Source organism: Gossypium hirsutum, chromosome A13 (assembly GCF_007990345.1).
Source record: "Gossypium hirsutum isolate 1008001.06 chromosome A13, Gossypium_hirsutum_v2.1, whole genome shotgun sequence".
Taxonomy (NCBI): Eukaryota; Viridiplantae; Streptophyta; class Magnoliopsida; order Malvales; family Malvaceae; genus Gossypium; species Gossypium hirsutum.
This window is the reverse complement of record NC_053436.1, coordinates 9,298,137-9,370,225: the sequence shown is the minus strand read 5'-3', so window position 1 is coordinate 9,370,225 and position 72,089 is coordinate 9,298,137. Positions and strand designations below refer to the sequence as shown.

Sequence of the window (72,089 nt, the reverse complement as noted above, 5' to 3'; positions counted from 1 at the left end):
AGTTGTTGATGCAATAACTTGAAAACAATAAAATAAAATATGATAGTAATAAACTGGGATCCCCAACATGAATCTTCAGTAGAATACTAAGTGCTCACAAGGTATAAAGAGATAGGTGATTGTCGAAGCAATAAAGTTCAATGTATATCTTACCCAGTGTCACTCCTCTATTTAATCCGAGACTTAAACATGTATACTAACCTCACCTTTCGGTGATGACAATACGAAACTATTAAGAATAAGTGGACTAAATTCCTTTAATTCTCACTCAACTTCTGTTGTAATGCTTGTTGGCTCAAACTGTCACTACACTTTCCAATGTCAATGACTGCAATAACACTTCCGTGTTACAAAACATTCAAACCCCAAGATTAAACAATAAAAGCAAGATTGAATAAGATAACATTTAACCAATAATTCATGCGTATTTCCATAAAAATAGAAAAAAGAGAATAATCACCAGTAGTTAGAAGAAATAAGAAACAATTGAGTGGAGAATACTATCCCTAGACAACTCAACTGAATCTGTCTATTCCCTCTTGTCTCGCACTTAGGTCTCTTCATCAGGAGCTAGTCTGCATCTTGTTTTCACGTTGGCTCACCTATCAAAGGCTTAAACTGCCATGGCCGCAAGCTTCAAGGTAGGATGATGAAGATGATGATCTAAAAACAAGCCCCTATTTTTTCTTCTCACGTCCACCCTTTTATGTCCTCTTCCAACAGTACAATGTCCTTTGCCCAAAATGATTTCATCCTTGTATGTACAGGCTAGTTATACCAGACTGGAAAACTCATGCAGTGTTGGTTCTTATCCGAACAGTTGTCAAATGCAGCGACAATTCTGGATGCAATCTGGAATTCACTCATGTAGTGACATTACGGGCAGCTCTCAGGTCCAGTGACAATTCTGGACGTAATCTGGGATTAACTCATGTTGCGACATTAATGTAATAAGATAGCAAAATTCGAATAAAATAAGCTACGATTCACTGAGTTATAAAATGCAATTTACTAAACTGAAAATGATAAAATGTATGCTAAGGATAACTAAATGGGAACAATTTAACCAATAAGTAAGGGGGAAAACCTATGTTCTTTCTAGTGCTATCACTTTCTAAGCTATGTTATTGTATACTATCTTACAGAAGAAAAACATATGTGTTGGAACAAGAATCTACAAGAGCATGCTTCATAGTGCAAGAAAAACTAAGTTCGATGGACGCAGGAAGTACGACCAGTCTACAAAAACTATGCGAAGAAGACCGGTTTAAAGTTGCCACAGTTTCTAGTAGCTAAATATGAGGCAAAAGCAGAACCTAGCAAGAAAGAGGTTGAAGAGGACCCAGAGGAAGATTTAGAAGAAGATCTGGAAGAAGATGTTAAAGAAAATCCAAACTCAGAGGGCAACTAGGACGAAGCGGATTGAAAAGTCAAAGTCTGATTCTAACTAGTTTGAACATTTTTAAATTTGGACACTATTTTTTTAGGATGATTTTTATTTTTGCTTTAGTTTTTATTTGGTTAGGATTTTAGTTATTATATATATTTAATGTTTTTGGTTCCTCTTTCCAGGAGCCCCATAACTTTTTAATGCATTGCAATTTCGATAAAAAACTGTACTGAGGAGTAGTCCCACCAATTTTGTTACACGTATCACCATAATTGGGTAACCTCTTTCCTTTATCTATTGTTGTACATTAGGGGCAATGTGCTGAATAAACTGTAAGGTGACTTAGGAAAATTTTAAAATTCTTCTGCTATTTTTATTTTTTTATAATTTTTAAAATTTTTATTGTGTGTTTCCCATGTGCTTAATGATCTTCCACAATTCATTGCAGCTAATTAGGCCCAATTCTATACTTAACGAGCTAGTCTTCTAACAAATTAGTTTAGTTTTTATTAAGTTTCCCTTCTTAGAACCGAGTGAATAAAATGAACATTTTTATGTGTTCTATGACCTTCTAGGCCAATTTGGGTATAAAGGAATACTAACAAGTTGATTAAGTTTGCAAGACATCATTCAAGGGCAAAAAGACTGTGGACTGCTGCTAATGTTGCAACACGAAGCTGGGATGTCACAACATAACAAGCATAATATCCAAGAAGTAGCTTGCTGAGGATTTCACAACATAGGCAAGACAGTGTCACAACACAGCCCTAAAGACACCAAGAATAAAGTAACCTACCTTTGATGTCATGACACAGGGTAGAAGGTGTCGCAACACAACTGCGACGAGGCCAATTTAATAAGTAAGGGTGTTTTTGTTTACACAACCTAAATTAACATGCTTAACCATCCTTACGTTACCTAATTAGGTCATAATACATGTAATCTATTAATACTTTCTCAGGACAACACATCAGGGAAGGAGGATTCTTAGGTTTTTTATGCTCATTCTTAGTTTTTACCTAGTTTACGTTATGTTCTTGTAATCGAAAGATTCTATTTAGAAGTGAGACTTTCGCGAGCGAAGATTATTCTAAAGCCATGCTTTCATCTATAAATGTATTAACATCTCTTTCTTTTATTCTATTCTTTATATTTCTTTCTTTAACATTGTTAAATGGATGTTTGTGTAAAGATTAGAATCAATTTATACTGTATACATATTTCGCATGTTTCAATTTTACTAATCTAATTAATTGATTGATAGGTGGAGTTCAATTTGGATTGGTTAGATCTGGTTTAGTGCAATTAAACCATATGATTGACGACCATAGAAAGTCATTTAGGTAGGAATAAACCCGAAATTGATATTGCCTACCAAGAATCACTTAGCAAATTAGTGGTTGTGAAAGGAAGAACTTAGCAAACCTAGGCTTGACAACCTTAGGAAGTCATATCTGTATGGCCTATCTGAGAAAACCTTACCCTGTCCTAGTCTAAACTATGTCATTGATAGGTGAGTAGTTCTTGTCGACTAGTTAGGTTAGTTAAAGGGTAGGAATCCCTACTAGGTTAATTAGTAACCAACTATTTAGAACCCTAAATCAATAATTAATCAGGTAAAACAATTGGATCTAGGCTAAAGGAACTCGCATAGTCGAAATAAGGGATAGGAGAATTCAATACATGAACTTAGGATTAGATTTAGGTTTAGTTCAATTCATATAGTTTATCATTACTATTATTATCATCTTGCTTCAAGATATGTAACACCCCTAACACGTATCCGTCGTCGGAACAGGGTTTCAGAGCATTACCAAAACTTTTAGAAAATTTTAAAAATAATTTATGTAAATTACTATTCAATAACTGAGATCATTCAAAACATCCCCTAATTGGACCCTCGAGGTCCAATACGAGTATTAGAATTGAGTCGAGACTTAATCGAGGACACTAAGAATTTTTTGCGAGATTACAAAAATTTTCCATGGTGCAGGGCTCATACTCCCGCATGAACTTGGGACACGCTTGTGCGACCTTGGGACACACCCGTGCTAGAGGCCATGTTCAACCACATGTAACTCTCTGACTTATGCACACAGCCATGCCACACGCCTGTGTGCTAGGCTGTGTGGTTAATTAATTTAATTTGAAATTAGGTACAGGTTTCACACGGCCAAGACACACGCCCGTGTTTTAGGCAGTGTTACACACACGGCTGAGACACATGCCCCTGTCTCTGCCCGTATGCTCAATTTTGAGCATCCTGTTTCTCAAAATTAAGGTGCAAGGGACACAAGGCCTAACCACATGCCCATGTTACCAGGCTGTGTGTCACACATAGTCTAGACACACGTCCGTGTGTCTGCCCGTGTGGACAAAATGGAGCCATTTATATCTTCATTTCTCACCCAAAATTTCACCCAATACCTGCACTTGAAACACACATCCAATACCAACTATTTCAAGCTTTCAAATTAGGCAAATTCCATCATTCAACATGGCATACCATTACATGCTTATGTGATTATAAACTTACCTTGGATTAACTTAGGCATTAACACCATTTAATCTCATATACTTAACATAACACATATATATATCATGATAATCTACTTAGTAATACCAAAATGAACCATTACTAGGCATTCCAGTGGCTAAGTTACAAAACATCATTTTCAAGCCACTAATGGCCAACTTGTCCTATACATGTCATTATACCAAAATGATATTACTAAGTATACCCAAAATGACTAGTTGATAGTGTGACGATACTTTAATGCTCTCCAACCTTCTTGAGCTTCCGAGCATTATAAAACAAGAAAAAATAAACGGAGTAAGCATTATATGCTTAGTAAGTTCGTATAATGGAAACTAAACTTACCAATTTTGTTTATTAAATCTAAGCATACAATATCAAGTTTTCCATCCATTTGGATAAATTGCCTAAACACATGCATTCAATCAAACATGTAATTCTACAAAATCTTCATACAAATCAAGTAACATAGTTGACCTCATCATGCAATACTCTTTCAAGACATTATCATTTCATCTCAAAATTTTCATGCCATGTCTAGAGTTATATGTCTATTGAATCATTGAACTTCCGATGGATGCTCAAGTAGTACACTCGAGGTGTATGAATCCATAATCCATCAATTCTTATTCTTTTTTTTTTTGATAAAAATAACCCAAAAGTCAACTTCAATTTATTGCATCATTAATGACAATACTATGAATTTCCATGGGAAAATCCATATTGAAGTACGAATTACACTTTTCCTTAATCACTAACTTACAAAGAAAATCAGCAGCATTGTTATTACATCGGCCAATCCAATTAACTTGTACCGAAGTAAAATTCCTAAACTTCCTACAAGCTTTTTTAATACAGCAGCCCAAAATGGTAATATCTTGGTCCCTCTTTTTAACTTCATTGACAAGAAATGCACTGTCAGATTCCAAAATAAGCTTATCCACTTTCAATTTTAAAGCCAAATTTAAACCTTCCACGAACTTACCTTGACACTTGTTTGCGATAGAAATCTACTAATCCGAAACTTTTTCTTTTCCTCGATCTAATCTCGAATTAGTGTTTTCCTAATCTATATAAATTAATTTAATCATCAATTTCACACATTTCATATTTAAATGGACTCAAATTACGTCCTAGGAAAACTTACCTTTTTGCCCTTAACTTTTCCATAAATTTTGACTTTGTCCCTAGGATCGGAAAATGAAAATTATGCAATTTACTCCCTATTCCAAGCCTAACCAAAATCCCATTACATATTTTACAACACATGTATTCATAAAAATTCATAATTTTTCATCAAATTTTACAAGTTTACATTTTAGTCCCTAAATCATGTTTTCATCAAAAATCACTTTGTAAAAGTTGTTTATCTATCAACAACCTTTCATTTTCTACCATAAATTTCTAATTTTCAGCGTGTACATCCTTGACCCATTTTCCATACTTTGATAACTTTTCCAATTAATCACTCAAATAGAGAGATTAAGCTATCTCGGATTCAAAAATATCAAAATTACTAAAAATGGGACAAGAAAACTTACCCAATTAGGCCTTCAAAGTCTCTTCTCTCTCTCCTAGGGTTTCCATGTGTTTTTAGGTTGAAAATGATGAGAAAGTAAGATGATATTTTCTTTTCAACTTTTAATTAATTAATTAGTTTGCAATTTCCAATTTAGTCCTTGCCCTTTTCCTATATTTCGATAGATGAGTCACCAAGAATCTACATACTTTTCCTTAATGGTCTAATTATCATATAAGGACCTCTAAATTTGAATTCCATAGCTATTTAATCCTTATAGCTACTAGAATTTAACTTTCACATTTTATGCGATTTAGTCCTTCCGTAATTAAACACTTAATCGATAAAATTTTCGTATCAAAATTTTCACACAACATGTTAATAATAATACGAACCATATAATGAAATAAAAATAAACTTTATTTTCAGATCGGATTTGTGGTCCCGAAACCATTATTTCAATTTCACTAAAAAATGGGCTGTTACAACTCTCCCTCATTAAGGATTTTCGTCCTCGAAAATCTTACCAGTAAAAAGGTTCCGGTGTTGCTTCCTCATAGTATCCTCCTACTCCCGGGTAGCTTCCTCTTTGCCATGTCGTTGCCAAAGAACTTTTACTAATGTTACCTCCTCATTTCTTAACTCTTTTGTTTCCTGACCAAATCAGAGAACTTTCTTCCAATGCGACACTTTTAAGAATACTTTGTCACTAACTTGAAATTCTATTTATTTTTGTTTCAAATCAACGTAGGACTTTTGACGATCAGATGCTACTTTCAAACTTTCTTGAATTACTTTCACTTTTTCCTCAGTCTCTCGGACCAAATCAACTTCGTGTAACTTTTTCTCACTGAGTTCTATTCAGTACAATGGAGTTCTACAAGGCTTCATACAGTGTCATTTTAATACTAGACTGATAATTGTTATTATCAGCAAATTCAACCAAAGGCAAATACCTTTCCCAATTACCTTCAAACTCAAGTATACAACACTGAAACATACCTTCCAAGATCTATTTTACCCGTTCAGATTGACCATCTGTCTAGGGATGAAATGCAGTACCAAAGTGTAACTGAGTACCCAGAGCTTCTTGCAATTTCCTCTAAAATCGAGATGTAAACCGAGGATCTCTATTTCAAATAATGGAGACAGGCACTCGATGCAGTCTGACAATCTCAAAAACATATAATTCAACCAATCTATCCAAGGAATAAGCCATACATACTGGAATAAAGTGTGCAGACTTTGTCAATCGATCAACAAGTACCCAAATGGCATCTTTCTTCTTTGGAGACAGGGGTAACCCCGGTACAAAGTCCACAGTAATTCTATCTCGTTTCCATTTTGGTATTGTAACTGGCTGTAATAGTCTAGAAGGCAACTGATGTTCAGCTTTTACTTGCTAACTTATCATGCATTTAGATACAAACCCAGAAATATCCCGTTTCATTCCTAGCCACGAGTACATCTTTTTCAGATCATTATACATTTTATTGCTACCAGGATGAATAGAAATATTTCCATTATAAGCTCCCTTCAAAATCTTCTGTACTAGTTTTGAAACGCATACTCTGCCTTTGAATAACAAACAAACATCAGTCACGTCAAGAGTCGATTCACTTTGTACCCTTCTTGCTTGCAACTTACTATCATTTTTCTAAGCTTCAGAGATCTGTTGTAAAAACATTGGTCTAGCTTTTAACTCAGCTATGATTGAACCATCATCAGACAATGACAATTGAGTGTTCATTGCTCGCAAAGCATACAGGGATTTTCTGCTCAAAGCATCAGCCACTATATTGGCTTGTCCCGGATGGTAGTCAATAACAAGATCATAATCTTTCAATAACTCAAGCCATCTGAGCTATCTCAAATTCAAATCTTTCAGTGACATCAAAAGACTTTTATGATCAGTGAATATGTGACATTTTTCCCCAAATAAGTAATGCCGCCAAATTTTCAAAGCGAACACAATTGTTGCCAATTCAAGATCATGTGTTAGTAGTTCTTTTCATGTGGCTTTAGCTATCTTGAAGCATAGGGTACTCCTTTACCTTCTTGCATCAAGACACAACCTAAACCATTCAATGATGCATCACTATAAACTGTAAATTCCTTACCCGATTTTGGCTAGACTAACACAGGTGCTTCTGTCAATAAAGCCTTTAATTTGTTAAAACTCTGCTGCCATTTGTTAGTCCACTCAAACTTTACATCTTTTTGTAGCAGACGAGTCATCGGGGAAGCTATCATTGAAAAACTTTTTACAAATCTCTGATAGTAACCAGCTAGTCTTAGAAAACTTCGGACTTCATACATATTTTTCGGTGGCTTCCAATTAACAATGGCTGAAATTTTATTTGAGTCTACTCTAACACCTTCAGCAAATACTATATGCCCAAGAAAACTAACTTCCCATAGCCAAAATTCACATTTACTAAATTTGGCATACAATTGTTTCTCTCATAGAGTTTGCAACACTATTCTCAAATGCTCAGCATGCTCATTTTCATTCTGAGAATAAACCAAAATATCATCTATAAATGCCACCACAAACCTGTCTAAATACGCGCTAAAAATTCTGTCCATCAGATCCATAAACACTACAGGTGCATTTGTCAAGCCGAATGGCATCACAAGAAACTCATAGTGTTCATACCTAGTTCTCAAAGCTGTCATTGGTACCTACGATTCTTTTACCATAATTGATAGTAACCAGAACGGAGATCACTCTTTGAAAATACAGTGGCATATTTTAACTGGTCAAACAAGTCATCGATTCGAGGCAATGATGCTTGTTCTTTAGTGTAACTTTGTTGAGCTGTCTATAATCAATGCATAGCTTCAACGATCCATCTTTCTTCTTTATGAACAAAACCAGCGCACCCCAAGGTGAGGAACTAGGTCGAGCAAAACCTTTATTAATCAATTCTAACAACTGTACTTTCAGCTCTTTCAATTTAGTAGGAGCCATTCTATAAGGTGAAATAGATATAGGTGATGTACCCAAAACAAGATCTATAGAGAATTCCACTTCTCTTTCCAGTGGTAAACCAGGTAATTCTTCTGGGAATACATCAGAAAATTCACATACAACTAGTACTGACTGAATCTTTGACTCAGATACTTTAGTATCCAACACATATGCGAGATAAGCGTCATAACCCTTTCAAACATATTTCTATGCTGATATTGCAGAAATCACATTACGTAATCCATCTAGTTTATCATATTCAACATTAAGTAATTCACCACTCTCACATTTCAATACAATATATTTATGTTTACGTTTCACCACTGCATCATATTGGGTTAACCAATCCATTCCCAATGTCACATCAAATTCATCAAATGGCAGTAACATCAAGTTAGTTAGACAGCAATAACCTTTTACCATCAACGGACAATTCTTACAAACTTTATCCACCATAACACACTGTCCCAGGGGGTTTGAAACTTTAACAAAAAATTTATTGAATTCAACAGGTAAATTTCTAACAGACACTAGGTTCGTGCATATGTATGAATGTGTTGAACCAGGGTCAATCAAAGCAGTAATATCAGTATCAAGTAGAGAAAATGTACCAGTAATGATGTCTGGTGCAGAGGCATCTTCTCTAGCACGAATAGCATATGTTCTTGCAGGTGCTCGTGCCTCATATCTAACTGATGTATCCTTGGTAATACCTCGACTACCACCAACATTACCAAGATGGCAGAGTGCTCTGCCCCTCGAGACAGGATTACTCGACTTTGGAGCTGGTTCTATTTCCTTTTCAACTCTTTCTAGACAATCTCTAAGAAAATGCTCAAGTGAACCACATCCAAAACAAGCTCCACTTCTGGACCGACATTCCCTATGATGAAATTTGTTACAATGTTCACATTTTGGTTTGGGATTACCAACACTACCCACACTGGTCACAGATAGAGATGAAGTCCTCGGGTTAGAATGTTAAGAGCTTCACTCTCTTCTAGAATATCCTGTAGAGGTGGTAACACGATCATAATACTTTTTTTAATTTCTTAGAAGCAAATGATTGTGATTTACTTATAGTTCTTTTTTCAGAAACCTGAGCCTCTCTTTTGGCTTGTCTCTTTTCTTTGCTCAGCTTTGTGGGCTCAATCGACTAACACTGCAAATTCCTTTATCTCTAGAATTCCAATCAACAATTTGATGTCTTCATTTAAAATTTCTTCAAAACGTTTACATATTTCAGCCTCAGTTAGAACCCATTCCCTAGCATACTTGCTCAATCGAACAAAATTTTGTGCATATTCGGATACAGTCATGTTTCCTTGTTTGAGTTCCAAAAATTCTTTCTTTTTCTGGTCCATAAATCTCTGATTAACATATTTCTTCCTGAATTCAACCTGGAAGAATTCCGATGTAACATTCTCTCTCGGTACTACGGAAGTTATGGTATTCCACCAATGATAAGTGGTATCTTTCAGTAGAGATACCGCACATTTCTGACATTCAGCAGGTGTACAAGATAATTTGTCAAAAACCCGGATAGTATTTTCTAGGCAAAGCTCAGCCCTTTCTGGATCATCATCTGTAGTAGCTCTAAATTCTTCTGCCCCATGCTTACGAATTTTATCTATCGAAGGCTTACCAATTCTAACAGGCTCAGCACCCTGTAGTACCCTAGGAATCAGTTGGGGAGCAGGTGGGGGAGGTCGTGTACAGCAGGGTTTGTTCTCAAGTACTGTGTAAACCATTTATTTGATCATTTGAAAGAAGGCCTGTTTCACCTCCTCACTTCAGCCCTCAGACATGGGCCTTTCACTACCAAACGCAGACTCAACTCTTTGAACTAAAGCTAAAGCGTTGCTCTCAGCTTCCTCAGATTCAGCTCTAGCTCGGTTGAATGATATTACTATATGAAAAACACATTTAAAATGATCAGGATTCATCACACTATCACAATTTATATAATGACATGTATAGCTAAACTCGTGTTTGCTACATCAAATTCAAGAATCGGCTAAACCGTAGCTTTGATACCACTAAATGTAACACCCTTAGCCCGTATCCGTCGTCGAAATAGGGTTTCATAGCATTACCAAAACTTTCAAAATATTTTACAAATAATTTATGTAAATTACTATTCAATAATGGAGATCATTCAAAACGTCCCCTAATTAGACCTTCGAGGTTCAATACGAGCATTAGAATTGAGTCGGGACTTAATCGGGGACTCTAATTAGACCCTCAAGGTACAATACAATGCTCCAGTGATCTCCAACCTTTGTGAGCTTCCGAGCACTATAAAATAGGGAAAAATAATTAGAGTAAGTATTACGTGCTTAGTAAGTTCGTATAACGAAAACTAAACTTACTAATCCCGTTTATTAAATCTAAGCATCCAATATCAATTTTTCCATCCATTTTGATAATTGCCTAAACACATGGATTCAATCAAACATGTTAGTCACCAAAATCTTCATACAAATTAAGTAACATAGTTGAGCTCATCATGTAATACACTTTCAAGACATTATCATTTCATCTCAAAATTTTCATGCCATGTCTAGAGTTATATGTCTGTTGAATTATTGAAATTCTGATGGATGCTCAAGTAGTACACTCGAGGTATACAAATCCATAATCTGTCAATTCTTATTCAGTGGTACCCATTAGGGCACTTAATCAAGGAACACACTCTCGAGCAACATATCGTATATCAATATTACCAGTCTAGGTTAAATCCTTTATATAACGTATGCTCAAAGAATTTAATTAGGGTTACCAGTCCAGGCTAAACCCTAATCGTAACGTACACTCGAGAGGTATTATATCAGGATTACCTGTTCGAGCAAGTCCTTTCTATGACAAGGTCAATAGGATTACTCGTCCGAGCTAAATCTCATCCACAACAAATACAGGACCTTATTCATTTCGGGAAAGTGCATATATTCATCAGAATTTAATATTCAATCGAGACTTAACCCATTTTTCACCATATCAAGCATGTATTAATTCTTTCATTATAGTATTCAAGTAATGTACATCAATATAAGTCACATTTCATACAATACAACATTCAATTAAACATATTACATGTCCGATTAAGTTACACGAACTTACCTCGACACTTGTTCGCGTAAGAAATCTACTAATTCAAAACATTTTCTTTTCCTCGATCTAACCTCGAATTAGTGTTGTTCTGGTCTTTATAAATAAATTTAATCATCAATTTCACACACTTCATATTTAAATGGACTCAATTTACATCCTAGGCAATATTACCATTTTACCCCTAAATTTTCCATAAATTCTGATTTCATCCCTAGGCTCGAAAAATGAAACTTGTGCAATTTACTCCCTATTCCAAGCCTAACCAAAATCCCATTACAAATTTTATAGCACATGTATTCATAAAAATTTAGAATTTTTCATCAAATTTCACAAGTTTACATTTTAGTCCATAAATCATGTTTTCATCAAAAATCACTTTGTAAAAGTTGTTTATCTATCAACAACCTTTCATTTTCTACCATAAATTTCTAATTTTCAGCATATACATCCTTGACCCATTTTCCATACTTTTATAACTTTTCAAATTAATCCCTCAAATAGAGAGATTAAGTTATCTCGATTTCAAAAATATCAAAATTACTAAAAATGGGACAAGAAAACTTACCTAATTAGGCTTTCAAAGTCTCTTCTCTCCCTCCTAGGGTTTCCATGTGTTTTTAGGTTGAATATGATGAGAAAATAAGATGATATTTTCTATTCATCTTTTAATTTATTAAGTATTTTGTAATTTTCAATTTAGTCCTTGTCCTTTTCCTATATTTCGATGGATGAGTCACCAAGAATCTACATACTTTTCTTTATTGGTCTAGTTACCATATAAGACCTCTAGATTTGAATTGTAGCTATTTAATCCTTATAGCTACTAGAATTCAACTTTCGCATTTTATGCGATTTAGTCCTTCTTGTAATTAAACACTTAATTGATAAATTTTAATATCAAAATTTTCACACAACATCCCTATTATAATATGGACCATATAATGAAATAAAAATAAACTTTATTTTTAGATCAGATTTGTGGTCCCGAAACCACTGTTCTGATTTCACTGAAAAATGGGCTATTACATTAACGCTACTAATTTATGAATCAAGTAGACTAGAAGTTATTTTTGGTAATTGGCTTAATAATAGTTTTTCCCAAACTGCAATCCCTAATGTACAATCCTCTGAATACTCACCAAGTGTTTCATTGTAAACAAACTATATTTCAACCTGAATTATACATTTTTGGACTCTACCTTAATTCATATCTTTAGTTGTAGTATTCTCACTTCCAACATTGGTACATCGAGAGGTGGTCAAGTTGTTGACGCCATTGTCGAGGATTACTACGGTGATAATTGTTATTGAATAAATTACTTTATAGAATAATATTAGTCAAGAGACGACCGAGTTAGATAGTGTGATAATTTTATTATTTTTATTATTTCATTCTTTTCCTTATTGATTAAATAAATTTAATCATGAGTGCAATTAATGGTGATTATAGTTGGTATGGAGGCAAGACGTGGGATAATTTATATGATGACGTAGAATCAAGTAGGTTAGATAGAGACTCGATGGACAAATAGATTTTGAATAGTGAATATGGACAATAGGGGTATTCCTATGAACCTCTATATGAGTTAGATGATAAAACGGCTAATAGGCCTAATCCTATAACAGTTCGGTTTAGACCCCAGTCGGAATAGTGATTTTGAGACCACAAATCTGAGTCAAAAAATATTTCAATATTATTTTCTATGTTTATAATATGTGAATTAGCATGCGTGAAAGTTTCATATGAAAATTCGATCATTTGTGTGCTTAATTATGAATAGGACCTAATCGCATAAATTGTAAAAGTTGTTTGTTGTTTGTTAAAGTACTTAATTGATTTTTCTTCTTAAAAGAGAAGTCCTTATGATGCAATTAGACTATTAAAAGCATGAGTGGACAATTATGACCTTAATATATGTGATTTTATAATGTTTTATTATAAGGGTAAAATGGTAAAATGTTTATTAATGTTATATTAAATAAAAAAAGGTTAAAATTCATTTAGTACATCCATCTTCCACTGAAAATAGTAAAAAAGATAGGTTTTAAGTGTTTCAAGCGTTTGGCCATGGTCTAAGCTTGATTCAATGTTCGTTTTTGTTAGATTTTTTATAATTTCTATATTTTTGTGATCGTTGCTTTGTGTTTTACTAAGCCCATGTCTCAATTTTTGATTTTTTTGATGATTTTAAATTATTCCATTTATGAAACTATGAATTTATTGAAGTTTGGTGATAGTATATGGAAGCTTGAAGTTTGATGAATTTGAGTAATTTGGCCTAAACTGTAAAAATGAGATTTTGAGGAACTAAAATGTGAAATAAAAGAAATATGAGGACTTATATGAATACTATGAGAATTTGACCTAACATGGGTATATGCAAAATTTGTGTATTTTGTGATTTTTGTGATTGGGGACTAAATTGTCAAAAAGAGAAAATGTGAGGGCTAATTTGTAAAATTCCCTAAATATGTGTTTTTGGATTGATTTGAATGATTTGGTGAATAAAATGGTTAAATTTGAATTTATATAGATCAAGAATTAAAGAAAATAGAATTAGATCAGGGAAAGTTGAAAGTCGTCGAGTAGCCGGTTCCGTCTATTCGAATTCGTATGAGGTGAGTCTATATACAAATAAATGTATTTGAAATGGTTTATTTATGCTTATATGTTATTGAACAATGATGAATGGCTTTATGCCTTGAATATGAGATACCCGAGAAAGTATCTACAAAGTTTTGACGTCTGTAAAGCCCCATACGAACCTTAGGAATAGTTAAGATACAAATGTCATGACATAGGATCTGACATGTATTTTCATGTAAGACCACGTCTGGGACGTTGGCATCGACTTATGATTTATGTGTAAGACCACGTCTGGGACATTGGCATCATATTTTATTTCGTGTAAGACCCTGTCTAGGACAATGCCATCGATATTTGTTTACATATAAGACCACGTCTGGGACATTGGCATTGTATGAGCTTTTCGAGCTATCTGTGCATCCTTATGATTTCGAACGGTTCAATGGGCATTCCAGGAAAATAGATGACTATGTGAATTTGTATCCAACTCAGGTACATTTGAATTGTATACCATGTTTGAGATTGAAAGGTAAGTATATGTACCTTGATGAATATATGATATAAGTATGAGTTACTATGAGAATGAGTTATGATATGTATATGTGAAATATGTTCAAATGAAATATAAGAGATATATGGCTAAGTGAATGTACTTTGCCTTAACTTTTCTGAATAAAGTGATGTTATTTATTAATTTTATTTGTTAACTATGTGTGTTTGCATTATTTTATAGATATCATAGCTATCGGGAGCTCGGGGATCGTCTAGGATCATCACCACACTATCAAACTTCCTTTTGGTACCTTTTGAAAATGTGAATATTAAAGTATGGCATGTATAGGCTAGAAGTACTTTGGTTATGTTTTCTGATGTATATATATCTAGCCATGTAATTTAGCTTGATTATGGTTGTGTATATGAATGAGTTCTTGGTATGAAATATGTGATGCAATACGATTGATAAACCATAATTTATAAATATTTTTACCCCATGTCTAACGTATTTTATGGATGATTTCTCAATAGAATTGGTGAATTCGATGCTCCTAATGTTTTAATTTCATGTTTTGTACTTAAGAGAGCATAGGAGAGTGAAAGGAACGAGAAACAGGCCAAAAACAGAGAAAATGGGCCAAATTATGAAATCAACACGGCCTGGACCTCCTCACACGGGCAGACCACACGACCGTCTCAATTTAGCACGCTCGAGCACGGCCTGAAGTAATTGCACACGAGCGTGTCCCTGCCAAGCCCAAGTTGAGTCTAATTTGGAAAAGGCTAATTTTGAGTGCTCTTAGACATTCCAAAGCCTATAAATACACCCTAGAGGAGGAAGAAAAGGGAGACACAGAATAGGGAGTAAGGAATTACTCCAAGGAAGCCGATTGATCCATCTTAGAAGTCAGATTCATCATCAAACTGAAGATCTCTCCTCAATTTCCCCTTTAAGAGTTTTGGGTTTTCTTAATGTTTTGCATTCTTTCTTATTCTGAGATGTTTTCTTATTTAGTTATGAACTAAAACCCCTAAATACCTAATGGGAATGAAACCTAAGACGAATCATGTTATTATTTTCTGAATTGTATGATAAATATTTAACTTGTTCTTAATTATGTATTCTTAATTCTTGTTTTGATATCCCAGGATACTGATTCAAGATAAGCTCTTCTTTAGAGGAGGAATAGACCCTGTCTAAGAGTACATTTGTCATATGCGCGCCTAGACATAGGGTGACAAGATTTTGCTGGATTAGGGTGAAACCTAATAAGGGGATCCATAGATCGAGTTAATGCAACCCTAGGGTGTTAATTAGAGAAAGGTCTCATTTATTCAATCTAGGGATTAGACGTTATTAGTCTTGAATAGGGGTAATAACGTAACTTAGGTATCTTTACGGAACAAGTTAAATGAATAAATTATCCGATTCGGAGCCAAAATAACAAGTACAGTCTAGGTGGATTTTTCCTTAGGTATTGTCTTAATTCAATCAATTTTCCCAAAAGCAATTCCCCAATTCCATTCTCTGTGAATTCTTAGTTTAGATAATTAGTTAGTTAAACAAAACATCTTTATTCTTAGGCTAGATAATAAAAAGACAGTCATTACTAGTACTTTTAGTTCCTTTGGGTTCGACAATCCGGTCTTGCTAAAACTATACTACTGTTCGATAGGTATAATTGCCTACATCGTGATAATAGTTAGTTTCAAGAACAATTAATTATAAATATTTAAAACATATCACGAAATCACGCGATCAGTGATCAATATGATGTGTTTTGAATGCCTATAGAAATTGGTCATTTTGGTAAGTCTTAGTATATGTTTCGTTTAGAAAGTGGTAAGTTTTGGTCATGAGATTGAATGATGTAAATTTGAAGTATTGAAACATATGTTTAGATATGATTATGTCTTATGTTTTGGCATAATTTGGTATGACTATTGAGCATCAAATTGGTTGATAATGTTATGTCATGATTGGTGTAAGTCTTGGTATTGAAATTGGCTGAAATTATATTGCAAATGTGCTTGATTTGTTGCTTGTAGGTTTGACCTGAATTGGGTGGAAAATTGGCATTTCAAATGGCGTATTTTTGTCCACACGGGCAGAGACATGAGTGTGTGTCTCAACCGTGTGCGACGCACGGTCAAGTTGCACAGTAGTATGTCCCTTGGGGTACCTTACGATTTTAAGTCAGTCTTGACCACGGCCAAGGCACACAGGTGCGTGGCTAGCCGTGTGACCCAAGTCAGTCTCGACCACGGCCAAGGAACACGGGCATGTCTTGTTGTCATGTGATTAAGTCAGTATGTATGCCATGTTTTGACACGGCCTAGACATACAGGCATGTCTAATGCCGTGTGAGGCACACAACTTATTCACACGGGCGTGTGACCTATGTAACTTTGAAAAATTGTTTAAGCTTCGAAAAATTTTATATGAGCTCAGTTCAGTCTTGACCCCTTTCTAATGCATGTTTAAGGTCTCGATAGCCTATATAAGGGACTCTATTGTGATATATGACTATGATTATGGATGATCTTTATGAACTGTTTGTAAAATATTTTGATTCGTCCAGTAACACCTTTAACCCTAGTCTGGTGATGGATACGGGTTAGGGGTGTTACATTTGGTTGGTATCAGAGCTACGGTTTAGTCAATTCTAGGACTAACATAGCGTATGTGAGTCTAACTATACATGCCATATTTATGAAATGCGATAATGTAATGAATCCTGACAATGAAAATGTGTTTTTATATAGTAAATGGATCTCGAACGAGCCGTAGCTGACGATGTCTAGAGTAATGCACCTGCTCCCGCACAAGGGAAGGGCCATCCGACTCTAGACTGGCTACGAGTAGCCATGATGGAGAGGCTAGACAAGCCTTCTATCAAATGATGAATGATTTGTCCAGTCAGTACATTAGAACCAATCCGGCAGTTCAACAACCCCCAACCCCGGTCAATCCTCCACAAGTCCCTGTTATGCCACATCTTAATTCGAATCAATTAAGTAAGCCACTAGTCGATAAGATTAGAAAATATGGGGCTGAAGAATTCTGTGCTACTGCGAATGATGATGTTGAAAGAGCCGAGTTCTGGTTAGAGAACACGATACGAGTGTTCGATGAATTGTCTTTGAATCTAGATGAATGCATAAAATGTGCCGTTTTACTTCTGAGAGATAGTGCGTATCACTGTGAAAGACTTTGATATTGGTGGTTCCAAGAGAGTGAATCACTTGGGATTTCTTTCAAACTGAATTTCGAAAGAAATATATCAGTTAGAGATTTATTGATAAGAAACTTAAAGAGTTTCTTGAGCTTAAATAAGGTCGTATGTCTGTTACAGAATACGAGCGACAATTTCTAAGACTGAGTCAGTATGCTCGAGAATGTGTATCTACTGAGGCAATAATGTGTAAGAGATTTGAGGATGACTTGGACGAGGATATTCATTTGTTAGTCAGGATTCTTGAGATCAAAGAATGCATTGTACTTGTTGAACGAGCATGTAAAGTTGAAGAGCTCGGGAAAGAGAAAAGAAAAGCTTATTCAAAAGCTAGAGAAGTGCGAAAGTGATCATCAAGCAAACCATTTCAATCTGCATCAAAGAAGTTTCAAGATGATTATAGCCGTTCAAAGGCTAATGTGGGACATGCGAGTAGAGATCGTATGAGATCGCATTCGAGTTTTAGAGCTCCAGCTACATCTGTTGCTAGTGTTGGAAATGTTCGATCTAATCGCCCTCTGTGCAAACACTATGGTAAAAGACATCCCGACAATTGTAGATTGTATGATTGGGCTTGTTTCAAATGTAGATCATTAGATCATTTCATCCGTGATTGCGCCGAATCTGTTGAGCAAGAAATTGTACAAAATTTGAGACCTAGTAACACTTCAGCTCGAGGTAGAACTCCGAGAAATCTGAGAAATGTCAGTGGTAGTCAAAGAGGGACTAAAGACACTGCTGTTCAATCTGAGGCTAGAGCACCTGCCAGAGCTTATGCTATTCTCGTTCGCGAGGAAGCTTCGTCTCTAAATGTTATTACTGGTACTTTCACTCTTTATGATACTTATGTGATTGCATTGATCGATCCAGGATCAACACATTCTTATATATGCATGAACTTAGTGTGCAGTAAGACTTTGCCTGTAGAGTCTATTGAATTCGTAATTGGAGTATCGAACCCCTTAGGCCGGTGTGTTTTGGTTGACAAAGTTGTAAGAATTGTCCATTGATGTTTCGAGATTTTTGCTTTTCGGCTGATCTGATGTTATTGCCTTTTGATGAGTTTGATATAATTCTGGGTATGGATTGGCTAACTTTGCATGATACAATTGTAAACTACAAACGAAAGACGATTGATCTGAGATGTCAGAATGATGAGATAATTCGAATTGAATCTAATGATTTGAGCAGTTTGTCGTCAGTGATTTCTTCGATGTTAGCTCAGAAATATGTGAAAAAGGGTTGTGAAGCTTACTTCGCTTATGTGCTTGACTCAAAAGTGGCTGAAAAGAAGATTGAATTAGTGTCTATTGTGTGTGAATATCTGGATGTGTTTCCTAATGAGTTACCGGGTTTACCATCAATCTGAGAGGTTGAGTTTGGTATTGAATTAGTACCAGGGACTATTCCAATTTTGATAGCTCCGTATAGAATGGCTCTGACCGAGTTAAAAGAATTACAGTCTTAGTTGCAAAAGTTGACTGTTGGGTGCACCAGTTTTGTTTATGAAAAAGACAAATGGTACGATGAGAATGTGCATTGATTATCGTTAGTTGAATAAAGTGACTATCAAGAATAAATACCCTTTGCCTCGAATTGATGATTTGTTTGATCAATTGAAAGGAGCTACCATGTTTTTGAAGATAGAATTGAAATCGGGCTATTATTAGTTGCGAGTAAAAGACTCAGACATTCTGAAAATTGCATTCAGAATGAGGTACGACCACTATGAATTTTTAGTTATGCCTTTCAGATTAACAAATGCACCTACTATGTTTATGTATTTGATGAACAGAATTTTCAGACCGTATTTTGATCAATTTGTGTTGTATTCATTGATGACATATTGATTTATTCACGTGATGAATCCGAGCATGCTAAGCATCTGAGAATAATGTTACAGATTTTGCAAGATAAGCAATTGTATGCGAAGTTGAGTAAATGTGAGTTCTGGTTAAGAGAAGTCTGTTTTCTGGGTCATATTGTATCAACATCAGGTATCTGAGTTGATCCGAGTAAGATTTTAGATATTTTGGATTGGAAGCCTCCGATAAATGTTTCTACAGTTTGCAGTTTTCTAGGACTTGCTGGTTATTATCGATGGTTTGTAAAAGGCTTTTCTATTATTGAAACTTCATTAATGAAACTGGTTCAAAAAGATGTGAAGATTGAATGGTCTGAAAAGTGTCAGAAAAGCTTTGATCAATTGAAAGCCCTATTGACTGAAGCCCCAATGGTAGTACAACCCAAATCGGGTAAAGAATTTGTGATCTATATTGATGTTTTGTTGAATGGCCTGGGTTGTGTTTTGATGCAGGAAGGCAAAGTCATTGCTTATGCTTCGAGACAGTTAAAGCCGCACGAAAAGAACTACCCGATGCACGATCTGGAGTTAGCTATGATTGTGTTTGCTTTAAAAATTTGGCACCATTATCTGTTTGGTGAGAAATGTCACGTTTATTCTGATCATAAGAGTTTGAAATATCTAATAACCTAGAAAGATTTGAATATACGACAGAGAAGATGGTTAGAACTGTTAAAAGACTACGAGTTTGTTATTGATTACCATCCGGGAAAGGCCAATGTTGTTGTTGATGCTTTGAGTTGGAAATCACTGTTTACTCTGTGTGCGATGAATGCTCATTTAGTTCTGTCCGGTGATGGTTTCGTATTAGCCGAATTAAAAATAAGACCGTTATTCATTCAGCAAATTTGTATAGCTCAGAAAGTTGATAATGAGATGTTAGCAAAACGAGCCCAGTGTGATCTAGATTCTAATTCTGAATTTTGAATTGATAATGACGATTGTTTGAGATTTTGAGAATGGATTTGTGTTTCGAGAATTCTAGAGTTGATACAGATGATTCTAAAAGAAGCACACAATAGTTATCATCAATACATCCGGGTAGTACGAAAATGTCTAATGATTTGAAACAGCATTACCAGTGGTATGGAATGAAAAGAGATATCTTCGACTTTATTTCGAAATTTTTGATCCGTCAGCAAGTTAAAGCTGAAAATCAGGTACCATCTAGTTTGTTACAACCGATTATGATTCCGGAGTGGAAATGGGATAGAATATCGATGGATTTTGTTTTGGGTTTTCCCCTATCTCCGAGAAAGAAAGACGCGATTTGGGTTGTGGTTAACTAATTGACGAAATCAGCTCATTTTATTTTGGTATGATCTAACTACTCGCTTGATAAATTAGCTGAGTTATACATTTCTGATATTGTGAGATTGCACGGGGTGCCATTGTCTATTGTATCAGATAGAGATCCTGTAACACCCCAATCCCGTATCCGTCGCCGGAATAGGTAAAGGGGCATTACCGGACTTGAAACTCATGTCAGAACAGTAAATTTTTTTTTTTGAACATTCCTTTAGATAAGTACTAAAGACAGTCAGGGATACAATTTAAACTTCTATAAGTACACATTCAAAAGATGCAATTTTCGCATGGCTTATATACATTAACCAAAATATTCTTCGGCCACTGGTCTATTCTATACATGCCATAAAATAATTCAAAACATAACAGTAACAAGTAGTGGATAGTGATAGTGTGACTAGTTGCTGACGATCCCCGAGCCTGTAGCTTCGAAATGAGATCTATAAAACAGAGGAAACAAAGTAAACGGAGTAAGCATTACAATGCTTAGTAAGTTTTAAGCAGTGTCAACAGATAACAATCAAATTATAACATAGTTGTTCGTATTTTTATTTCACTCTTCCTTCGGGCATACCATCCCATTACCGAAATGCACATCTCATCATATACAATAGGCAGATAAACTTTCACATAAAAGTGAGCTCATATGACATAGATATATTGTATAATTTCACATAACCTCTCACACTGATCCGATGTCACATAATCATAGGAATAGTCTCATAGATTGCTCACGTATGCATCACATAACTACCTTATGATTTAGTTCAAATTAAGCTCACATATAAACTTGGAGTTCATACCTGTTTAACCTTTCACATTGAATATATTTATAAGCAATTCTTATCGCGAAGTCTTATAGCTTTAACCTCTACTCGGATTATTGGCGAGACCTTTAGCTCAGATGAAATCTCCACACGAAGTCAGCGGGTCTTAACCCAGACATAGTCACCACATATGGTTATCTGGTCTTTAATCCAAGGTTTACATCATAGAGTTTCATGCATATGTATTTACATGTTACAACATTCACATCGACTATCATATTTGTAATTCATTTACCTCATCAAATATCTAATAAAACACACCTTCCGCCGTCTATCATTTGGCCACAATATATATATACACATCTCATACATATCTCACATTAACCATTCGGCTTTACCTCATATCCATCTCATACACGTTTCGCATTAGCCATTCGGCTTTACCTCATATCCATCTCATACACGTTTCGCATTAGCCATTCGGCTTCGCCACATATATACACTTCCACGTTCATCACATTGGCCATTCTACCTTATCACATATATGCATGTTCACATTCATCACATTGGCCATTCGGCCTTATCACACATATGCAAGTTCACATTCATCACATTGGCCATTCTGCCTTATCACATATATGCAAGTTCACATTCATCGCATTGGTCATTCAGCCTTATCACACATATGCAAGTTCACATTCATCGCATTGGCCATTCGGCCTTATCACATATATGCATGTTCACATTCATCACATTGGCCATTCGGCCTTATCACATATATGTATGTTCACATTCATCACATTGGCCATTCAGCCTTATCACACATATGCAAGTTCACATCCATCACATTGGCCATTTGGCCTTATCACATATATGCATGTTCACATTCATCACATTGGCCATTCGGCCTTATCACATATATGCATGTTCACATTCATCTCATAAAATCCTAAATCAAAATATAAATTTTCATGTATTCACATCACAATTATCCAAATATACTTCACATACCACATATACTTTCACGTATACACTTTGTCTTGGCTGAATCTACATCTATCATTTTCCAAAGAATAATTCAATTTTATGCCATACTATTATTTCATATTCGAATACTTATAAACTTACAATTTCACAAATTTTAATATCAAAGATCCATCTAACACTCATATATCATTTTACAATATCACAATTTAGAATTCACGTATGGGTTTAATCAATAGCTTATGAGCAACTAAAACAAGTTTTATCCATGTTTACAACATAACCACAAATTCTCTACAAGCTGTTTTTCCTGAGCAGCAGTCGTTAAATTATTTATAACTGGGGCTACAAAATAACAAATTATATTCCGTTAATTTTCCATGAAAATAGACTCGTATATCCTCTATCCAAAAAAAAATTTCAGAATTTTTGGTTTAGCCAATCAATACCAGATTTTTCTTAAATTTCCCCTATTTTACTGTTTGACTACTGCGACTACTCTTCACTAAGAATTTAATTTCTCATTGTACCGAATTCAAAATATGTTTTTGTTTATTTTTTTTTGAAACTAGACTCATTAAGGAGTCTAATCATATAATTTTATCTTATAATTATTTTTGTACGATTTATGATGATTTTCCAAATACTGATCAGGGGATTTCGGAGCCATTATGACTCTGTCTCACATAACCTTAAAAATCTCCTTATCGTCAGCCCCTTTGCTTACATGGTTTCTTTTATATGAAACTAGACGTATCAAGCTTTAATTACATAATTTATTCAGCCTTTAACTCAACTCCCACAATTTATGGTAATTTTTCCAAAACACGCTACTGCTGCTGTCCCTAGCAGATTTATACAATTTACTCTGTAAAGTTCTCATTCACATATTTAAAACATAATATCATATATGCCGTTTTCCATATCATTCTTCATTATAACTAAACTTATATGCTAGAAACTTACCTTAAAAGTTGTCGACGACTATAATTCTACGGCTATTCGCTTAGTTTTGTCTTCCCTTTTTCCGACTTTTGTCCTTGATGCTCTTGAGCTAATGATTAACAAATTTACAAATTAAAAAAAATTCTACCATGACGATTATAGCCGAATAACATAGACTAAGAAATTAATGTACATATAAAACGTATACATATATAATTAGCTCAACCTTCAATAATTCAATTTGCTAATTAAAACATAGAAATTTATAACCAATTCAAAATTCCTTAACAATGGTCGAATATCAAAAGGGCTATCAAAGGACATCATCAACTAACTAACAAGCTTCAATTGTAATTCAAAACTTAAGTTCACATTTGGCCATTATAAGAAAAACAACCATTCAAAGCTCACTTCAATTATTTAATAAATAAAACTAATGTTTAATACTATCTCCCAATTTGGTATGAGTTACCGAATGAAATTAAACTCCTAATTCATGCAGTAAAATCACATTCGGCACAAGCAAACTTCATTTCAATTATGCCACTCTTAAACTTATCCATAATACCCTAAGTTCATTTAGTAGCTAGGCAACAATTATACAAAAAAAACAACAAGCATTTAACAACAATGTACTTAACCAATTCCTTAAGCATACATTCGGCAATATACATATATATTAATGACTAAAACACTTAGGCCAATTCTAAAACATCCACAAATCTTCATGCTTACATGCCATAACCGTATGGTTCTTATCACACTTGGACCACAAAATGCATAAATTTCACAAATTCTAATTACTATCATAGGCTCAATTTCGGCTAACACTCATTTAAATACTTACAATTTAGCACTAATTTAGCATTTCAACATAGCCGATTGTCATTAAGCAATTAAGCCACAAACATTTAATTTTACCAAGCTCAACTCATCTATAATCAACCCTCAATACCCTAAAGCATCAAAAACGACATCAAAGAAATACAAACATCCATGACCGAATGTCATCTTCATAACTTTACAAAAACATTTGCCATGAGGTAGCTTCTATACTTGATGACCACTCCAAATATACAAAGATTTTCAATGATAGAGCATTAACATACCTTAATCCACTTAAAGGTGACCAAATGCCTTAACTTCAATTTTTTCTTTTCTTTCTTTAGGTACGGCAATGGAGGAAGAAAAAGATGAACCAACTTTGTTTTTATCACCCATTTCTTTTAATATAAGTTCATATTTCATATTATTTATTCATTTAACATTTAATTTATTAATATAAAAGGCATATATTTTGTATCCCATACCATCATGGCCGGCCACTTCCTCTAAAGTGGGGAATTTGACATGCAAAACCATTATTTTCAATACATGCTTTAATAGACCCTTATAGATTAACCTATCACATTTCAAAAATGTCACACATAAGTCCTATTAACTAAATTCACATGCAATTTACTAAATCGAAGCTTAAAACTTTCACACATTCATATTCACATATAATAAACATAAAATATGACGGCTAATTATTTTTATGACTCGATTTTGTGGTCCCGAAACCACTTTTCGACTAGGGTCATATTAGGGGTGTCACAGATCCGAGATTCACTTCGCGGTTTTGGAAGAAACTACAAGAGGCTTTAGGTATGAAATTGCACTTCATTACTACTTTTCATATACAGACGGATGGACAATCCAAGTGGATCATTCAGATACTAGAGGATATGTTGAGATGTTGCATCCTTGAGTTTCAAGGTATGTGGGAACACTATTTTCCATTGATTTAATTCGCTTACAATAATAGTTTTCAATCAAGTATTAAAATGGCACCATATGAAGCCTTCTATGGTAGAAAATGCCAAACACTGTTATACTGGTCTGAGCTTAGTGAGAATAAGATTCACGGGGTTGATTTGATAAAATAGACTGAACAGAAAGTAAAAACAATCCGAGATAGTCTAAAAGCAGCTTCCAATCATCAAAAATCATATGCAGATTTGAAACAAAAAGATATTGAATTTGAGATCGGCAAGAAAGTGTTTCTAAAAGTATCTCCATGGAAGAAAGTACTGCGGCTAGGTAGAAAAGGCAAATTAAGTCTGAGGTTCATCAGGTCGTATGAGATTCTCGAGCGTATCAGACCGGTTGCTTATCGATTGTTGTTACCACTAGAATTAGAAAAGATTCATAATGTGTTTCACGTATCGATGCTTCGATGATACAAGTTTGATCCTTCGTATGTAATTCCTCCATCTAACATTGAGATTTATTCTGATATGACCTACGATAAAGAACCGATCTGTATCTTAGCTCGTGAGATTAAAGAACTGCGAAGTAAGAAAATTCCATTAGTAAAAGTAATGTGGCGTCGACACGGTGTTGAAGAGCCTATGTGGGACACAGTGTTGAAGAGGCTACATGGGAGCCTACGGATACTATGAGACAACAAAATCCGAATCTGTTCAACAGTAAGATTTTTAGGGACGAAAATCCCTAAGGGGGAGGATTGTAACAGTCTGGTTTAGACCCTAGTCAGAATAGAAGTTTTGAAACCACAAATCTGATTCAAAAAGGTATTTTAATATTACTTTCTATGTTTATAATATGTGAATTAGCATGTGTGAAAGTTTCGTATGAAAATTCGATCATTTGTGTGCTTAATTGTCAATACGACCTAATCACGTAAATTGTAAAAGTTTCCTGTTGTTTGTTAAAGTACTTAATTGATTTGTCTTATTAAAAGAGAGGTCCTTATGATGGAATTAGACCATTTAAAGCATGAGTGGACAATTATGACCTTAATATATGTGATTTTATAATGTTTTATTATAAGGGTAAACTGGTAAAATGTTTATTAATGTTATATTAAATAAAAACAAAGGTCAAAATTCATTTAGTTCATCCATCTTCCATTGAAAATAGTAAGAAAAGATAGGTTTTAAGTGTTTGAAGCATTCAGCCATGGTCCAAGCTTGATTCAAGGTTCGTTTTTGTTCGGTTTTTAATAATTTCTACGTTTTTGTGATCGTTGCTTTGTTTTTTACTAAGCCCATGCCTCAATTTCTAATTTTTTTTTGATGATTTTGAATTATGCCATTGATGAAACTGTGAGTTTATTGAAGTTTGATGATAGTATATGGAAGCTTGATGTTGGGTTAACATGTTTTGTCTTTGAATTTTTGATGAATTTGAGTAATTTAGGCTAAATTGTAAAAATGAGATTTTGAGGGACTAAAATGTGAAATAAAAGAAATATGTGGACTTATATGAATACTATGAGAATTCAACCTAACATGGGTATATGCAAATTTTGTGTATTTTGTCATTTTTGTTATTAGGGACTAAATTGTCAAAAAGAGAAAATGTGAGGGCTAATTTGTAAAATGCCCTAAATATGTGTTTTTGGATTGATTTGAATGATTTGGTGAATAAAAGGGTTAAATTTGAATTTATATAGATCAAGAATTAAAAAAATGGAATTAGATCGGGGAAAGTCGAAAGTCATCGAGTAGCCGATTCCACCTATCCGAATTTGTACGAGGTAAGTCTATAGACAAATAAATGTATTTGAAATGGTTTATTTATGCTTATATGTTATTGAACAATGATGAATGGCTTTATGCCTTGAATATGAGATATCTGAGAAAGTATCTACAAAGTTCCGACGTCTGTAAAGCCCTGTACAAACCTTAGGAATAGTTAGGATACATATGTCATGACATAGGATCCGATATGTGTTTTCATGTAAGACCACGTCTGGGACGTTGGCATCGTATTTGATTTCATGTAAGACCCTGTCTTGGACAGTGGCATCGATATTTGTTTACATGTAAGACCACGTCTGAGACGTTGGCATTGTATGAGCTTTCCGAGCTATCCGCGTATCCTTATTATTTCGAATAGTTCAACAGGCATTCTAAGAAAATAGATGACTATGTGAATTTGTATCTGACTCAAGTACGTTTGAATTGTATACCATGTTTGAGATTGAAAGGTAAGTATATGTACCTTGATGAATATATGATATAAGTATGAGTTACTATGAGAATGAGTTATGATATGTATATGTGAATTATGTTCAAATGAAATATAAGAGATATATGGCTAAGTGAATGTATTTTGCCTTAAATTTTATGAATGAATTGATGTTATTTGTTAAGTTTATTTGTATATGGCTTACTAAGCTTTTAAAATCTTACTTTGTGTGTGTTTGCATTGTTTTATAGATATCATTGCTATCGGGAGCACGGGGATCGTCTAGGATCATCACCACACTATCGAACTTATTTTTGGTACCTTTTGAAAATGTGAATATTAAAGTATGACATGTATAGGCTAGAAGTTCTTTGATTATATTTTGTAATGTATATATATCTAGCCATGTGATTTGGTTGATTATGGTTGTGTATATGAATGAGTTCTTGGTATGAAATATGTGATACAATGTGATCAATATGATGTGTTTTGAATGGCTATAGAAATTGGTCATTTTGGTAGGAATTGGTATATGTTTATTTCAGAAAGTGGTAAGTTTTGGTCATGAGATTGAATGATGTAAATTTGAAGTATTGAAACATATGTTTAGATATGATTTTGTCTTATGCTTTGGCATAATTTGGTATGACTATTAAGCATGAAATTGGTTGATAATGTTATGTCATGATTGGTGTAAGTCTTGGTGTTGAAATTGGCTGAAATTATATTGCAAATGTGCTTGGTTTGATGCTTGTATGTTTGACCCAAATTGGGTGGCAAATTGGCATTTCAAATGGCCTATTTTTGTCCACACAGGCAAAGACACGGGCGTGTGTCTCAGCCGTGTGTGACACACGGTCATGTTGCACAGTCGTGTGTCCCCTAGGGTACCCTACGATTTTAAGTCAGTCTTTACCACGGCCAAGGTACACGGGTGTGTGGCTAGCCGTCTGACCCAAGTCTGTAACACCCCGAATTTGGGCCTAGAAGTATTGGGCCTTGAGTACGGGTCCGTAAGGAGGTTGTATATAGGTATTTAATTGTGCAATGAAATAACACAATTAAATGTCTGCTTTGGTGGTTAATGGCCCTGAGAAGTGTTAGAGAAATCTTGGGTTCAAACTTGGGCTTTAGCAAAAATTTTGGTATTAAGTGAAAAAAAACCTGGATGCTTGGATGAGGGTTTTTAAATTATTGTGTTAAATAAATGACACAAGGAAGCTTGTAGTCTAGTGGTTGTGGCGTCATTAAAGTTGTATGGGAGCCTGGGTTCAAGCCTTAGCTCTTGCAATTTATTTTGGTTTTTTTTTTAAGGGAACCTGGACTTTAGCCTTTAGACCTTATAATTAATTGGGGATAAAATATGACACAAAAAGCCTTGTGGCTTAGTGACAAGTAGCGTGTGGAGCATCTGAGGGGAGGCATGGGTTTGAATCCCATGGCAAGCAAGGAACATTTATTTTGCTAACAGGGGGCGGCAAGAGTTGGTGTTGAATTTAAACTCTGATGTTGGAGGGATCCCATATCGGGAAGCTAACATAAGAGTGGTTGCGAAGCTGGCTTTAAATAGAGGGAACCATGAGGAGAGTAAAGGTACCTTTTCTTGGCTGATCCCTTTCGCTGTATGGCGTGCTCGTTTGGGTTGGGCGTCGGCTAAGAGTGCTCGGAGCGTGGATTAACTCCAGTCTCCTATCAGGTGTGTATTTTCTCGCTACTCTAGCTGTAGGATGGCTACTTTGGGCCGCGATGGGCCGAAAGGGGTCATGTGGGCCTAATGGGCCTACGGGCCCAATTAGATAAGTTGTTTAATTGTGTAGTAAATATTGGACTAGGCTAGGTGAATCTCATATTTGTGGCTAGATTTGGGCTAAAAGGGTCACACGAGCTTGTGGGCCCATTTAGGCCGAGAATAGCCTTTAGGCCCATTCGTATTCTTATCCCTGTTTAGAATACTTTAGTTTACCAAATTACTGAAATACCCTCGATTTGTAGAATTACCATTTTACCCTCGATTTATAGAATTATTGTTTCACCCTCGATTTACAAAATTATTGTTTTACCCTCGATTTATAGAATTACCATTTTAACCTCGATTTACAGAATTACCATTTTACTCTCGATTTATAAAATTATCATTTTACCCTCAGTTTACAAAATTACCGTTTTACCCTTGATTGTGAAATTACTAAAATACCCCTATAGGATAGAATTACCAAAATACCCCTAGTTTGTAAAATTACCAAAATACCCCTAGTTTGTAAAATTACCGAAATACCACTAGTTTGTGAAATTACCGAAATACCCTCAATTTGTAAAATTACCAAAATACTCCTAATTTAAAAAATTATAAAAATACCCTTGACTTTCTAAAAATTATAGAAATACCATTGGTTTACAAAATTACTGAAATACCCTTGGTTTGTAGATTTACCAAAACACCCTTGTAGGATGAAATGACTAAAATACCCCTAATAGGTAAAAAAGACCGTAAAGCCCTTGTAGGGTAAAGTGACCGTAATACCCTTGTATGGTAAAATGACGAATATGCCCTTATGTTCCGTATGACTAATGTGCTTAGGATTTACATATATTGATATTGGATTAGTTAAGTTTGAGTGACAGGTGGTGGTTATCGTAGGTGATTGATTATGGAAACGTTTCAACTTCAACCCATAACAGGTGTGTACTAACCCTCGTAGTTGCTTAGATTAATATCTGCTGAAAAGCCGAAATGCTAAAATACCGGCATTTCAGGAACTTGTAATGTTGCGTGTGGGTATAGATGCGATAAATATGATAAAATTCGTGTTTGGATCGATGGAACGGGTAAGAACTCAATTTTGTGCACGATGGTAAGTTGGGCCTCAATGGGCAGGAATTGGGCCAAATAGGCTTTTGGGCCCATTTGGGTAAAATTGCTAGAAAATGGAATTTGGAAAAGTTGCATGTTAACACGGTTAGTATTGTTGTAGAATTTGGGTTAAGCAGGCTTAGTGGGCTAAATCAGCATTCGTAGGGCCCATTAGGGGTTTTGGGCCCAAAAGCCCAAATTTTATAAGTGGGTTAAAGATCATTGTTTAAACACTCGAAAATATTGACAATTGTAATGAACATGGAAAACCATAATTTTTGGTAAAATTATGAAAATACCCTTATAATATGAAAAATGACTGTTTTGCCTTTGTGAGCAAGTGACTGACATGGACTGTGTGGTTGACGGATTTGATTGTGAATATATGTTGGTGATATGAATGAATTGACTGTGATTGTTTGATTCAAATATGGGCATGACATTCTGCATACATGACATATTGCATGGGATATGGGTTATATTGATGGAGGAAGTGCTAAAAGGGCTCTGCCCCAGTTTACCGAAAAGGTTTTTGCCCCAGTTTATCAGAAAAGGCTTTGCCCCAGTTATTAAAAGAGGCTAGGCCTTCAGTTATATGATAAAGCAGCTATGCTGCCAGTGGAGAGTTTGGTTGGGTGGGTTGAGTTATTCCCCACATGGAGAGCTTGGTTGGTACGGGTGAAGAGTAGCGGATGGTGGGTCGAGTTGTCTCCCCAAATGGGCTTGCATACATTCATTGACATTACATGTGATATTGAAATGGGATTGCATACATCCATTGACATTACATGTGATATTAAAATGGGCCTAAGGGCCATACCGTTTACAATAAAGGCTTCGGCCCAGTGATATGATTTATGGAAAGGCTTCGGCCAGTATATGTCAAGACTAAATAGGGCTTTGGCCCAAATTGTACTGATACCGTGTTATTTACTGTTTGTTTGTTATTAGGGTTACACACTGAGTTTTCGTAAACTCACCCCGTTTCTAACTGTGCAGGTAATCCCTAAGCTTAGATGGTTTGGAGCTGCGAGGGACTCGGAGATGGCCACACTACTATTTTTGTTTCTTTTAATTGCAATAAGTAGCCGATTTATTTCTTTATAAGTTTTATCTTATTAATATTATTATTTGGTTTTGGGTTGTAATAAGGCCATTTTAATTATTTTTCTGGGATTATTTTATCTTATACCCTATATTTTTCTGATAACAATATGAGTTAGACCTAGGGCGCGTTTCCAAAATGATAATTGTTTTCAAAATAACGCAACGATACAATTAATTGGTTTATCAAAAATATCTACTTAAATGAATTCCAACTCGTTTTTCTCAAAACCTAACCTAGCACCAACGTGTGGCAATGGTTGTGGGCATGTCTAGGATTGGATCCAATCAACAGCTTGGTACTTAAGTAGCCTTCTAGGCTCACCTCCTTTGTTTCGGATACCTACCTGGTGCACAGCTTCCAATCACTTTATTAACTTAGCAAAGACTATCTTTTAAAACACTAAGAAGGACGTTGAAAGAGGTATGGGTTTTCTTAAAAACTTTAATTTGACACGTCATATCCGGCCATAATGTCTTGGCCGGGTTCGGGGTGTTACAAAGTCATTCTCGACCACGGCCAAGGCACACGGGCATGTCTTGTGGCCATGTGATTAAGTCAGTATATATGCCCTATTTTGACACGGCCTAGACACACGAGCGTGGCTTGTGTAACTTTAAAAAATATTTAAGCTTTGAAAAATTTTATATGAACTAGTTTAGTCCCGACCCTTTTCTAATGCATGTTTAAGGTCTCGATAGCCTATATAAGGGACTTTATTGTGATATATGACTATGATTATGGATGATGTTTATGAACTGTTCGTAAAGTATTCTGATTCATCCGGTAACGCCTTTAACCATAGTCCGGCGACAGATACGGGTTAGGGGTGTTACAAATACCCAATAGAGTCTCTTTGCAATCCACAAAAGATATCATCATATGAAACAGTTGAGCTCGAAAAACCTTCAACCCAGAACATAGAGGCACACATGGATGAATTTGATTATGACGATAGCTGGTCTAAGTCAGATGAGTTGTCCTTTTGGTATGGCGATTGGCGTAATAATGAAGGATAGATTTGGTTGAATGGAGCTTTGACAAACTAGTGGAGTGGTAACAACGAATACAATATGCCCAAACATCTGGATGAGCTACATTACAATGCATATGGGAGTTATGACCAAAAAGATAAAAGCAAGTATCCGGAGGAACCCTTACGTGAGCCAAATAAACATCAATCTGAGTGTGACCAAATCTACTAAGCTAACAAGAAAACATCCAACATATTATCAAGCATGTCAGATGAGATGAAAAAAATGATGGCAATGCTCCAAGAGATATTAGAGGCATTATCTCCACAAGGAAAGGTCGTACAAGATGTTCTCAACTTTGACCATGATGACCAATATATTCTCGACAATCATCAGAACTTAGAAGATGGAAATCATCAAGAGTTTTGGAATTAGGGACAATGATGATGAATTGAAGATAACCCAAGGTGCCCCCGATCCAATTGACGTAGAATCAGACATAACAATAGATGTAGTCACTGATGTAAACATAGAAGTATCTGCTAACATGGAGCTTAAACTGATTCTAAATGAAAGTGTAGAAGAGCAAATACATTTTCTGGGCATAGTAGAGAAGGTACTAGCTGAAGAGATCAATGAGTTCGACTTATTCTCATCTGACAAGGGCAACAAAGCTTGAGTGACCAAAAATTCACACGACATGGAGGGAAGGAAGCTCAAGGTAATAATACCCCAAAAAATGATTTGGCGTTGGCTCAGATTTGGCACCAAATGGATTGTAATATGGATATCACATCAGTAAAAAAATAAAGCAACATCATTGGAATCAACTAAAAGGGTTGCTTTGTATATATTGACAGCAAAAAAAATGTCGAATCAAAGTGTCGAGAACCACCTGGAAGTTCTTCTATGATGGCGACATGGATCGTCCCAATTTTTAAAGAACTTCAATTTTTTGTTTTGTTTATTTTATTCATTTATTTTATTTCTACTTTTTGATATTAATTTTATTTGATTTTAGTTGTTTTTCCACAGTAAGTGTAGATAAGATGGAGTGCTAGAACCGAAAAATCAAAAAAGTTAGAAACTGGGCTCGATGTCCCGATATTGCACCCTAATGTCACTACATCCAAGACAAAACACCACATTGCAACATTGAAAGGCCAAGTTTGTTTGAATTCTTTTATTTAGACATTCTATTATCTATTATGAACACTTTTTCATCTTCTTATATTTATATTTATTTTCTTTACATTATACATTATAGTTTTTATCGTAGAATTTATTTTAGATACTTTTTTGTCCACTTAGAGCACACAAATCCTGAGATTATCATAAAACAAGGATTATTTTTTTTGTGTATGATTATTTTTTTTGCACTTTAATTATTGTTTTCTTGCTTAGGGTAGTTTTCTTGTTTGCACTTTAATTATTTCATATTAAGGGCAATGTATGTTCTAAAATGTAGGGGGAAAGTACATAGGATTATTTTTTTTTGTGTATGATTATTTTTTTTGTGTATGGATGTTTACTTTGTTTTAGTTAATTATTTACAAACAAAAAAATGTTATTGTTTTTTTTCATGGTGCTTAGATTATATTAATGATTTTTCATGGTGCTTGGATTATATTAATGATGTGAATAATGGTTGAACATAATAAAGCATGTAATCATTTTTGTCAAACATAATTTTTTTTATTGGTATGAGATAATTTGATTACTTTTAAAAGAAAATTATTCAGTTACTTAGTTAAATTGCATAATAGATTAGATGTACCTAAGTAAGAATGTTTGATGATGTCATATGAGTGTCAAAGTATGCCCAAAGACCAATCATGAGATATTGTAACAAATGATCTTAGTACATCAAACTTCCCCAATGTTTCTGTATTAGCCACAGTTGATTGCTCCACTTGAATGCACCCAAGAGTTTGCCCCATTTTTGTTATAAAAATATTTAAATTATTCCAACATCAACAAGCATACACGTCCCTCTAATATCTTAGGTATTGTTTGGATCAAATTAGGAAGTTTTTATTGTTAGAAATTGTTCGACGATATATTGGGCCTAATTAAGTTTAGAGTCTAGTTGGGTTAGACACCTAAATAAGAAGTAAAAGCCTCTTAATATTATTATATCATTCACAAAATTCGAACTTAAAAATTTTACTTAAATACAGTAAATTTTATTACTACTCGTCTCAATTCAACAAGTTGTGGTATTGCCATTAGCCAATAAGTGGGCCACCCTTTCATAGTCACTTAGTTCAGATTATGAATGTATGGATTCACCAAGTAAGTAATTTTAGGGTAATAATATGTTGAATATATAAATACAAAATATTTAGTAATTTATATTATAATAAGTTATATCTAAAGTCTAAAGTCACTAAATTATTAGTAAGTTTATGTTTTAGTTATAAAAATATTCAAAAGTTCTCATTTAAATCACTGAACTATTTGAAATTTTTTATTTAAGTCATTGTACTATCAAGTATTTTTTAAAGTCTAACAAGTGAGATCCAAACAACGATTCGACGACCGATATGGACCGTATGGTGAATTAGTACCTATCGACGAATAGAATAACATACTTTAGATACAAATCGATCAGATAATTAATCCAAGATTGAAGAAGAAAATTGTTTAAATTTTGGTTCACAAAATCGTGACCTTCAAACTTATTTCGTTAAAAAAATTGAACCGTAAAGTAAAGGGAAAAAAAACTTTTAATTGCTGCAAAAGGCACAAATAGAAAAGATCATACAATAATGATTTCAGCAACCCAATAAATTAAATGAAAACTTTCAAATAATTCAGTAACTATTTTGTAATTTTTTGAAGTTAAGTAAACCAAACATAAACTTACAAATAATTGAATGACCTTAGGTTTAGTTTACAATTTATATTATCTCTACCATGCTTAAAATTTCTTATTGAATTGGTGTTACAAGTTCTACACATAATGAGACTTGAGATTAAGATACTATTTTTAGCTATTTATTATTTAAATTTTTAACAAATATACTTTTTACAATTTTGTTGTGTCATAGTCTAATATATTATAATTAAATTATACGTACAAGAATATAAAATTGATACATACATAAACCTATAAATCTGTTTCCAACTTAAAAACTCAATTCGATTATTTTGAATTTAAATTTAATTCAATAGCAAAAAGTCAATAATTTCAACTCAAAATTAAAAAAAAACCATAACAAATAACTCAAAATGATCTTATCTCATGATGATCCACCAAAAAATCGTTTGATAAACTCAAATAGTTTAAACTAAAAATAGCTACAACTTAAAATTATTTAAACTGCAAAAATAAACCCAAATGTTTAGCTCCGATAGTGCAACATGTATTTAGACAAGCGACGAAATTTACTCTGAAATAGTTATAAACATTTATATATTTGGTTAAATATATATATTTAGATTTAAATACAGTTATGACAGATAATGATAATTACATGTAAGAAAAGTAAAACAAACAAAGACTAGAATTGTCAAATGAAAGGCCAAATGCACCCACTAGACTTTCTACAAATGAAATTTATGTAAGGAAATAAAAATTCCCTCTAGATATCATCAATTTTAAATTATTTTAATAATAAAATTGTAATTTGATTTCTGAAATTTAAAATCCAATTTTATTCTTTCAAAAATGGAAATTTTATAATTTAATCTTTAGAAAAAGTTATAATTTAAATGACCCTCCAGAAAATATTCCTAATTTCTCCCTTGAAACAGTGACGTTTTAGTAGAATCTAAAAATTATAAATTAGTTTATTATTACGACTATTTTTATGAAGGAGACGTAAACTTATGACCTAATCATGATTTGCTCATACATAATAATACAGACCTATCCACTTAAATTAGAAGTTTATATTATATGATATCAATTTACTTGGGTTGAATACTTTGGATTTTTCGAATTGTCTTTGGTATGATTTTTAATTTTTCATATTAATTTTTTGTTTTATATTTTTAAATTTATTTTAACAAAATATTTTATAGTTTTTTAATATCATTTAACAAAGTTTCAAAATTGTTTTCATAAATATTACAGAAAAAACAATAATTTATATACGCTATCTACAAAAAGAATATTTTTTTATATAAACTTTTAAATTATTTTTATTATTTTAAATATAAAATATAAAATAATTGAATTCATTTGCAAAACAAAAAAAAAATAAAAAAGTTTGCTCCCCTAGCACGTCTCTGTCTGCTATTTCTGGCAGGAATTAGGTCTTTTGTTTTTTCAAGTTTTTGTTTCAATTCTTTGACGGCTATATTGAAAAATTTACTTTCTAATCTCTTCAGTCAATTGAAATTCTCGTTCATATATTGATTTCAATTATGTAGTCAGAATTTGCTGGTTTATCAATTAATGAGGAGGATGAGATTTTACAAGTACATGTCGAGCCAAACTCAGAGAGAGAGGTGGAAGCTTTTTGTTTAGTGGGATGTTTTCTCACAGCCAGCATCATTCATTTTCCAGCAATGAAAAGCACAATGGCAAGTCTATAGAATCCTATTCGGAGTGTTCAAATTCAGGATCTTGGGGAAAAAAGGTACTTATTTCAATTTTTTTCATGTTATGGTTATAGAGAGGGTTTTAAATGGATTACCTTGGACTTTCAATAATAATTTATTGGTGCTATACAAGCTGCAGTGGGAAGAGGATCCATTAAAAGTCCCTTTAATTTTTACACCTTTTTGGGCACAGATCCATAATATTCTTACTGCCTTCTTCTCTGAAAATCTGGTAGTACAGCTGGGTAATTTCATAAGGAATTTTATTGAGTATGATGGCTTTAATCTGGGAAAAAATCGTAATTACATGAGGATAAGAGCCCAAAGAGATATTCAACGACCTTTAAAAGGAAAGAAACAGCTTATATTTTATGGGTAGTGCTCATATGTCCGATTTAAAATTCTCTTTTCCGTTTTATTGTGGTTGCTTGGATTATAGTGATTCTTTTTGTGAAGCAAAAATGGCAATGAAGTGAAATTTGCAAAACTGGGGTGGATTATCATTGCGTGCTCAATCTCGAAGAGATATTGCCATGAACAATGTTTGGTTACGTGAGGAAGGAGATGGAGAAAGGGGTGCTAATTGAGTGGGACTTCATATTTTAAGGAATAATTCAGGGGTTCTTGGGAAAAACATTGAAAATAGGAATAATATAGATCCAATATTGGGTATTAATTTGGAAAGGGGATTACCTAATTCATCTCAAGAAGGGGAAAACGTGTGGGAAACATTTCCATACTACCATGGAACATGACCTAGAAGTTGGAGTGTTAATCAGAGAGGAAGGAAAAAAGATGTCTAGAAGGGAGATTGAAGATTCTACCATGGAAAATAATAATGTATTATCGACGGCTACCAAGAGGCAAGCAACTAGGCACAATAAAAATCTTATGTTGGAATGTCCATAGTTTGGGGAACCCACGAAAAATTCAAAGACTTCGGCATATGCTGAAGTTACATAATCCCCAAATGATCTTCTTCTTGGAGACAATTTATTATAAGTCATGGAAAAAGTTCGAAGAAGGTGTGATGTTTTCGATGGCATTGATGTAGAATCAATTGGTCCTCGAGGTGGATTATGCTTGGCATGAAATGGGGACACTAATATCTTGCTTTAAAGTTTTCCAAAAAGGCATATTGATGTGGTAATCAAGGACTTGGATGAAGGTAATAAATGGAGATTTACTGGTTTTTATCATTCTCCATTTCAGCATGATAGAGACAAAGCGTGGATTTTTTTAAAACTATTATATACTGATGGGGATCTTCCATGAATGGTATGTGAGGACTTCAATGAAATTCTGTATAGATTTGAAAAAAAGGGTTGTTTAATTCAAGAGAAGGGGAGAATGAAAGTTTTTTGAAAGGTGTTAGAAGACTGTAACTTAGTGGATGTGGGTTTTTTTTGGGAACTGGTTCACGTGGTAGAGGGAAAATTTACCAATAACAAATATTCAAGAACATTTAGATAGTGGTGGGGCCACTAATGAATGGTTGTCTTTATTTACCGAGTTCAAATTCAACACCTTCCTCATTCTTTTTCAGATCATTGCCCACTACTTATTACTACAAAAAGGGAAGATAAAGGTCAATTTAATATAAGTTTTAAATTCGAAGCATGGTGGGTTATGGAAGAACCATTTTTTCAGGAGGTTAGAAACATTTAGGAAAAGTCAACAGGAGATTTATTGAGCAAGCTAGAAAGTGTTAAAAGAGGTTTGTAAAGATGGGCTAATCAAATTCGATTCAGCAAGAAGGAGGAGATGTTTACCTCTAAATTGGAAAAATTGGTGAAGGAAGAGAGAAGTGATGAAAATCTAGCATAAATCATTGATACAAAAGTTGAACTTAATCTTGAGATTGAAAAAGATTAGCATTACTGGGAACAAAGGGCACAAGTTAATTGGCTCAAATTAGGTGATAGAAATACTACTTTCCACAGACAAGCGACGCAGAGACGAAATACAGACAAATTTAAAGAAATGGAAGAGATAGCCAGATCGTATTTCCAATCTTTGTTTTCTGCTGGAAGAAGGGGAAACTTTAATCATATTTTATCGAGTATTGATCGAGGCATTTTTATGAAGATAACTCAAAACTTAAGGTGAGATATACGAAGGAGGAGATATGAGAGGCACTAAAAGAATTGGGTGCAACAAAAACACGTCTTCAAACCCTTTTTTTATCAAAATTGTTGGCCAATTATTGGGGAATATGTTACATCATTTTGCCTTATTATGAATGAAGGTATGGATCTAAGCACAACCAATAAGACTAATATTGTGTTAATTTCGAAAATTTCAAATCCTTCGCATATTACTTCAGACCTATTAGTTTGTACAATGTGCTTTATAAATTGATGGCAAAAGTCATTTCTCCTAATAGTTACGGATAAATGTATTGACTTGGCACAGAGTGCTTTTGTGCCTAGAAGACTGATTTCTGATAATGTTTTATTGGCTTATGAACTTCATACTTTAAAGCACAAAAGGGTGGGAAAGAACAGATTTATGGCAGTTAAGCTGGATATGGGCAAAGCGTACGACAGGGTTTAGTGGAATTTTGTAGGAGTAATGAAGAAAATGGGTTTTGATTCAGACTGGTTTGATTCAATAATGAAATGTGTAACTACAGTATCATGCTCGGTTTTTAATGGTTATACCGGTCAACATTTCTTCCCTTCTAGACGTCTAAGACAAGGTGACCCTTTCAACCCTTTTTTATTCCTATTTTGTGGAGATGGCCTGTTTAGCCTTATGTGGTCAACAATAAAAGAAAAAGTCACAAGGGGGGTCAAGGCTAGTCAAAGTGTTAATTATACTAAATCTACTATTTTCTTCAATTCTAATACACAAGAGGGAGATAAAAGAATTTTAACCAGAGTGCTTGGAGTACATAGTTCAATCAATTTAGAACGGTACCTAGATTTACCTAATTTGGTGGGAAGAAAGAAGAAAGCGTCTTTTCAAAGCTTGAAGGATTGATTACAGCAACAAATAGATAATTGGAGTATAAAACATCTTTCGCAGGGAGGAAAGGAGGTTTTTATTAAGGCTATTCTCCAATCCATCCCAACTTAATCAATGGCGTATTTTTTACTCCATAAAACCCTTTGTACTGAAATAAAGGGTATAATAATAAATTTTGATGGAAAAAAAATCGAGGTAAAAAGGGTATCCATTCGTGCGCTTGGAGGAAATTTTGTTCATTTAAAGATAAAGGAGGTCTTGGCTTTTGAAAATTTGATAAATTTAACATCGCATTATTAGCTAAATAGGGTTGGCGTCTAATTAATTATTCGAATTCCTTGTTCGCTCGAGTTTTAAAAGCTAAGTATTATCCGTCCTCAAAATTTTTAAAAGCCCAATTAGGAAACTTACCTTCACTCACCTGGAAGAGTGTTTGGTCAGCCAAAGGACTTCTAGAGAAAGGAATCTGCTAGAGGATTGGAAAGGGGGATCGCATTTCTGTTTGGTTCGACATCTGGATATCAGGTGCCGAAGAAGATAGGTTGCAGAATCATAGAAGAAATTTTAATATTGAGTTAGTTTCGGATTTGATTGATGAAGAAAGTAGAATATGGAAAGCAGAGTTACTGGCTAATACCTTTAATGCAGATATTGTAAAAAAAAAAATCATGCAGATCCCTTTGGCGAGGTCAGTGCACGACAATTTCCAAGTATGGGGAGGGAAACCATCCGGAAATTTCTCAGCTAGAAGCGCCTACAAACTATTACAAAAGACTACACTGGTTCCTAGTAATAATAATTTACAGGCCGAAAATAAAACTTTCTACAAGAAACTGTGGAACCGACATATTCCTTCAAAACTCAAAATTATAGTGTGGAAAATCTCCTGGAACTATATCCCTACTTTTTCTAATCTTAAGATTAAACGAGTAGCTGTTGAAACTCGATGCCCCAGGTGTCATCTTAATAAGAAGGACAACAATCACATTTTTTGGTAGTGTCCTACAATGGAGGAAGTATATGGAGGAATTTACAGTTTTCTTGGGTGCTTAATAATAACAATCAAGGAATATGGGAATGGCTCACCTGGGTTTTCAACCGAGGGACAAGCAAACAGTGTCAACTCTTCTGCTGTGGGCTCTGGATTATCTGGACAAGTAGAAATAAGTTCCTTTATGAAAATAAGAACACAACAAGCAGTGATATTTCTAACCAAATTATCAATTGCATATCAAAGTTGCAAGGAGTAGAGGAGAAAATACTTGGCTTAGATTCTAACAGAGATCTCTAGCAGGATGAACAAAGAACGTATGCAGCCATTTAATTTGATGCGACTTTCGACCGACAATATTTCAGATCCGCCTCGGGGTTTATAGTCTGAGAGGTGGATGGGGAAATCTTAGCATCAAAATCGGTACTCCACTCAGACGTTGCTTCACTATTTACGACGGAGGCTCTTGCAGGATTATATGCAATAAGGTTAGGTATTTCCATGGGATTTAATGCATGCATAATATTGGGTGATTCTAGAACAGTTATCAAGAAATGTCAGAGTACAAAATATGATAGATCGATCATCGAAGCATTCATCAGAGATATCCAAAGCTTAAAAACACAATTTCAAGAACTGGGGTTTCATTTCATCCCAAAATCAGAAAACTTCTTCCCTCATTCTACTACTAGAGAGGCATTGAAAAAAGGCGAAGATCATTACCTGGAAGGTGGCACCCCAAGCTATGTTCGAAAAGCAATGGAGAGGAAAAAGATGAGAGCATCAGATTGAAGAATAAGAAACAGTTCTTTTTGAAAACTTGTAGCAAAAGATTAAAGATTTGATGAGATTTGAGAACTCTGCTATTTTCAATGGCTGTAGCGGTTCAGATGATAAGACATGACTTTAAGAAGCCAGCTGTTGTTGTCGACTGGCATTATTAGGAGCAGGTTTCCTTTTTTCAGTTTTATTTTCTTTCTTTGATTTTGGGCCATTTTCGTTTATAGCCTGGTTTATGTTTTGTTTTATTGGACCTATTTTATTTGGACCCAAGTCCAAGATGCAGGAGAACACTTGTTTCTTTTACAACTTTTATTTTTTATAAAACCAGTTGACTTAGTTAAAAAAAATATAAAATATAAAATATTTATATTATAAAAATTAATTTTAAATTAAATTAAAATTAGATTCTATATACCTAATGGATTTCCAATTTTTCAATCATTCTTACTCAACCCTACGTGGATGGTATAAAATAAAGGGTTTAAGATATTGTGGGATTGCTGGGTCATGTCCACGTTCAATCTTTATCCATACAAATGCATGCATGCATTGGTAATATATTATTAATGAATTTTTGAAATTTTTATGTAGACATGTAGAAATAAATATATTTAAAAATAGAATATATTAAATAATGAAATATATTATTTGAAATTATTTGATAATAACACATTAAAATGAAAAAAATAGATTAAAATGTGAGTAAAATGAAATTTAAACACACATATATTGGATTAAGAATATTAAATTAATACAATTATTTTTTATGATGTTGCCATCATTAATCTTGAGTTGGTGTGTATCAAATTAATTTGTGAAACCATCTCAATTAACAACATTATTAATATTTAATATAGAAATTCTCACAATTGATGAAGGTAATAAATTGTGCATAATAAAATCAATATGTATAAAAGAATATTTAAATAAAACTTCGATTGAGTGGTGAAATTAAGGTTTTAGTATTACAATTGGCTTGGGTTTAAATATTATTATATTATTTTTTAATAAAATGACTAAATTATTATTATTTATTTTAAATATGGGAGAACATTTTAGTAATTTTCCTAACCAAATTGTTGTTCTATTGACTTGTGATACTAACTTAATTAGGAGTTTAAATAATAGTATAAATATAATGATACATTATCTAAAATGAAATTAAGTAAATTTATTTTTTTAAAAGTTATTTGACACACAATAATTTATTTTAAATTTCATAAATTAGATTAACAAGTTATAATGTAAATTTAATTTGAATTCTATGTAATGGCGCGATGGTCAGGGTATTTATTATCTCAAGTGTGGCCTAGTGTCATGGGCTAGACTTTTCATCTCGCAATCCATGCGGCCTTAGGCGATTTACACGTCCAAACCCGCCCAAGTCAGCCTTTACGCCCAAAAATGAGGATTCCTTAAAACTCCTCCCATGGCACCAAGCCAAAGAAAGAATGCACACAAAGTATTTGAGTAAATGCCCAAGAATTCTATTACTCTTAAGAATTCAACATACAATGGATGGTTTACAAATGAGGGGAGGCTCTCTATTTATAGTTGAACTCCCCTAGAACCGACGGTCAAGATATATTTACATCGACGGACGAGATTAACGATATCCCATGATTTAAGGGATTTACAAGATATGCCTTATCAAATCTAATCTTTATAAGATATGATTCTCTCATCTTTTAAGATTAGTTGCTTAAAATAGTCTAAGTTGCCATATCTTCGCAATTGGGCCACCTAGGCTTCAATCTGATAGGCTTTTCTAACAATTCTTTGAATCGGGCTAGTTCTTGTAGGCTGAATAATCCTCATCTAATCGATCGACCTCCATGGGGCGCATCTTGTGCCATGGTCACGGGCTTGGAACTTTGGCCCATGACACTAGGTTCAAGTTGCATTAGTTGTTCGGGTTTTGTCATGTTATTGTAATTAAAAAAAAATAAGTTGAATTTATTTATTTTTAAATAAATTAATGATGGGTGACGATTTTTTAACAAATTAAAATTTTCATTATTAATTATATATATTTTTGTATAAAATGCTTGAATTACGGGTAAAGTGAATAATTTGATACATGTCAAAAAAAAAAAGATAGACTATTTGAAAGTTGTATTGGAGTTTAGCCATTTTGACTTCAATAGTTTATGCGGTATTAAAGCATAATAATGCCGTGTGATATACGATAGCTAAACATTTATTTCTACATCAACTGAACGAAAGGGAAAAGGAACCAAGAGAAGAAAAAAGAAAATAAATTTGATAAGCATTTCCAGAAGAACCCAAAAAAAGAATTAAGTGCATTGAAAAGGGTGATTATATTGTCACAGTTGATCCGTGACGCCCAAATGAAACTATCAGCGGTGTTTTCATCCAGCTGTTACTCATCGGCAATCGCTAAGAACGCCTTGCAACCACCGTCTCTCATTACTCTATCCGCCTCCACCTTTTTGCCGCCGCTGTCCCGCCAGCTATCTTGCCGTCATGGCGTTTCATACAACCGCCTTTCGTTTCGCGGGAATTCTTCATTTTCTTCCACCGCCGTATCCGCCTCTAAATCGGACAGTCAATCCCAGGTGATCCTCCTCTTGTTTTTGGTAAAAAATTCAATTATTTTAACAAAATGCTTCTGAATTTAATTTCTTTTGGAATTTGGTGCTTGTATGCATACGAACAGTTAAGATAGGTTTTCTTTTTTGTTAGTTACGAGGTTGAATTATAAATTTTGGAGCCAGATAGCAATTTTACAAATACTTCTGGGGGCCAAATAGCAGTTTTACCCATATTTGAAGTAGTGGCCAAGACCCTGCCTTGCACCTCTGCTGCCGTCCCTGCTTCTACGAATAGTGTTAAGAGAATGCCAAGTTTTAATCTTTTAAAAAACTTCATCGATTTTGTATTTTAAACAAATAATTTTAGATATTTTTTTTCATGCTTAATATAAGACTCCAGATATCATCAGAAATTCATATAGGATATAAGCATCACCTTTTTTTTCTTTTTCATAAAAATAATTAATTAATGCTTGGACTCATACCTGAATTGTTTGATAGTGCGTTATAGAGTACTTAATATGCTATGGGATTTACACTTCTAATAGTCTTTTGGAAAATTTTCTGTGATTTCGTTTCATAAAGTTCTATGAACTATCAACAATCAACATAAAAATACAATTGAAGTACTAATTTTGCTCCCACAAAATTAAAATTTTTAATAGTTTGTCAGCGCTAAATTGAAAAATATAATGAAATAATAGTTTTACCTTCCACAAAATGAAAAATCATCAAAATGTTAGCATTTCCCACATTTACATAAATCAATTTTTGGAATTTTGAGCATAAAAATTTATAAGCTTTCATCATTGTATGAAAAATGTGAAAATATATATGATGAGGAAAAAAAAAACCAACCATTTAGATAATTTTACCATCACTGACATAAAGTACTATGTCTGTCCCTAATTGAGCTCCCCTATCAATTCCATATCCCACTCATGCCTTTCATTTGTAAATACTCAAAATTATATATATGGTCCCAAACTTCTTAATTTAATTATGAAATTAAATGTTGGCCTAAGGTTGTATTCTAAAAAAAATTATAATTAGTACAATCAAATATATGACAGAATGTAATCAATAGAAGGAAAATAAATTATGTTGCAAAGTTGTTTGAGTTGGTCACAATAGCTGCCAAGGCAATTTTTTGCCACTTCAATATGAATATCTTCAAATTCAACTTCGCTTTTGTCAAATTATTTGCATCTCAACCATCTTACTTGATATATCTGTTCAGGGAAGTGAATCATTTTTCAGGGATACCTTGAGAAGCATGGAAACGGTTTACTTAAATAGAAATCCTACTGCAAAATCCATTTTGAAACTTGTCAGTTCCGTTGATGATGAACAAATTTGCTATGATCATCTGGCTTTCAGGACCTTTGGGGTATGCTTTGTTTACTTTCAAACTGTCTGGGAATCAATTGTACTTCATTATTTTGTATCAACTATTGAGCTCTGTAAACTTTCTGGTAAAACTTAGGTAAATGGTTATGGGATTAACTCCTTGGCAAGTCTTTTTCTGGATTATGGGTATACCCCAAAGGAGGAACTAAGATTTCCTGCTAAAAAGTTGAAGGCATTGTGGTTTTCTCCTCCCAATAGTTCTTCTCAAGATGGTGGCAGTGGTGTTAATGGGCCCTTGCCAAGAGTATTTATTTCAGAGCTTCTTGTGGATCAACTTAGCCCCAGAGCACAGGTATGTCTATTAGTGGTGCGTTATAAGTCAACACAATGTCAAATAGTTATGCCTTTACCTATCTCTGATATAGAAAGATACCCAAGTTTTTGGTCTAGAAATCCGGCTAAAGATGCTATTGTGAAGTGCCATCATAATTTGCACCTGATGTCCAATTCACTGTGTTCTCCTATGTTCTTACTTTTTTTACTTTGTCATTGCCGGTTCAGGAAATTATTAGAAAATACACCAAAAAAATCTGGTAGTGGAAATAAATATGTAGCTCTTGCAAGTGCTCTGGGATCTTTAACATGGGAGAAGCCTTTGTATTCTGAATTTCAACAATTGGCAGGGTACTCTCTTGATTGCGTTTATTTCATTGAGCAAAGAATTTTGAGCACTTCACAACATAATATGAGTTGGCTTTACCTACCGCATCTTAGTGCTATAATGCCACACTTCCTACAATACTTTTATTTATAAACAGGCCTCCATTTATGAATGCCTACTTACATTTATTTAATGCTCAGGGAAAGTGAATATGCTGCCTGGACCCTTGTCAATGGGTATGCACTCAATCATGTCACTATTTCCACACATCGGCTGAAATCTAATTTGAGAAATATCAAAAGCCTCAATGAGTTCATCGAAAAGAATGGGTTCAAGTTGAATTCTGATGGCGGAGTTTTGAAAGGTTTGCTACTTTTACAAATGTGTATTACTGTTTTATTAGAAACTGCTCCTATGCTAGCATTGTGGAGGAACAAAATGCTGAAACTTTTTGAGAGCGAGATTCTACACATGATGGTTTCCATCACAAGGCATGTTAATCCTAGCAACTAGCTAGTAACTAGTGACGCAATTTCATTGCACACTCCCTTTCTCCTTGTCAGTTAGAAAAAGCGGTGGAGAGTTATTTTATTCAAACATCAACATTCTTGATAGATGCATACAACCAGACTTCCTTCTCCCCGTCCAATGTGATAGAAAAGGACTAGGGATGGTGTGAAGTAAGTGGAGTAAGCTAAAGACTCATAAAAGCGGGTCTTACAAAGTATGAAATGTTAGTTTTTGGTTCTAATAGAACAAGGCCTTTGACATTATGGCACAGGGAAGGGAGCTTAATGAATGAGATTGTTTAAATGCTATATATCATTGGTGTGTGTTTTTTGTAATCATGCCTGAATTAAGGCTCTCTATAGCCTGAAAATACTTTGCACAAACCATATACTAGAAATTAGTAAAGCTATTCGAGGAGCTTTCAAAGTTTTCATTTCTCGGATTTCACCAGCAATTAAGAGGCTAAGATTAGATGCTTCTCTGTATTTTTTTTAAGGCACTTTAGAACGTGCAGTAAAATAGTTATATGATTTAATGCATGCATTTTGTGTGTAGCTTCAAATTCATGGGTAAAATTTATTATTCTCTGATCCTCCTTGTAATGATCAAAGTATTAGAAATCTTGAATGAACATTTACTTGGCACAGCTAAGATTATTATTCTGCCATCCTAGCAAACTGTTAAACCTTTAGCTGAGGCTAAAATTTTCTTAAGAATATTTTGAATGGCAAAGCTATTTATCTAATTAGCTTATAAATGGTTTTTTATATTTCCCTTCATTCTTCAACCCCTTTTGCTGTTCTAATCACAGCTTTGTGGGTATACTCTTCTTTTGGCAAGTATTGGATATTGGTTTTTAAATGGATTTGAGAATTCAATGTGTTTACTTCCTCGATTTCAGTGAGTCCAGATGGCCTTCTGCTGCAAAGTTCAACTGTAGCGGATTCAATGCCCTTCAGTTTTTCTGACGGTGTTGATGAGTCTGTTCCCTGTTCGTACATTGAGTTTGCTGAACGCCTTGTGCTGCCTCAATACAAAAATCTGTCTGAGAGTGAGGTATTTACAATGTTTTAGGTGTTTGTTAAGATATTATCTCCTCTAAGACACAAAGTGCAAGTACAAAAACCTGCAATGTAAAGATGTCCAGTTGTGGACTCACAGTTATTACCGTTGAATGGTTTTATGGTTTGTACTTGTTTGTTGAAGTCAGAAATTCCCTGATTATTGACTAATGTGCAAAAATTAATACTAAAAACAGAGCACGGGTACTGATTACTTTTATAATGAGACAGATCAAAGAGTCCCACAGGCGAGATGGATTTGAGGTTGGAAACGCTGATAAAATCTTTGAGAGCACATCCAAAGAGCAGCTTACAAGGAGAGCTTGATGGGGGTGCGTAGCTACATCTTTACCAAGACCATGGCAATTCAAGGAAAACTCTAGGCAGAGGTTGCTTAATAAGTTAGTCTTCTTTTCAAACATCTTAATGTAAATATATAACGTCATCATTGTTGGAAGTGGAAAAATAACTGTATTGAGTACAATAAATGAAGAGTTAATTTGAGTTGGTAAATTTTAGTAATTAGTATCTGTTCAACTCTATTTTTGCTTTCGTCCTTAATGCTCTATTCTTATCTGCTAACTTTATGTCCTCAACTATCCACATCTCAATTGTGTAATAGGCAGTAGGAGCCAAAATCTCACCATCAATAACTGTTTTCAAGGTTTAAAAGGGTTTAGAGTTGGCATAATTGAAGTAGGGATATTTTGCACGGAATTTTATATGGAATCACAAACCATATGTAACTAAGACTCGGTATTTATAATTCCATTGTAGCTACATGCAACTCTACCCTTTCAGTCATTTAGATACTACCAAGGAACAAGCACTTGTATGCATCAGGGGAAGTAGGAAAGAAAAAACAAGCTAATCTTTTTAATATTTCCAAATAGATTAAAACAACAGATGATAAATATGGCATTTTGCTCCATAAGCTTTTTACTTGCCCTGTCCGTCCCGCTGGGAGGCTAACATCCTAAACATGATATAACAGCAAACATGTTACCGTGTTGTTTTTTCCCATTGTCTAGGAAGAAACGCTTTGATAGAATACATCTATACTGAGAGAAAAAGGGGGAAAATAAATAATTGATGAAAAGAGGTTGGGAAAAAGATAATTTAACTAGTCAACATTATGGTTTACCATTGGGTTTTGGTGATTGATAAGGATATTGATGGTGATAGGGAGAAGCATGGGAACCATTTGGAATGGAAAGACTCCAAGACCATGGCAATTCAAGGAAAACTCTAGGCAGAGGTTGCTTAATAAGTTAGTCTTCTTTTCAAACATCTTAATGTAAATATATAACGTCATCATTGTTGGAAGTGGAAAAATAACTGTATTGAGTACAATAAATGAAGAGTTAATTTGAGTTGGTAAATTTTAGTAATTAGTATCTGTTCAACTCTATTTTTGCTTTCGTCCTTAATGCTCTATTCTTAGCTGCTAACTTTATGTCCACAACTATCCACATCTCAATTGTGTAATAGGCAGTAGGAGGCAAAATCTCACCATCAATAACTGTTTTCAAGGTTTAAAAGGGTTTAGAGTTGGCATAATTGAAGTAGGGATATTTTCCACGGAATTTTATATGGAATCACAAACCATATGTAATTAAGACTCGGTGTTGATAATTCCATTGTAGCTACATGCAACTCTACCCTTTCAGTCATTTAGATACTACCAAGGAACAAGCACTTGTATACATCAGGGGAAGTAGGAAAGAAAAAACAAGCTAATCTTTTTAATATTTCCAAATAGATTAAAACAACAGATGATAAACATGGCATTTTGCTCCATAAGCTTTTTACTTGCCCTGTCCGTCCCGCTGGGAGGCTAACATCCTAAACATGATATAACAGCAAACATGTTACCGTGTTGTTTTTTCCCATTGTCTAGGAAGAAACGCTTTGATAGAATACATCTATACTGAGAGAAAAAGGGGGAAAATAAATAATTGATGAAAAGAGGTTGGGAAAAAGATAATTTAACTAGTCAACATTATGGTTTACCATTGGGTTTTGGTGATTGATAAGGATATTGATGGTGATAGGGAGAAGCATGGGAACCATTTGGAATGGAAAGACTCCTGTGTCCATTCCTTGAAAGTGAGCTGGCTTGAGCTCGGGTACCATTTCTAGTGAGTGGACTGGATCCCACTCTTTCAGCTTGCATTGTCTGGAAATAATATGATGAGCTTGCCATGTCCTTGAGATTTGGTAGAGGCTTCAATACTTCCACCACTTCACTCATTAGGGGTCTAGCTTTTGGATCACGGCTTAGACAGTGAGCAGCAAGCTGTGCAGCTTTCTGAGCACCTTTAATAGAGAAGTGACCTTCAAGCCTAGGATCAATCAATCTATAGAATCTTCTTCTCTCACCAAGATGAGGTCGAGCCCATTCCACAAGATTGTGTTCTCCATTAGGTCGGTTTTTGTCCATGGATCTTCTACCAGTCAACATTTCAAGTAGAACCACACCAAAACTGTAGACGTCACTTCTCGAGGTAAGATGTCCTGATATAGAATTATGTTTTGTTTGAATTAGAGAAGGAAAAACTAAATAAAGTGCTCCTTTTTCATACAGATAAGCATTTCTTGACATCTCCAAGTTAGTTGAGTAGGCCAAAAAGATGTATTACAATAAATCTATAAAGAAGAAATTTTAGAGGTCATCAACGAAACTAACTGCAAAATCCACATTGACGGTGAAAAAGTTTCTAACATGCCAGGTAATCCAATGATGTCCCTGAAAAACATCTTAAATTATTAACTGATATCATAAACTCGAGCTGCCCCCACTCCTGTTAAATAGATACTGCTTCAATGGGATGGAGATGTCAGCAGGCCAAGATTCCATTTAAGGAGCATGCAACTGCATTCTACAAGCAGTTACACCAGAAAATAGTTCATTGTTCATCAGCCAAAGTGCGATAAGTATCTGCATCTGACAGAGTTTCTGATTTTCTTTAACTGCCTATCTCAAGGAGGTAAGGCTTTCAATACACAGTTACACGTTAAACCACTAAATTTCTTACTATTACACTTAACAGTGGCTCCTAAAAGGTCAGGTAACATATAAAGAACCCAATAACGATTAGAGATTCAAGAATCAAGCCAAAGGAGGAAGAAGAGCTCGCATGAGCCCAAGTGCGTAAAAATTAAAAAGAATACTGCATGCTGTTAAAAAATGCAAATAAGAAACATCATAAAGCAGACAAATCAGGTTACAGCTACCTTGCATATCTTTTAACTGTCAAGTATAAAGTTGAGAGAGCATATAAAATAAGGAAGGGAAGGGTAGAGTGGCCAACTTAATCCAGCATCTCCTTTCTATTAAAGCTTACCAGTCATTACATATTCAGGGGCTGCATAGCCATATGTTCCCATCACACGGGTTGATACATGGGTTTTGTCTCCCTCGGGACCATCTTTAGCAAGCCCAAAATCAGAAAGCTTTGCATTATAGTCCTGTAACGGCATATTATTAGGTGTAAACCATTCCATAGAAATAATTCTTGCTTTTTTTCTTTTTTTTTTGGGGGGGGGTAAATAGAAAACTTCACTGAGGTGAAGTTTTTGGCACATACTGCATCTAGTAGGATATTGGAGGTTTTGAAATCCCGATATATCACAGGCCTTTCTGCCTCTTCATGGAGAAATGCAAGACCTTTTGCAGCACCTAGTGCAATTTTCATCCTTATGGACCACGGAAGAGGCAACGATCCTGCATAATTTGCAACAAACAGAATTACAGTGTTATTTGAAAACATAAAACCCTTGATCAGAGCATATAGCTATAAGAAATATGCAGTATATCAACACCAAGAAGTAATTCAAGTCCAGTCTAAGAGGTCAATGTTTTCTAAAGTAGATGGCAGATCCATTATTTTTGGAACTCCAATCTACAATAGACCAGAGATGATATTTGTTGTATATTCTAACTCAATACCTCTAGAAGATATATATAGCAACGACTGAAACCCAACTTATCATAGTTTGCAGGTGAACATTTATGATGCCTTAAACTGAATATTCTACAGTGAAAAATCATTCATAGACAATATAGCTGCTACATACTTCTGAAGAGGTGGTTCTCCAAGCTTCCACGAGGCATAAACTCATACGCCAACAGTCTCTGATCATCTTCAATGCAATAACCAATAAGCTTAACCAGGTTAGGATGTATGAGATCACCGAGATAATTCACTTCGGCCTGCCAAATTGATGATCCAAGGAACAACAAAGATTAGGTGTTTAGGAGAAACAGAAAGAAAAAGTCAGGCACTGATATGATATAACAAGAAGAAAAGTTGAGGCAATGTGCAAACCAGCCATTCTTTATGTCCCTGGAGGCCATCATGGTTGAGTGTTTTAACAGCAACAGTAAGCCCAGTTCCTGGTTTTACTGGAGCAGTTCCATTTTCTTCAATCCATCCCTTGAAAACACAACCAAAACCACCTTCACCAAGAAGACTCTCAGGTCTGAAGTTTCTTGTTGCCAACTTTAGATCATTAAATGTGAACTTCCGTAACCGAGATGCAACTTTAAGCTCATCTTCAAGTTTGGATGTAGATGAACTACTTTCAGCATTGCTAGTGGTTGTGGATGAGACAACTGGAGCTGCCGGTTGATCTTTACTTGTATCATAGGCAGATTTGCTATCTGTTCATCAATGCACAAATTTAACACGTTAGAAGATAAAAACTATATAGAACTCCACGAGGAAAAACATAATGTAGGGAAAATCTGGGGTTTGCACTGTGGGAACTCGAGTTGCCACAGATGGTCAAAATGCTGATAATATAATCCCTTTTTGAGTATAAATGATTGTAAAGCATCTTTGAGTTTCTCCATGCTTTTAACATTATATCTTTTCTCATCAACAGCGTCATTGCTGCCATTACTTCATCTATAACCTCTTCAAAAAATCATTTAAAATTAAGCAGTAACCACAATAGGTTTTTCTTCACATACACACTTTTCATTTGCTGCTATATCATGCATGAGAGTTAAGCAAACCACCTAATTAGTCGGTGGACAAACATATATTTCAAATTCTCCACTCAGCAACTGATTTGTTACACTAAGAATGAAAGTTTTCAGTTTCCAAACTGAGTCATTCCACATATCAATATGGAAACCATGAATGTAAGACAAGTTAAAAATGTTATGACGTGAGAAAATAAGAGTGCAAGAGAAAATGGAGTCAAATTCTTTGGTCTTCACACTAATTCTTTGGTCTTCACACTATATCGCTATGTCCAAATTTCAATATCACTCATGAGAACAAGGGTTTAAGAACAATATAGGAGAGTGATTTCCACATTTCATAATAGTTAAGTAGCTCAAGGTTGGAGTTAAACTCATTTGATTAAATAGGTTTCCAACATGTATTATGATTTTCTAAAGATGGTTAACTAGTTAAAATCTACTAATTAATCCCAATCATAACTAGAGAAAAATTCCATTGCGAGCAATTGGTAGTCCTTAAGCTGGATGCAGCATCTTACAGGCTGCACCAAGCTAAAATAGCTTCTTACAACTAGCATCACAGCATTCGCATCAATAAATGATCATACAATGAACATATCATTTCATCCAGCAAAAGAAGCCAAAAAATAAAACAAAATAGAGAGAACACCATTCAAAGTAACAAAAGGTAAACAAAAAGGGGGGGGGGCAAGTTCTACAATCTAGGAGAAGAGTACAAGAAAAAAAAAGCAATAACATCTAGCAAGAACAAAATGATAAAAAAATATACCATAATTGGTGCTGGTCCCACTAACAGAACTATCAACTTTGGATCTTGAAGAAATGCAGCTTCCAATGAATCTCAACTTAACCCAACACCCTGTTTCTTCCACAGCAGCTTCATCATCAAGATCTTCTTTTTCACTGTTTGTCTTCTTCTTCCTTTCCTTTGATTTGCACGTATCCCAAGACTTCACCTTTCCTTCCTGAAAACCTAATCCCATCTTCTCTCTTCTTCTAACCCTAAAAATTTCTCATACCATCGTTACGGAAAAAGCAAAACAAAAACCCACCAAAACTGAAGGAACCCAAATTTTAAAAAATGTTAAATACCCAAAACCCTCACTTAAAAAAAGAAGTAAAAGGCTGGAAAAGCTAAAACAAGAGAAACCCAATTGTGGAAAGACGCAGATTAAAATTAAGCAGGGAAAATAGAGCAAAAAAAAGAAAGAGTAGGAATGTTTTATGGAATCTGGAAATGGTAAAGAGAAACAAGTTTGTTAATTTGTTTTTCCATTTTGGGTTCTTTATTTTAGGAGATGGAATTAATAAATCTCACTTGAAAGCAAGAAAATGTACTCTCTCTCTCTTTCTCTCAAAATGCTGAATAGATGTAAAAGTTACTTAAGTTTTGGGTAAATTCTATATATAGTCAATCAACTATCAAAACTTTTTTATTTTACACAGTTAAAATAAAAATTTACAATTTAAATGCTCACATTATATATTTCAGTTATTTTAATTATTTCTGTTAAAATCACAATTAAAAAACTGAGATAACAGATAAAAATAATATAATAATAAAGTTTACCTTCAACTTATATCTATTACATTGATTTACTTATAATTTTAAAAATTTAATACTCAAAATTTACAAATATTCTCAATTTAATCCTAATTTTAATTTCTCACCTCGGTCCCTCTCCCTCTCCCTCTCCCTCTCCCCCTTCCCTTCCCCAACCAGACCTCCTCCACCATTGTCCCGTCCCCCCTCCCCCACCCCCCACCCCCACCCCCACCACAGTCCCTCTCTACTGTGGTGGAAACTCTCAAAGCCGAAGGGAGGACGGCAGTGGTAGAAAAAGGACAGATGAGCTCAAAACATCACCATTAACTCCCAACTCCGCAGCACATTGTTTTTGTTTGTAATATGTTGGGTTCCTTATGATTTCATGCTTGTTTTCCCTTTAGAAAAAATCTCACTAGGATTCCCTTAATGGTGTAGATTAAATGTTCAAACATATGATGGAATGAGAAAATACAGAATCCCACTATATCATCTCTGTTAAAACTCGGGAATCTCACTGTGTGTGTGTTAAAGATATTGCTATTTAAGCCTTTCACCTCTTTCTTTTACCCAAATCAAAAGAACTTTAGTCATTGATCGTATAGCCGCACACTCGTTGACCTGCTTCCAGGTTCAAGATGCAAGGTTAAAAGTTGAAAGGCCATTCATTGTTGCAAAAAACACAAATTCACTTTGCTTGGTTGCTTCTTCACCCTTGATTACTGCTCTGCAGACCTTTACTTGGTTACTGGTATGCAGTAAATAAGAACGCGTAAAAACCTATGCTTTTCTTGCTTCTTCGCAAATGATTACTGTTGTTGAACCGCAGTGTTCCTCTTCTATTATTGATCATTTGAGACTTTTGTGTTACTGGCATTTCATAGATTTGCATGCTACACCTCTCAATCTTAACCGCAAATCAATGAACAACCGAAATTTCAACGTGGCTCAGCACTACTGAACTTGCAACAAGAAATAAGAAACAAACAAATGGGTCAGGCCCCCGAATTTTAGCCATCAAAGCTTGATGTCAGGAGCAGCAATGTCAGATGAATTTAAGTTTGGATTCCCATCCGATGGCTTATCGGTCATTACAAACTAATGGTGGTTGGGGAGGTCCGGTGGGGGAGGGGATGAGGGACGTGGTTGGGAGATTTTAAAATTAGGATCAAAATGAGAATATTTGTAAAATTTGAGGGTTAAAATTTTAAAATTATGACTAAATTGATATAATATATAAAAGTTGAGAGCTAAATTTATTATTATACAGTTTTTTAATCGTCACCTCACCTGACCGAACTATGTTACGTGAGTACTTAAATTACAAACTTTTTATTTTAAGTGTCTAAAATGAAACGTTTAATAGTTAAGTGATTATATATTTAATTTACCCTTATTTTTTTAATGTAGGGCTGAGGAAATGATTGTTCACCTTTAAATCTAAAATATGATGTAAAATTTAAGAAATGCAAATCATTTATTGTATATTTTATTGTCTTCTTAAATTATTATTCTGTAAAAGGGATTTAGTAGGATAATAATAATAATAGTATGTTTTACGATACTAATATGTTCTTTAAGATATATTACAATAATAAAAATATTTAGCAGTGACTAAAATATTTTTTCTAAAGCATTCTAGTATTTAATAATTATATTAAACTCTTATTAATTTCGAGGATGAAGTTAAATTAGATCCTAACTAAAGATAAAAGTTTTAAATTCAAAACTATGTTGGAGGAATATCTAACTTTTTACCAATAAGGTAAAAGGTTAAATAATAGCCGTGTTTTTTTTTTGGAAATTATATTTATTATTGGTATAAGCTGAAAATTAAAAAAAATTGAGAAAGTGAACTATTTTTTTAATTTATCGATTTACATTATTTTTTTAGGGAGAAAGGAAAATGCGTTCTATTAAGCGCGACTTACTTTCACTTTGTTAAAAATTATTTTTTTCTTACGGTTGAAAATTAGAAGTTTGTAAATTTATTTTTGTCCATATTTGAGATAAATATTGTTATAGTTTTAAGGTATGTTTGAATTTACAGTAATGCCATGGAGATGGGTGACCTACAAATTTCATCTGACATGTGAGTATGGAGCCATCACCCGAGAAGTCGGATCGCGTTGCAACTCAAGGTTCCAGTTAACGATGATTATACGATCTCGGGTTAAAGTGTAACCAGGGTTTCAAGTTTACAAAGGTTATGCTATTAAGGGATGGAGCATAATTGGGCCCCAGTTGACAGTGATTATGCGGACACGATGAATTTTTCTTCGTCAGAGGAGGATGCTTTATAAAACCCAAACAGAAGTACAAGAAAGAAAAACCAGTGATGTTTTAGTATAATCGAGTAATTCGTTTTATTCATTTCCACTAAAGGCGATGACATTATTACTTAACCTGGAACAAAATTGGGGTGTAACAGGTTTTACTACCAAGGTCACTGCCTTTGGTGGAGATGGGTAACACAAATTACTCGATTGTACTGGAAAGCCCTTGTGTTTTTCTTCCTTACACTTTTGTATGAGGTTTATAAAGCATGCTCCTCTAACGAAGAGAAACTCGTTGCCGTGCCCGTATAAACACTGCCAACTAGGGCCCCATGTAATGCCTTCCACTCGATCCGATCAACCAGATCCGAGTATTTGGTGTCACTTCCTTAAACAAATGTAACCTAGACTCTTCTATTCGCTTATGTACTAGACGAGGAATGACTTAATAAAATTTCTTTAATCTCTTTTTCCTGAAATACCTCATATATATTATTATGATTAACTCTTTGTACAATGCATGTTTGCCTTTACATTCTTAAATAAACTGTAAAGACCATTACTTAAGATTTTGCCTTTTCTATTACATGTATTTGAAGTATTACTTAATATCTTATGAGCAAACTTCAACTTCGCCTAATGGCTTTTTGTTTGACTTAGTCGATATCATATAATCCAAAAGCTTTTCATATAGATTTCTCTTTATGCTTTCCTTTTTCTTTCATTCTTCTTCTATATGTATATCAGCACGAACCACTGCTCCTATGGCATAGTCGTGGCATCGTCTCTCGTCTCCCATCTTTCTAACAGATCCTATAATTAGAGGCATCCGTAATAAGTTCATAAGAACTTAGTGAAACATTATCATAAATTTATTCATCATTTTACATTAAATATAAATGATGCACTTTACTTTATGGAACCGAACAGACACTCATCAAACTCAGCAGGAACATGTGTTATATCTTTACATACATTGTATTCCTTCATATTCTGTAAACAATCTTACCTTAGTTGTTATCACACATATTACTTACAAGTTGTACTAGTAACTTACTCTCCATTCTTTCATTGTCTCAAGCTGGACAATAGCATTTTATTCATAGTCAACCACTTTGGAGTTGCCACTGAATCTTTGTCCCGAGTTCAATTCATAAACTACGCCACTAAAGCATATTCTTGACTTCAGATGTCTTCCCTTATCTCTGAAAGCTTCAGACACTCGCTTGATCAATAGATAGCCATGAAGATGTCCACTTGACTTAGATAGCCATAGAGGCATCCATACATCATTAGATAGCCATAAAGGCATCTAGATACACACAATAGACTTTGCCACGAAGGCGCCTTTAATAGAATCAACCACAAAGGCTCTTTTCATAAAGAATTAGCCAAAAACTCTCTTTTCATATCAAGATCAGCCAAAAAGGCTCTTCTTACATCAGAATCAGCCACAAAGGCTTCTCTATGATGATTTTGCCACAAAGGCTCACACGTAAAAGAGAACAACTACAAAGGGGTACACTTATAACATATTCTTCCATTAGGGCTCACATATAACATATTCAGCCATAAAGTTTAACACCCCTTACCCGTCCAGGTTGTCAGACCCAAGTAATAAGATGCTACGACAAAATTCAACAATACAATAAATGCCTTACTTAATGAAAATTCAATTATTTATCAAAAAATTATGGATATAATTAAATATATTAAATAATTAGAATTGTACAAGGACCTAATTACAAAATACAAACATATAGTAAGCCTAGATTGTAAAATTATGAAGTTAAAAGTTAATATTGGAAATTCACAGATGGTATCTATACCAAATCGATACCTTTTGAAAATCGATACCAAAATTCAATTATTTTTACTTGAAAATCAATGTTATCGATATTTTATGAAAAAAGTATTGATACTTAGATAAAAATCAATACCATTTTGGCATTCTATTTGTTTTAGAACTGTTTATATAGTCAAGTATCAATACCAATGCCAAAATATCGATACCTAACATCAAAATGGTAAATTTTCATCTTTTAAGAGTTTATACCATGCCAAATTTACCTAGCAATCAAAAGACAATAATATCATCTATCCCAACACTTAAAACTTAACCAATGTGCCCTCATTGACACAACAGTTGAATATTTGAAATAATATCACATTTCACACCAACTAACAACATTCAAATTCATATATTCATACATAAAGCATACATATAAAATTACCATATTTCAAATGCCATAATAAAACCTTTCTAAATGACCAAAATCAAGTTCACATGGGCATATACATGCCAAAACTAAAATCATATATATATGCAATTACTTATCTACTTTGTACTAATTAAAGTTATACCACATGAAACCATTACTCAATTTATGCAACTAACATATTTATTAAATTCATACTAACATATATAAACACATTAATTATATATATTTTCAACCAAAACACAAAATGTCCATTAACATAAAAAATAGGCTTATAACTTAAAAGACTTCTAAGGTGCATACATGCCAAGAACCAAAATAAAACATCACCAAGAAGTTGAGTCTGAAATTATCTTCGGATGTTGAGTAAATGTACGAACCAAAATTCCTAACTTGCACATGAAATTTAAAAGAACATACTGAGTATAACTCAATTGCATTTCTGTAATACAAACATTACTAACAAAATATTGTGCATATAAATATTCAATTTAAGATTATAAGTTTCTATATAAATATCAATTCAAATGTGCAAATTCATAAAAATACTATCTATTATAAGCACTCTACTAATGTTAATAAATGACAATTTCCATTCATACATATCCATTTCATATATATATCATTCTCCATTACAATTTCATTTCATATTCTTTCCATTTCAAATCGATACTCAATTAGTTTGGCACCTAGTGCCTCATCAGATAAATTCGAAGCAAATAATTGCAACCAGTGCTAAAATAAGTTGACACCCAGTGTCTCATCGATTAAACCAAAGCAAATTGGCACCCAATGTGTAACACCTCTAACCCATTTCTGTCACCAAATTAGGGTTACAGAGCATTACCATACAATCAGAAACATTCAAACTTAACTTCATTCAATGACATAAACAAATTATAAACCAATCATATACATACATATCATCCCTAAATTGAGCTCTCGAGGCCCTAAAAATACCTTAGAAACGATTTGAGACCAATTTGAAATCATTTGGAAAGTTTAAGAAAAAGTAATAGAAATTTGGAAATAGGGTTCATACGACCATGTGCCTCACATGACTAAGACACAAGCCCGTGTCTCAGGTCGTGTAACCTTCGAACTAGGGACACACGGTTGTGTCCTCACCCGTGAAACTCTCTAAGTTGGGTCATACGGCCATGTCACACGCCCGTGTGCCAGGCCATGTAACTCTCTGAGTTTCCCTACATGCCCTTGTGCCAGGTAGTGTGCTAGGCCATGTAACTCATTGACTTGCATACAAAGGAACTCTCAAATGACACACGACCGTCTTGCAGGCCATGTGCCCCACATGGCTGAGTCACATGCCCGTGTCTAAGGCTGTGTGGACCCAAATTTTCCTAAAATCAAGCCATTTCCAATATCATTTCATGCATAAACATTTAGGTCTTTTGTGTACATTTTCAAGGCACCAAAACACTATCAAAACATATATATAATTTCCATTTCAAGAATCTTAATTCAACTTGTAACACCCCTAACCCGTATCCGTTGCCGGATTAGGGTTACAGAGCATTATCGTACAAATAAAATATTAAAACATACATTTCATACATCATTGAAAACTTATTATAATACATTCATTCACATACATATCATCCCTTAATCCAACTCTCGAGGCCCTAGAAACACCATAGAAATAATTCGGGACCAAATTGGAAACATTTGGAAAGTTTAAGAAAAAGTTAGAAAAATTTAACTTCAGGGGTCACATGGTTGTGTGGCTAGGCTGTGTGCCTCACACAGTTGAGACACACGATCGTGTCTCAGGCAGTGTAACCTTCGAGCTAGGTACACACTGCCGTGTCCCAGCCAGTGTCCTCACTCGTGTAACTCTCTGAGTAGGGTCACACGGCCATGTCACACTCCTATGTTTCAGGCCATTTAACTCTCGAAAGAGCCCTACATGCCTGTGTGCGAGGCCGTGTTATTAACTGACTTGCATGTAAAAGAACCTACAAGAGACACACGGTCATGTCTCCAAACCGTGTGTGACACAAGCTAAGCCACACACCCGTGTCTCAAACTGTGTGGACCTAAAATTTGCCTAAAATCTAGCCATTTCCTACTAATTCATGCATGATCCTTTAGACCAATTGTGCACATATTCAAGGCATCGAAACCCTATCAAAACATACATATAAATACCAATTCAAGAGTCCTAACTCAACTAACTAATAGGCTATTCAAGGCACCTCAATGACACAAACGATCAAATGATACTAATAAACCATTCTCATCTATTATCAAAAGTGACCAAAAGTACTTTCTAAAGCAAGAATTATAACCTATTATGCATACATGACACCAAAACACAAACACATTTAGTTATTACTTACATATTCATCAAACACCACTTTAAAACATCCTATGTACATTTCAACCACAAATTCAACAACATAAGTTTATACATGCCACAACCTTAGGAGATACAAAAACTACCAATATCGATAGATAGTGTGAGCCGAAGGTTTGATCCATCCAAAACGTCAGTAACGATGATTTACAAAATAATCCACAAGAACGAATAAGCTTATAGAGCTTAGTAAGAACATAGTATATCATTTAATCTAACAATAATTGAATATGATTCATATATTATTCGATTTAGAGTTACTGGAGTCTAAACAGGGCATAAAAGTGCATTTAGGGGTACCGAAGTACAAACAGGGGCACGTATGTGCAATTCAACAATAATCTTCTAAAAACATAATAATTAAAGCATCATAATATAAGTACACAAATAGAAATTTGTTTACATATTAAAACACTACGAACTTACCTTGACGACTAATACATAGAAATATGATCGAGCAAATCTGTAGCTTTCGCCTTTCCTCGATTTAGATCTGGTTGAGGTTTGTCCTAATCTAAATAAATAATTATATTCAATTAAGTATTTCATTTAATCTCAAACATTCAATTCAATCCATATTTCAAATTTATGCATAATTACCATTTTGCCTTAACGTTTTAACTTTTCACAATTTAATCCTTAAGCTTATAACTTAAAATTTAACCATTTCTATCAAATTCCATGTTAACCAAACATGCAAGGAACCTTGAAACTACTCATATTTATCACCTTTTCACAATAAAACCCTATAATTTATGCCTTTAACAATTTTCTCCCTAATTCCAAAATTTATCAAAAATTACTTAACAAAACATATTTATTTTTCAACAGAGGTTCATAAGCTATCATTTAACATAAAAAATCATTCAAGAACATTGATGGCATAACCTTCAATCTTTAATAGTTTTACAACAAGCTAGTTAGATTAAGCTACGACGATCCCAAAAATATAAAAATCATTAAAAACTAACCTAAAAAATGGCCACATGCAAGAACAAAGCTAGCCGAACCTTCAAAGCACCAAAAATGGATACCATGAGCCAATCTCAACTATTCAACAACAAAACCATTAAGTCAATTCGACCATTCACCAATCATATATAGACCATATCATAAAGGAGATATTTGCAAATGTACGATTATACTTAAGCTTACAATCAATTTAACCAAAATGAGCCAATTACATGGCTAAATATCAAACCACCTTAAACAAATATAAGCCAACACATTTGTCCAAATTCGTAATGACACATATAACAAAATGACCAAGTCCCCATACATGCTATATACTCAAAATGTTTAAGATCATCGATACCCAAAATGACAGTTTGATAGTGTGATGCGATCTCCGACAATCTCCAATCCGAGCTAGCTTGGTGACACTATAAAAGATGGAAAGTAAAACGAAATAAGCTATATAGCTTAGTAAGCTCGTATGAAAGAAGTAAGAAAATCTTACCATACATTTATCATTCAAATAATATAATATAAAATGATGAAATTTACCATTATCTCATGACCATAATTCCTTTCATAAAAAAACTTACCTTAAATTCATCATTTCACGAATTTAATAATCATGTAACATCCCAAATTAGGGCTTAGTCAGAACAGTGGTTTCAAGACCACAAATCTAAAATAGAAATAATTATTTTATAAGGTTCATGAAGAAATTTTATGTGAAAAATGCCCAATTTGACTTTAGGGACTAAATTGAATGAATTGCAAAACTTGTATTCTAGAAGCTTTTGGCATGAAATTGATATGGATTTTTAATTAGAGTCCTTAATAAGTAATTTGACCAAGTACTAAAAATTTAGACAAAAAATGGGCTTGAATGGTAAAAATTTGAAAGAATGACTAAAGGGCATTTTTGTCATTTTGTAATTTAAAGATTAAAAAGAGAAAAATCAAGCCAAAACTTGTCCATATTTTTCTTTCTTGGCCGAAAATCACCATGTACATGATGGCTAGGGTTTTGTCACTTCCAAGCTTAATAGTAAGTGCTCCCAAGTCCCCTTTTTAATGTTCTACACATTTTTGAAGTCCTTGTAACATGATCTACTCATTTCTACCCATATTTTTAGCTAGGGTTCATGTTTAAAATTTTACCCATGCATGACATGTTAATATTTTGAAGATTTACGGAAGAATATGAAAGACTGAAGTATGTTTAACAACTTTTACTAGGAGATTTTTCATGAAAACACCTAAAAAGGACTAAAATGTAAAAGTTGTAAAATGGGTAGTAAATGTGTGAAATAAAAGAGAAATTGTGGGCTACTATAGTTATGAAAATGATTCAGGCTTAAAGTACAAATAAATTGAATAAATTTCATTTTACGAGCCTAAGGGCTAAATTGTAAATATGTGAAAGTTTAGGGGTAAAAATAAAAATTTGTAAAAGTATGATTTTTGGGTCAATTTGATTAATGTGAGTAATAAATAAGTTATATTTGAAATGTTAGATCAAGAAAATCGAGATTCGAGCTTAAATTGGGAAAGTTCGAGGATTATGGACTAAAATGAAATAATTAGCTGTGCTCAGATTCGAGGTAAGTTCGTGTGATAATAATAATGTAATGTTATGTTTGAATTGTAATGCTATGCTATTATCTCATAGTTGAATGTTTTGTGATACGGATGTAGATGATGAGAATGTGACAAGTAAGTACCTAGGATAATGTCATTGTTGTTTTGATTCAACCTACATTGGCATGTTAATTCGATTAAGTTGAGTAAAAGGTTATTGATGCTATGTATGTAATGGTGACATACCCCATGAAACCATATTATAAGCTATGTAGATGAAGTGATCTACAATATGTCTATGATACATGATTTCAACGTTATGAATTGTGATTTTGTGTTAAAAAGTTGATTAACATGATTATTATCATTATGTGAAATTATGAGCTTGAATACCATCATAAGATATATGATTTAGTCCTAAGAACAAGTTCGACGAGAAGTGTATCTGAAGAAAATCCCGTTTGAACCTTAGGAATAGTCTAGGATACAAGTGACATGTCACTAGGAAACTAGGAATTAAGAAGTCTGAACTCGTTGAGTGGTTCGGGTTCGTGATAAATGTGGCATCCGAGCTCGTTAGGTGGTCTGAGTTCATTATGGATACGAGCATCCGAGCTCATTGAGTGGTCCGAATTCATAGTGGATGCGATACATGTGATTGAGTTCCGGACAATGATCTTGTGTGTCCTACCGGTGGCTAGGTAATCCTTGAGTGGTCGGATACCTAATAGCTTTTGTGAGAAGCCCGTGTAGTTACTCCTTGATCAATAGCTTATATGAGCAAGCCCGTGAGTTGCTCCATTGTGAACGTTGCATGATATGAGGTAGCTTCGGCTATGAATGTTTATGTGGCGCTTATGTGCAAGATTCCGTGTATCCAATAGTATTCCGTGTATCCAATAGTATTTCGAGTGTTCAACGGGTAATACAATAGATGTGATGAAAGTCCTAAGGAGGGCATGTTAAAGAGGTATGGTTATACAGTATACAACGAATGAGCTCGATGGTTGACTTGTGGTAAGAATGCAAATAAATAAGTTGCATTTGTGAGAATGAATTATTATGAGAACTTTGTGATGATGAAATTATATTTATGATGACTAGATATGTTATAAAATTGATTGATGGTTATGAAGAAGGCTTATAAGCTAATTTGACTTGAATCATGATTTGTTGCTCTCTAAGAGAAATGAGCTATTATATGATGTTAAGTTCTTGGAATTAGGATATAATGACATGTATGATTATAATGTACTGACTGTACTTATATTGAGATAATTATTCAAGAGATGAGAAGTTTAATTATAAGGAGATTATGATTACTTGATTGAAGTCAAGACATGGTAAAGTAAGACTATAGTTAAGAAGAATGAACATTGAAATTGTCTAATTAGTAATTACGAGAATGTATCAATGAAATGGATAAATGCATGTAAAGAAGTGCTTATTATTTCATGTGAGCTTACTAAGCGTAATGCTTACTCCCTCATTTCCATTCTTTTTAGTATTGTTAGGTCAGCTCGGGGTTGGAGATCGTCGGAGGCAGCATTACAATATCAAGCTATCACATTTGGGGTATTGATGAGTCCTAAGTGTTTTCCTAGTGAGTGGCATGTATGGGGACTTAGTTATTATGATATGTGTTCTTATGAGTTGGCTAAATATGTTGCCTATGTTGAGTTATTGTAATTAGCCATGAGATGTGGCTTATAATGATGGTGACTTGTAAGCTTAATTATCCATGCTATGTGCTAATGTTTTGTGATGTGATCATATTTGTTTTTTATGAATGATTAGTGTATGACATATGTACATGAGGAATGCCTTAGGACCATTCGAGGTGGTCATGACCATGGAATAAATGCGAAAAATAGCAATAAATTGATAATGATTAAACATGAACATTTGTTGAATAAGTAGAGATTAATGGTTGGGTAATACTTTATGGTTACATAGTAAAAGTGGTCATCAATATGACAAGGCTATTGAATATGAATTGGTATGTCCCACTTGGTGTAACATGAGTATGTGAGAATCACACGTATGTCAGCATGCAATTGCTTTAATTGAGTTTTACTAAAGGTTGATTAACCACTAATTGATGTTATAATATGTGCCCACGATATTTTTAAGTATGAGAGAGTTTAAGGGTAACACAAGGCTTGGAAAATAGCCTAAGTGTTGGCCACACGGGAAGAGACACGGCCATGTGTCTCAGCAGTGTGAGGACACAGCTTGGAGACATGGGCATGTGTCCAGAGCGTGTGAACTCTGCACTTAATTCCCGAGAATTTAATTTGTCACATAGCTTAGCACACGGGCGTGTGGCTTGGCCGTGTAGTTCATTTTGTTTGCTGACGACATAAACATAGAGTTACACGGCCTGAGGACACGGGCGTGTCGAGGGCACATGGGCCTGTCCTTGTGTCCACACTGGCTTGTGACCCTGTTTCATAGAAAATTTTCTAAGTTTTCCCAAAACCTTCTATCGGTTTAGTCCCTAACCATCTTCAATGCATGTTTTGGGCCTCGAAGGCCCTTTTAAGGGACATTATGCGTGTGTTTGAATGATATCGATATGAACAAAATTTTGTAGCCTGGTTTTGCATGAATGTCCATGTTTAAGCCCGGTAAAGCCTCGAACTCTGTCCCGGCATCGGATACGGGTAAGAGGTGTTACAAATCATAAGTTTTGTGTATATACTTGTACTATCTCACAATCATTTCATACTTGTTCTCATCATTGGCATACCCAATGAACCACTCGTAATAATAAAGTCGGATACTTGGGAAATCTTACACACAAGGTGTCACATATGTAGCCATTGCTACCTCTATCTCATAACACATATATGCTCACTCTTGAGCCATCAACAGGCCTGCTCACACAAGCTGTCTGTCAAGACGTAGCTACCAAATGCTGCTGACACAATCTGTCAAGTAACCGAAACGTATGCCGGTATACTCAGCCACTGGTAGGACGTACAGGACCAGCACCTATTTCACATAACATAAAACCCTAGTGACATGTCACTTGTATCCTAATCTATTCCTAAGGTTTGATTGGGATTTCTCGCTTGCCAGAACGTCACCAAATGTGTCTGTAAAGTAGATTACATAATTCATGCATAAATTAAAACATTCAAAATGCAATTTTAACAAAGCTTATTAACATAAGAACTTACCTCGGATGCAAAAATGGCAAAAGGGATCTATTCGTCAATTATTTTGTTTTCCCCCCGATCTACACCCAAAATTTGTTTTTCTTGATCTATAATGCCACATTTAAGTCATTTAATCATCAAGCTATTCAATTCAGTCCAAAATCACATTAAGGCAAAAATTATATTTTTACCTCTAACATTTCAACATTTTACAATTTAGTCCCTAGGCTCATAAAATGAATTTCCTTTAATTTCATCCAAACCCAAGCCTATCTAAATATTATTTGTACACATAAAAACCCACATTTTTCATTTATTCACACTTTTCTACACATTTTATAATCTTTTACAAATAAGTCCCTATTTATCGTTTTTACTGAAAATCACTTTACAAATGTTGTTTATCGAACAACAAACATGCATTTTCTATCATCAAACAACAAAATACAAGCATATTCATCATGGGTGAAATTTTAGACTTCAACTTTCTTTCAAATTAGTCCTTGAAATAGCTAGATCAAGTTACAAAGATCTCAAAAATATAAAAATAATTAAAAACGGGACAAGAACGGACTTACAATCGAGCTTGAAATATTTCCAAACCCTAGATATGGTTTCTCTTCAAATTTTCAGCTAGGAGGATGAAATTAGAAAAGACGAGAACTTTTTATTAAGTTATTTTGGCTTTATTTATCAAATTACAAAATTACCCCAAACTTAAAACATTTATAATACATCTAACCATGTCCATTTTTGTCCACCCTAAAGTGTAATGATCTAATTACCATTTAAAAACCTAAAATTTAAAGTTTCATAGTAATTAGATACTTTTAACTTATAGAACTCAAGTTTTGTACCTATTGCAATTTAGTCCTTCTAGTCAAATTGAGCACTCAAACGATAAAATTTCTTAACAAAATTTTCACACAATTATTCGATAATGCTGTAGACCTTAAAATAGTAATAAAATAAATATTTTTACTTCAAATTTGTGGTCTCGAAACCACTATTCTGATTCGACCTAAAAATGAGCTGTTACAACTCTCCCCTATTTTAGGAATTTTCGTTGTAACACCCCGAACCCGAGACCGTCGCCGGAGTCAAACACGAGGTGTTAACAGACTTCAAACCACTTATTAAAAATTTCCCAGACAAGCTGCCAATCTGCGTACTAGTCACTTTAAAAATCATATCTTGAGTTCTGAAACTCGAAATCCAGTTCCGTAAATTTTTCCCGGAACTAGACTCATATATCTATATGGTAGAATTTTTGTAGAATTTTTGGTCGGGCCAATTGGTACAGTTTATTAGTTAAAGTCGTCCCTGTTCCTGGGTTCGACTACTCTCACCCTTGTGCATTACGACTTAGATATATCCCTTTACAGAGCTCCAATACTTATGCCGTTGGTTTCTAATGAAACTAGACTCAAAAGGGAATCTATACATATAAATCATGACTTCTAATTGTCTCTGATTAATCTAGGGTGAATTTCTAAAGTCGGGACTGGGGATCCAGAAATCGCTCTGGCCCTATTTCACAAGAGTTTAATTATCTCCTAACATACAGCTCATATGGTCATTTCATTTCTTCTGTATGAAAATAGACTCATCGAGCTTCGATTACATAATTTATTCATTAATTAATTCCATTCCTACTATTTTTAGTGATTTTTCAATCTCACGTCACTGCTGCTGCCAGCATCTGTTACTAAAGCAACTATGCCTATTTCGTGATTTCTCCTTGATCTAACTAGTAATTCATCATACATATCACAAATTATGATCATGACTAGCCATGCCAAAGGCTAATCATTGTCAAACATCTCCCTACTACACTATTTCCATATCATGAATTTTAACACCAAAAATAATCAACCATGACATATGGCATAAAAATCGAATTACCAAGACTTACGACCTAACATTATAGAACCAAATCCAACCGAACATTTATGCCATTTTCGCATGGCTAAAAGTTTACATACCAAATTTCAACAAAACATATTAGCCTATACATGCCGAAATGTTCTCCTAGACCAACTAAAAAGAAGATACCAACAGTTTCTAGCCGGTGTGATGACTTCGATGACAGTCCCGAGCACGCAAAAAGACGAGTCCAAGAAACCTAAAGTAGGTGACAAGCAAACACCGAGTGAGTATATAACTCAGTAAGTCATAAGCATTACATTGCCGTTTAGTAATAATATATCATAAGAGAAAATAAATAATGCGGGATTAAAATCCTCCATCCATACCCAAACTGTGCTATAATTCCTTAGGCATTTCGGTTCGATCTCATACCAAGCCCTACTTTGACATTTCATACATTACAGCATATGACATTGGATGCATTTATCTTCAAGTATAATCACCACATAGGTTCAAGACTTACCAAGCTCAATCCCAAATATAAATAAAATGTCTATTCCTCATGAGCTCAAGGTGTTTACTCGTACCGTTGTCCATGATTAACTCGATAAGGCCGCACACTTAGAGCATGTATATTTATTAGAGAATGTATAATAAGCCCGCACACTTAGTGCTATATAATCAACCTCGCCACTTAGTGCTATACAATTTGAACTCGCACACTTAGTGCCAATCTCATGATCATAAATGTTTACACCGGCACACTTAGTGTCGAAACCAACAACTCAATACATCTCACCTCTTTTCTTTTTCATTCAATACTTTCATCACCCCATGCATACATGTATATATATATATATTTATCATTCCATTTAGCATCATTACATAGACGTTATGACCATTTAAATTGATACAAAATATATGCTTAATGACTTACCTTGTGTTGGGTAAGACGGTTCCAACTCGGCTACTCGATGATATTTTCTTTGCCTTTGCTTGATTCTCCTCCTTTAACTCCTTGAGCTTAATCAATAAATCAACTAGTTTAACCATCTTGCTAAACATTCATAATTCAATTACACATGCATATGTATGTTTGTATATTCGGCAACCATCCTCACTAATTACCCATTTAGTCGATTATACACATAATTAAAGGTAACATCACGAATGGGCATACTTATGTATATATATATATATGTATATATACTTCGGAATGGGCATCACAATTAGATTTAACACCACCTTCATACTCAATTAGATGGCCGAATGTATGTATATATGTACAATGTCAACTATAACATCATTTAAACACCTAATTTCATCTCATGAACACTTGATCGAATTTTCCTAATCTAGCATATTTTCACATCTATTTGTAACATCATGTAAATCCACATATAACTACATTTCTTAAGTTCCACATCTTAATGCCCATTATAGCCACTCCCATAGTCTAAATCTAACAATCGGCAACACCCACCTTTCCACTATGTTAGCCGAATACTCATTCTCTTCTTAGTCCTAAATTCGGCACCTCCAACAAAATAGCTTAACAATTTCAACTTTCATGCTAACATAACAAGCAACTTAACACATCCATATAACTAGCATGCTAATAGCATCAAGGTATCAACTAAAATTTTTTAAGCTCCTTAGCCGAATCCTAACTCTCCAACAACCCCAAATCCAACCATGGGATAGATAGAATTTAGACTCATCACCCAAAGGTTGTGTAAACTTCCAAAAATATCATTGAACATACCTTGATCTAAAGGACCACCTTGGCCGAATCTTGCTTCCTCTTCTTCCTCTAGTTACGACAATTGCAAAAGAAAGAAAACATGAACACTCCTTCTTCCCTCCTTATTAAGCATTCAAACTCCCTCATTTTCATGCCACAACATCAAACACTCCTCCTAGATACAAGCAATGGCCGAACTTCTTCAAAATTTTTCTCCCTTTCTTTTTCTTGGTTTTTCGGCTAGGAGATGGCAAGTATGAACACCCATTTTTTTTGTTCACTTTCCTATTATTATTCCCATCATTTGTTAACCAAAAAAAAACATATTAAATTAGAATGAGTGGAGCATCATCACTCCTTGGCCGGCTACCATGTATTTTATGGGTAATTTTACATGCAAAGCCATGCTTCCTCTCCCTATTATTAATTACTCCTTATAATTCATCTATCATCTTTTCTAACTTCGTCAACTAGGTCCTTTTCGAATTAATTCACATTCCTAAAGCTAATATTAAGCATTTAATTTCTCATATATTCACTGTCACACAAAAATTTATGTAATTAAAACACAAAAATAAATTTTTGGCTCGGTAATGTGGTCTCGAAACCATATTCCGACCAGGGTCTAATTTTGGTTGTCACAACTCTCCCCCACATAAGAAATTTTTGTCCCCAAAAATCTTACCGGTAAATAATTTTGGATATCGATCCTTCATAGAGTCCTCAAGTTCCCAAGTGGCTTCTTCAATTCCGTGTTTATGCCACAGTACCTTCACTAATGAGATTTTCCTGTTTCGTAGTTCTTTTACTTCACGTGCTAAAATACGAACTGGTTCTTCTTCGTAACTCAAATTAGATTGAATCTTGATCTCCGATGGAGGAATTACGTGTGATGGATCAGACCTATATCGTCGAAGCATCGAGACATGAAAAACGTTGTGAATCTTTTCGAGCTTAGGGGGCAAAATTAATCGGTATGCAACTGGTCCAACTCGTTCGGATACTTCGTACAGACCGATGAACCTCGGACTCAATTTGCCCTTACGACCAAATCTAAGCACCTTCTTCCAGGGTGAAACTTTGAGAAATACTTTGTCTCCAACCTGATATTCAATGTCTTTTCTTTTCAAATCCGCATACGACTTTTGACGATCCGAAGCGGCTTTCAAACTTTCGCGAATTACTCGGAACTTTCTCCTCGGCATCCTTAATCAAATCAACCCCAAGGATCTTACTTTCACTAAGTTCAGTCCAAAATAATGGGGTATGGCATTTACGACCGTATAAAGCCTCGTAAGGTGCCATCTTAA

General features: G+C 34.3%; 1 protein-coding gene, 2 long non-coding RNA genes and 1 pseudogene across 7 annotated transcripts; 2 read left to right on the top strand and 2 right to left on the bottom strand.

The window, feature by feature from the left end:
* Positions 1-39,985: 39,985 nt before the first annotated feature.
* On the bottom strand, positions 39,986-42,139 carry LOC107894115 (uncharacterized). 2 transcript variants are annotated; one of them, XR_005907462.1, is made up of 5 exons: positions 41,860-42,135; positions 41,408-41,601; positions 41,232-41,294; positions 40,783-41,147; positions 39,986-40,659 (listed from the first exon to the last, which is right to left on the bottom strand). It is a non-coding gene; the product is annotated as an uncharacterized lncRNA (long non-coding RNA). The 2 variants fall into 2 exon arrangements; XR_005907461.1 differs by having other exon boundaries at positions 40,783-41,294; positions 41,860-42,139.
* Positions 42,140-44,098: 1,959 nt separating this feature from the next.
* On the top strand, positions 44,099-48,569 carry LOC107894118 (uncharacterized; annotated as a pseudogene).
* Positions 48,570-48,849: 280 nt separating this feature from the next.
* LOC107894117 (probable serine/threonine-protein kinase PIX7) lies at positions 48,850-54,448 on the bottom strand. Of its 4 annotated transcripts, XM_016819332.2 has the most exons (8): positions 53,822-54,418; positions 52,388-52,722; positions 52,137-52,272; positions 51,647-51,783; positions 51,404-51,527; positions 50,127-50,573; positions 49,201-49,257; positions 48,850-49,032 (listed from the first exon to the last, which is right to left on the bottom strand). In XM_016819332.2, the coding sequence occupies exons 1-8, from the start codon at positions 54,033-54,035 to the stop codon at positions 49,025-49,027; spliced, it is 1,458 nt and encodes a 485-aa protein (XP_016674821.1). In that variant the 5' UTR covers positions 54,036-54,418; the 3' UTR covers positions 48,850-49,024. The 4 variants fall into 4 exon arrangements, with proteins under 4 accessions (XP_016674821.1, XP_016674819.1, XP_016674820.1 ...); XM_016819330.2 differs by having other exon boundaries at positions 48,940-49,257; XM_016819331.2 differs by lacking the exons at positions 48,850-49,032; positions 49,201-49,257 and adding an exon at positions 49,667-49,901 and having other exon boundaries at positions 50,070-50,573; positions 53,822-54,433.
* LOC121212383 (uncharacterized) lies at positions 50,580-52,186 on the top strand. The gene is made up of 3 exons (XR_005907460.1): positions 50,580-50,788; positions 50,872-51,046; positions 52,055-52,186. It is a non-coding gene; the product is annotated as an uncharacterized lncRNA (long non-coding RNA).
* Positions 54,449-72,089: the final 17,641 nt, after the last annotated feature.

What these genes read in the sequence shown, in the direction of transcription:
- LOC107894117 (XM_016819329.2), bottom strand. Translation starts at nt 54,035, where the DNA reads ATGGGATTAGGTTTTCAGGAAGGAAAGGTGAAGTCTTGGGATACGTGC. An exon ending in AGGGACATAAAGAATGGCTG is followed by an intron (nt 52,273 to 52,387) that starts GTTTGCACATTG and finishes TCAATTTGGCAG; the next exon opens with GCCGAAGTGAATTATCTCGG. An exon ending in CCCTGAATATGTAATGACTG is followed by an intron (nt 50,574 to 51,403) that starts GTAAGCTTTAAT and finishes ATTCTATATCAG; the next exon opens with GACATCTTACCTCGAGAAGT.